The 71,587-nt window shown below is 48.5% G+C and overlaps 1 protein-coding gene across 1 annotated transcript; it reads right to left on the bottom strand.

The window, feature by feature from the left end:
- Positions 1-17,031: 17,031 nt before the first annotated feature.
- TMPRSS13 (transmembrane serine protease 13) lies at positions 17,032-49,998 on the bottom strand. The gene is made up of 13 exons (XM_027562116.1): positions 49,900-49,998; positions 38,253-38,487; positions 37,077-37,181; positions 34,151-34,273; positions 33,095-33,224; positions 31,164-31,256; positions 29,932-29,975; positions 28,723-28,885; positions 27,317-27,489; positions 21,935-22,033; positions 19,508-19,650; positions 19,204-19,356; positions 17,032-18,506 (listed from the first exon to the last, which is right to left on the bottom strand). The coding sequence occupies exons 1-13, from the start codon at positions 49,918-49,920 to the stop codon at positions 18,480-18,482; spliced, it is 1,509 nt and encodes a 502-aa protein (XP_027417917.1). The 5' UTR covers positions 49,921-49,998; the 3' UTR covers positions 17,032-18,479.
- Between the last annotated feature and the right edge of the window lie 21,589 nt (positions 49,999-71,587).

Raw genomic sequence — 71,587 nt, 5'->3', positions numbered from 1 at the left:
TCTTTGTTCTATTTTTGCGGGCTTTTCTCTTCCTTATCTTTTAGCCACGGCCATTCTGGACTCCTTTTCCCTATGCTAATTACCTAACATGAACCTAAAGAATGAAGCAACCTTCCCAAAGTTGCTCAGTTGATAAGTCGCAGAGCCAGGACCCAAATCCAGGTGCAAAGCAGATATTTGTTTGGGGTTTGTTTGGTGAAGATGCAACCTTAGCTCACAGCCTTCAGGGCTTCTGCCCTCCTGGCCCCTTCTCCCCATGAGGAGCCCCAGCTCCCCAGGTCTCCCACAATGCATTATCCATGACAGAAGGACACCTCACAATCACCAGCCACCCCCCAACCCGACCCCTGCCCTGTATTGGGCTGAGGCCCTGCCCACCCCCTACCCCTACCCCCACCCCCAGCTCTTTCTGTCACTCTCTGCATGCAGAGTCATTAGCCAGGGATAGACAGGAGATTGCTTTCTTTGTCCCAGAAACCTGTTTAGGGGAAGTGCTGGGAGGCTTTTTCCCACTCTAAACAGGCCATCTCTCTGGCTCTCCCATTGTGAACTTCCTGCTTCCTACACTGCTGAGATTAGATTTCTATCTGTGATCAAAGAATGGTGGCTTGTGGCTGTTCTATCCTGAGACTGTTAAGAAAAAGGCACTTGGGTGGAGACGCATCTGGCTGCTGTCATTATCGTCATCATTTGAGATCTGCTGAGTGCCCCAGAGTGCTTGCCCTAGACTCAGGAGTGCTCAGAGAGGACAAAGTCAAGAGAGATGGAGTGAGCTTCCTGCTGCCAGGATATCTACATGCAAATCTCCACCTGCAAGTCAAATATCTCAAAGCCTGGTGCACACAGGTGTGTTCAGATAAACTCATCCTGTAGGAGGGGTTCGAGAGTGTAAGCAAGCTTTGCAACCAGCAGGAGGACTTGTTAAAACAGAGCACTGCACTCCACCCACAGGGGACCGCACTTTGAGAACGAGCGCACTAACAGGGCATGTACAGGTAGCACCGAGGTACCCACACGTGTGTTCCAATGCATGTACGTGCATAGACGTAACCTGCTCATAACTTGCTACCTTCTCAGCATCCTCTGGCCCCACTCTCCCCCTCAGTCTTTGGGCTTCAGCTTCTCCAACCTTCTCTGCATCCTTCAAGTCCTGCTTCTCCTACCTCAGGAGGAAAAAGAGATAGAAGAGCAACAAATCGAGGCAGAAATGCTCTTGTGTGGTGTGGGCAGGTATAGAAAAAGGATGCTTCCTGCCTATCAGCAAACAGAGGATGTTGCGGCCCGGAAGCCACTGCAGCCACCCTGCTAGCGTGCCCTGAGGGAACTCAGGATGGGGACAAACAGGCTGCCTGCCGTCAAGCCATCAGCCTCTGTAGCTGCCCCCAGCTGACTGAGGGGGATTCAGGATGGAAAAGAATAGGATACTGACACTATAATTGAGGTACATATCAAAGGAATGATTTTTTTCTTTTTGCTGCTTGGCATGCAGGATCTTCAGCATGTGGGATATTAGTTCCCTGACCAGGAATGGAACCCATCCCCTCTGCAGTGGAAGCACAGAGTCTTAACCACTGGACCACTGGGTATATCCCCGAAGGAACGATTTCATTAAGCTAGACTCTTGCCTCTTTCCATACAGAGAAAATTGCTAAAGTTCTGGGATAACAGACTTCGACACTGTGGAGGTGTAGAAGTTAAACTCTTCTGAAAAACAGCGGAGCATTTTCAATAAATATATAGACAGCCCTACTTACAGGAATGTACCTTTAGGAGATCATTGCTTTAGAATGAAGCATGTACAAAGAAATTTATGACATAAGTGTTTGTAATATCAAAATCTGAAAACTAACTATCCTATTAAAACATCACCTAGTTAAATTGGTACATGGATACTGTGGGGGCTTCCCCGGTGGCAGTAGTGGTAAAGAACCCACCTGCCAAGCAGGAGACATAAGAGACTTGGATTCAATCCCTGGGTTGGGAAGATCCCCTGGAGGAGGGCCTGGAAACTCCACTCCAGTATTCTTGCCTGGATAATTCCTTTGCCAAAGGGGTCTGGAAGGCTACAGTCCATGTGCAAACAGTCAGACACGACTAAGCACACACACATACATACATACTATGGAGTATTCTACAATTATTAAATATGATAATATCCACCCCCTTGGGGAAGATGTGTATCTCTTATTGTTGAGAAAAAAAGGAAACAACGTACAAAATAATCTGTAAAATATGACCCCACTCATATAAAATTGTAGACCTCTCTCTATGAATGCATAGAGAGTGTTCTAGAAAGATTTTACCAAAGTGCCAACCAATAATATATACTTCTGGATGGTGGGATTTAAAGTGAGTTTTACTTTCTTCTTTGCAGTAGTACCTACTATTATACTAGTTGTTGAGTAATTAAATGAGATCATAAACTGATGATATGGAAAGTTTATGCTTGACAAATAAACAGTACCTTTTATGTATATTATCTTATAGTTTTTAGGATTGTTTGGATTTTTAAAAAAATGCTCCTATAGTGAGAAATCCCTGTAGGAGGGCATGGCGACCCTCTCCAGTATTCTTGTCTGGAGAATCCCCATGGACAAAGCCTGGCGGGCTGCAGTCCATGGGGTCTCAAAGAGTCGGACACGACTGAGCGACTAAGCACAGCACAACACACAGTGAGGCTTAAATTACAAAATTACAAACACAATCAAGCTTTAAAAGAAAAAGGCCAGAGTATAAAGGGGCAGGGAGGGGATGCCATGATGTGGGTGTGTGTCCCCCACCCCAACCACAGTCCTGCTCCCAGCACTCAATGCAGTCCCAGACTAGTGAGTGCTGGTGACAGTGTGTTGAATCCAGCAGAATTTGGGGCATCTATTCATCCTGTTAGGAGGATTATCAGAGAAGAACCTGATGGCGTTCTGATCTCTAGTCCCAACCTCAGAGCAGACCCCACCCAGATTTCGTCTCTAGTATTGACACTCTTGGCCATGCTTCCCCAGTCCCAGGCAGAATGATCGAAGTGTTTCTTAGAAGAAGTAGAGCACTGGCTGGGGATACATCAAGCCCAGGACGTTAAGAAATGCAAATTCCCAATCACTCTTTCTCCCACCCACTGAGCTCTTCATTAAACTGCAATTAAATAAGCAGCCCTCTTCTTCAACAAGACCCAGCATCACCGCATAAAGCTGACAGCCTTAGCCCTCTACACAGGTGTGATTGTTCACTTTTTGCTGAGAGTGAGCAGGGAGGGTGAGATCAAGATATGGTTCCGGTAGAATTTCCAGAAAGTGCCTATCCAAAATCAATACCTGTGGCTTTCCCTTTTTTGTCTTGTGTGGTCTAATATGTGCACGTGAGCTAAGTCACTTCAGTTGTGTCCGACTCTGCAACCACCTGGTCTGTAGCCCGCCAGGCTCCTGTGTCCATGGGATTCCCTAGGTAAGAATACTGGAGTGGATTGCCAGGCGCTCCTCTAGGGGACCTTCCTGAACCAGGGATCAAACCCCCATCTCCTGTGTGTCCTGCATTCCTAGGCAGGTTCTTAACCACTAGCGCCACCTAGGAAGTCCCATGGTCTAATGCAGCTGTCCTCAAAGTGCAGTTGCTGAGGACCCCAGAAGGTGTCCTGAGACTTTTCAGGGGATCAGCAGTGTCAAAACTATTTTCATAATAATGCTGTGAGGTCATTTGCCTTTTTCACTGTGTCGACTTTTGCACCAATGATACAAAAGTAATGGTACACAAAACTATCACAAATTAAGGCTGCTTACCTCAAATTGAGCCCATCTTTGCACGAAATGTTCCCTTCGTATCTCTAATTTTCATGAAGAGATCTCTAGTCTTTCCCATTCTGTTGTTTTCCTTTATTTCTTTGCATTGTTCGCTGAGGAAGGCTTTCTTATCTTTCCTTGCTATCCTTTGGAACTCTGCATTCAGCTGCTTATATCTTTCCTTTTCTCCTTTGCTTTTTGCTTCTCTTCTTTTCACAGCTGTTTGTAAGGCCTCCCCAGACAGCCATTTTGCTTTTTTGCATTTATTTTCCATGGGGATGGTCTTGATCCCTGTCTCCTGTACAATGTCACGAACCTCTGTCCATGGTTCATCAGGCACTCTGTCTATCAGATCTAGTCCCTTAAATCTATTTCTCACTTCCACTGTATAATCATAAAGGATTTGATTTAGGTCATACCTGAATGGTCTAGTGGTTTTCCCCACTTTCTTCAATTTAAGTCTGAATTTGGCAATAAGGAGTTCATGATCTGAGCCACAGTCAGCTCCTGGTCTTGTTTTTGCTGACTGTATAGAGCTTCTCCATCTTTGGCTGCAAAGAATACAATCAATCTGATTTCAGTGTTGACCATCTGGTGATGTCCATGTGTAGACTCTTCTCTTGTGTTGTTGGAAGAGGGTGTTTGCTATGACCAATGCGTTCTCTTGGCAAAACTCTATTAGTCTTTGCCCTGCTTCATTCCGTACTCCAAGGCCAAATTTGCCTGTTACTCCAGGTGTTTCTTGACCTCCTACTTTTGCATTCCAGTCCCCTATAATGAAAAGGACATCTTTTTTGGGTGTTAGTTCTAAAAGGTCTTGTAGGTCTTCATAGTACCATTCAATTTCAGCTTCTTCAGCGTTACTGGTTGGGGCATAGGCTTGGATTACCATGATATTGAATGGTTTGCCTTGGAAATGAACAGAGATCATTCTGTCATTTTTGAGATTGCATCCAAGTACTGCATTTTGGACCCTTTTGTTGACCATGATGGCCACTCCATTTCTTCTAAGGGATTCTTGCTCACAGTAGTAGATATAATGGTCATCTGAGTTAAATTCACCCATTCCAGTCCATTTTAGTTCTCTGATTCCTAGAATGTTGACATTCACTCTTGCCATCTCCTGTTGGACCACTTCCAATTTGCCTTGATTCATGGACCTGACATTCCAGGTTCCTATGCAATATTGCTCTTTACAGCATCAGACCTTGCTTCTATCACCAGTCACATCCACAACTGGGTATTGTTTTTGGTTTGGCTCCATCCCTTCATTCTTTCTGGGGTTATTTCTCCACTGATCTCCAGTAGCATATTGGGCACCTACTGACCTGGGGGGTTCCTCTTTCAGTATCCTATCATTTTGCCTTTTCATACTGTTCATGTGGTTCTCAAGACAAGAATACTGAAGTGGTTTGCCATTCCCTTCTCCAGTGGACCACATTCTGTCAGACCTCTCCACCATGACCTGTCCGTCTTGGGTAGCCCCTCAGGGCATGGCTTAGTTTCATTGAGTTAGACAAGGCTGTGGTCCCTGTGATCAGATTGGCTAGTTTTCTGTGATTATGGTTTCAGTGTGTCTGCCCGCTGATCCCCTCTGGCAACACCTACCATCTTACTTGGGTTTCTCTTACCTTGGATGAGGGGTATCTCCTCACGGCTGCCCCTCCTGACCTTGAATGTGGAGTAGCTCCTCTCAGCCCTCCTGGGCCCGCACAGCCACTGCTCCTTGGACTAGAGGTAGCTCCTCTTGGCCGCTGCCCCTGACCTCAGACGTGGGGTACTTCCTCTCGGCCGCTCCTGCGCCGTCTCAGCCTGGTGCACTCGGTCAACGCCCCTGACCCTGGGTGAGGGGTAGCCCCTCCTGGCCACGCTTCTGCATGGTCCTAACAGAAGCAGAAGATATTAACAAGAGGTGGCAAGAATACACAGAAGAACTATACAAAAAAGATCTTCATGACCAAGATAATCACGATGGTGTGATCACTCACCTAGAGCCAGACATCCTGGAATGTGAAGTCAAGTGGGCCTTAGGAAGCATCACTATGAACAAAGGTAGTGGAGGTGATGGAATTCCAGTTGAGCTATTTCAAATCCTGAAAGATGATGCTGTGAAAGTGTTGCACTCAATATGCCAGCAAATTTGGAAAACTCAGCAGTGGCCACAGGACTGGAAAAGGTCAGTTTTCATTCCAATCCCAAAGAAAGGCAATGCCAAAGAATGCTCAAACTACCACACAATTGTACTCATCTCACACACTAGTGAAGTCATGCTCAAAATTCTCCAAGCCAGGCTTCAGCAATATGTAAACCGTGAACTTCCAGATGTTCAAGCTGGTTTTAGAAAAGGCAGAGGAACCAGAGATCAAATTGCCAACATCCGCTGGATCATTGAAAAAGCAAGAGAGTTCCAGAAAAACATCTATTTCTGCTTTATTGACTATGCCACAGTCTTTGACTGTGTGGATCACAAGAAACTGTGGAAAATTCTCAAAGAGATGGGAATACCAGACCACCTGACCAGCCTCTTGAGAAACCTGTATGCAGGTCAGGAAGCAACAGTTAGAACTGGACATGGAACAACAGACTGGTCCCAAATAGGAAAAGGAGTCTGTCAAGGCTGTATATTGTCACCCTGCTTATTTAACTTCTATGCAGAGTACATCATGAGAAACGCTGGGCTGGAAGAAGCACAAGCTGGAATCAAGATTGCCGGGAGAAATCTCAGTAACCTCAGATATGCAGATGACACCACCCTTATGGCAGAAAGTGAAGAGGAACTAAAAAGCCTCTTGATGAAAGTGAAAGAGGAGAGTGAAGAAGTTGGCTTAAAGCTCAACATTCAGAAAACTAAGATTATGGCATCTGGTCCCATCACTTCATGGGAAATAGATGGGGAAACAGTGGAAACAGTGTCAGATTTTATTTTTTGGGCTCCAAAATCACTGCAGATGGTGACTGCAGCAATGAAATTAAAAGACGCTTACTCCTTGGAAGGAAGGCTATGACCAACCTAGATAGCATATTGAAAAGCAGAGACGTTACTTTGCCAACAAAGGTCCATCTAGTCAAGGCTATGGTTTTTCCAGTGGTCATGTATGGATGTGAAAGTTGGACTGTGAAGAAAGCTGAGCACCAAAGAATTGATGCTTTTGAACTGTGGTGTTGGAGAAGACTCTTGAGAGTCCCTTGGACTGCAAGGAGATCCAACCAGTCCATTGTGAAGGAGATCAGCCCTGGGATTTCTTTGGAAGGAATGATGCTAAAGCTGAAACTCCAATACTTTGGCCACCTCATGCGAAGAGTTGACTCATTGGAAAAGACCCTGATACTGGGAGGGATTGGGGGCAGGAGGAGAAATGGATGACAGCGGATGAGATGGCTGGATGGCATCACTGACTCAATGGACGTGAGTTTGAGTGAACTCCGGGAGTTGGTGATGGACAGGGAGGCCTGGTGTGCTGAGATTCATGGGGTCGCAAAGAGTTGGACACAACTGAGTGACTGAACTGAACTGAACTGAACCACGAATTGAGGCCACAGCAACAGACTGTGTGCAGTCACTGCGTCCTTCACCAGCACACACTTGCCAGATTTTAAGAGCGTCTTTGATGAAGTTGTAGTAGTAGTGTGCCTGCTGAGTCACGTCCGACTCTTTATGACCCCATGGTCTGGAGCCCACCAAGTTCCTCTGTCCATGGGATTCTCCAAGTCCAGGCAAAAATACTGGAGTGGGTTGCCATTTCCTTCTCCAGGGGATCTTCCCAACCCAGGAATTGAACCAATGTCTCTTCTATCTTCTGCATTGGCAGGCAGATTCCTTACCACTGAGCCACCAGGGAAGCCCCTCAATGAAGTGGTAGAAATAATTACTTATTGAAAAGTATTCATTATTTAGTCTCAATCCTGAATACATGTCTTTTTAGTACTCAGTGTGGAAAATGGTAAGTGTGAACAAGGCACTTTGGTTGCATCCCAAAGTGCTAAGTTGTCTTGAGGAAAAACACTTGCATTTTTGAACTGCAAGCTGAACTAGCCACTTTTTTCATGAAATACCATTTTTCCTTGATTGAAAATTAACAGACAAATGGCTATTCAGACTTGATAGTTGGCAATCATTTTCTCAAAAATGAACAAAATGAGCTTGTCACAGCAAGGAAAAGAACAGACAATACAGACAATATTTGTTGCTAGGGACAAAACTTAAACTCTCAACTGAAAATTAGAATTTTGGAAAATGTGCATCCTTCCCCATGGGGCTTGACTGATTTCCAATCCTTAAATACTCTTCTAACGAGAGCAGTAGTGATGTTAACACAAATTATTTTTGGTACTGTATAATGAAATATGTCAGCATTTGGAAGATGTTCATAACTCAGAATCAATATTTTCCAAATGACAGATTCATTATGTTACAAAATTAGACATGGGCCAAAGACCCATCCATTCAGGGCTTCCCAGGTGGTTCAGTGTTAAAGAACACACCTGCCAAGCAGGAAACGTGGGTTCAATCCCTGGGTCAGGAAGATCCCCTGGAGAAGGAAATGGCAATCCACTCCAGTACTCTTGCCTGGAGAATTACATGAAGAGAGGAGCCTGGTGGGCTACAGTCCATGGGGTCACAAAGAGTTGGACACAACTGAGTGACTAAACAACAAGAAAAAACCCAGAGTGCAACACAGACCAGAGATTTTTAAAGTAACTGAGTAAAAAATTCATTGACAGGTTTTCATTCCACATTGCACCTGACCTTTAAGAAACTGCCACTTGTCAAGTCTGAGTACACTAAGTATCAAAAAAAGTATTCATAATTATCTGAAAGGCTAATAAAATAGATTTCCACTTTCCAACTCTATATTTGTATAATATTGAATTTTCTTTGTGTATTTCAACCAAAACAGTGTATCACAACAGACTGAACACTGAAGGAAGAATGAGAATCCAGTTCTTTCGTTAAGCCAGACATTAAAGACAGTTGGAAAAATATAAAACAATGCCACTCATCTCCCTCTCTTTTGTTTAAAAATATTATTTCAATAAAAACATTATTTTCATTAATATTTAATTGCTTAGTTATAAATATAATGAAATGGGAACAGGATCTATGTGCTAAAAACTACAAAATCTAGATGAAGGAAATCAAGGAAAATCTAAATAAATGGATAGACATGTCATGTTCATGGTTTGGAAGACTCAGTGGTTAACACGTTAATTCTCTCCCAATTGATTGTAGATTTACACAATCACAGTCGAAATTCCAACAGGTTTCTTTATAGATTAAGCAAACTGGTTCTAAAATTTCTATGGAAATGTAAAGAACTAGAATAACCAAAATGATGCTGAAAAAGAACAGACTTGGAGCACTCACCCTGCCAACTTTAAGATATACTATGCTCCTGTTGTTTAGTCACTAAGTTGTGTCTGAGTCTTTTGTGATCCCATGGACTGTAGCCAGCCAGTCCATGGGATTTTCCAGCCAAGAATACTGGAGTGGATTGCCATTTCCTTCTCCAGGGGGTCTTCCTGACCAAGGGATCGAACCCAGGTCTCCTGCATTAGCAGGCAGTTTCCTTACCACTGAGCCACCTGTGAAGCCGAAGACATACTATAAGACAGGGTGGCACTGGTCAAGGATAGACACATAGATCAGGGCTTTCCTGATAGTTCAGTTGGTAAGGAATCCGCCTGCAATGCAGGAGACCCTGGTTCAATTCCTAGGTCGGGAAGATTCGTTGGAGAAGGGATAGGCTGCCCACTCCAGTATTCTTGGGCTTCCCTTGTGGCTCAGCTGGTAAAGAATCTGCCTGCAATGTGGGAGACCTGGGTTCAATCCCTGGGTTGGGAAGATCCCCTGGAGACGGGAAAGGCTACCCACTCCAGTATTCTAGCCTGGAGAATTGCATGGACAGTATTGTCCATGGGGTCGCAAAGAGTCAGACACGACTGAGTGACTTTCACTTTCACTTTCAAACACAAAGATCAGTGGAACAGAATAGAGTCTAGAAATAAACCTGTGCACACATGCTCAATTGATTTTTGACAAAATGCAAAGACAATTGGAAGGAAAAGTTGCAGTCTTTTCAACAAAAGGCGCTAGAACAACCTGGCATCCATTTAAACAAAGAAACAAACAAAAAAATAGACCTCAATCTATAACTCAATGGTACCCAAAAAGTAACTCCAAATGCTTCTCGGGTTCAAGTGTAAAACTTCAAACAATAAAATTCCTAAGAGAAACTATCAGCAAAAGATCTTCTTGCGCTTGGATTTGGCAGAGTTCTTAGCACAATCCGAAAAAAAAGGAACCTGATAAGTTGGAATTCACCAAATTAAAAACTTGTTCTGTAAGGACACAATTAAGAGAACAAAAAGCCTGGTCGTATGTGGAGAAAATATTTACAGATCATATATTCAACAAAGACTAGTATTTGAACTATGTATAGAACGCTCAGGACTTCCCTAGTGGCCCAGCGCTTAAGACTCTGAGCTGCCTGTCCGGGGGATGCGGGTTTGATCCCTGGTCAGGGAACTAAGATCCCACATGCTGCCCGGCATGGCCAAAAAATAAAGGTAAATAAATAAATCTTTGAAAAGAAAAGAACTCTCAAAACTCAATAATAAGAAACAAACCAACAAACAGGCAAAGGATCTGAACAGGGATTTCACTGAAGACGATAGGTGGATGACAAATAACACACAAAACGATGCTCAATATCATTAGTCGTCAGAGAAATGCAAGTTAAAACCACAGTGAGATGCCACTGCATGTCTGTTAGCAGGGCTCCAACAAAAAGTACTGACAATACCCAGAACTGGAGCGGATACGGAGAAACTAGAACTCTTTCTTTTTTCTTGGAGTATAATTGCTTTACAGTGTTGTGTTAGTTTTGGCTGTACAATGAAGTGAAGGAACCACATATATGCATATATCTCTTCTTCCTTGGATTTCCCTCTCATTTAGGTCACCGCAGAGCATTGGGTAGATTTCCCTGTGTTATACAGTAGATTCTCATTAGTTACCTATTTTATACATGGAGCAACTAGAACTCTTACGCAGCAGGTGGGAATGTAAAAAGGTACAGCCCCTCTGAAAACAGCCTGGCAGTTTCGTACAGAGTTAAACATATGATAACCATAATGTCAGGCTTCCCAGGCGGCGCTCGTGGTAAAGAACCTGCCTGCCAATGCAGGAGACATAAGAGATGCAAGTTCGATCCCTGGTTCAGGAAGATCTCCTGGAGGAAGGCAAGGCCACCTACTCCAGTATTCTTGCCTGGAGAATTCCATGGACAGAGGAGCCTGGCAGGCTACAGTCCATAAGGTTGCAAAGAGTCGGACGTGACTGAAGCGACTTGGTATGCATGCATGCAACCATGATGTCTCCTAGGGTAATTTATCCTAGAAGAATGAAAACTTAGGTTCTCATGATAATCTGTATACAATCATAGAGATCTATGGTGATCTTGATTTCTGCCATGATCTCATCAAGAAAGAATGGCTTTTCCCCTAGAGAGAAATTATTTGCCTTTGTCATAGGTCAAAAAATTCCAACACACTGGTAGTGTACATAAAAGAGACAGACCTTGTGGTCTGGTGGTTAAGCATCTGCCTGCCAATGCAGGGAACATGAGTTTGATTCCGGGTCCAGGAAGAACCCACATGCCTTGGGGCAACAAAGCCCATGCACCACAACTTCTGAGACTGCGCTCTAGAGTCTGTGTGCCGCAAATACTGAAGGCTGTGTCTAGAGCCTGAGCTCTGCAGCAAGAGGAGCCACAGCAGTGAGAAACCTGGGCACCACAACTGGAGAGCAGTCCACTCATCATAACTAAAGAAAGCCCATCCAGCACAGCCCAAACCAACAGATGAATGATTTTTCTTTTTTAAATGACAGAGACAGGTCTGAGTTGTCTGCAAAGAGAGAAGGGCTTTGGGGGTTGAAGAGTGGAGAGCAGCCTGAGATTGACCCAGGGAGAGTGGGGTTCCTGAGACTAGGGGTACAGAGAGCAGCAGGTTTGTGAGCTACTCCTTTTACCTGTAATCCTCTAAGGGGATCTGCGATGGCTGCAGACTGAGTACCCCACCAGGAGCACGGTGGACAGGCTGTCCTGGGGCTGAGTTTCTGGGGGAAGAACATGAAGAGAGATGTTTTCCAGCCAGGATGAGGCAGTTCAAAGTCAGATTTTAATCTGGTTTTAAAAAGAAAGATGACATTTCTTGTACTTTAATGATGTAGAGCAAATTCCTACTGGCTCCACTGATATTGGTTAGAAAATCCAGGGCTGGATGAGATGGTTCAGGGTGAGTATATACCCTGAGAAGAGAGTTGGTGTCCTAGGGACACCTTTAATAGAGTTTATGGAAGACAGAAGGAACAGCCAGAGAGTCAGGAGGAGAATTGGGAGAGCTTGATGCCACAGAAGCTGCAGCAATTTCACAAAGTAGGAAGTACTCGAGAGTGAAATGCTGCAGTTTCAGAGTTCTGGTAAGATGAGGACTGAAAAAGTTTCCATTTCCATCAGATTTGGCAACATGGCGATTCACAGACGTGACGGGGTAGGAGCCAGATGGCCGTGGATGGATGAGTCCACCAGGAACAAAGATGTGTGTGCCCTCACAGCCCTGAATTGTCAGCTTCTTTGACTGAGCAGTCAGATGCCACCAGAGCAGGGCCAGGGACAGGAAGCCATCCTGGTCCCATCAGTGAATGAGAGAGCTGAGTGAGCTCAATTCAGTGCATTGCCATGGCTTAGAGAAGCCACCAGTAGGGGAGGGCAGGTGGTAGTGCCATCTGCTTGGAAGATCAGCCCATTGCTAGGAGACTAAGAGGAAAGTTCCTAAACCCTGAAGATAATAGTCAAATATCCCTCTCCTATGACACTTGTTGGGTGAAGGCATATGGAGGTGAAAGACCTATCCTTTTTGTTTCAAATTTGATGTTTGTTGAGACATCATAATATGGCCAATCACTTTGCCCTGTGTGTTTACATGCATCCTCCCACTTCATCCTGTACCAAAGTGTGGGCCAGATACACCCATCTCACATATGAGGAAACAGAGATCGGCTTGCCCAAGAACAGAGAGCCACACAAGCGGCCAAGCCTGGAGGTACCTGGAAGAATTTGTACCTCCAGGTACTTGGTTTCCAGCTCCAAGGTTCTCTCCACTGCAACATAGCATAATTAGGAGGAATTATTCCAATAAGGGGCTTCCCTGGTGGCTCAGTGGTAAAGAATCCTCCTGCCAATGTAGGAGACATGGGTTCGATCTCTGGGTTGGGAGGATCCCCGGGAGGAGGAAATAGCAACCCACTCCAGTGTTCTTGCCTGAGAAATCCCATGGACAGAGAAGCCTGGCAGGCCACACTCTATGGCAAAAGAGTGAGACACGACTTAGCGACTAAACAACAACAGCAACAACATTCAAAGAGGATTCCCGGCTCCTTCCTCATATGAAAAGTGAAGAACTTCTGGGACTTGGGGCTTAGACAGAAGAGATGGTTTGTCATACCCACTGATTTCGCTGACAGGAACTGAGCGTGGAGGACCAAAGGCCAAGCCGTGCTCCTCCCTTCTCAAAGGACTCACCTAATAAAGCCTCCTGCCTGGGCCGTCCCAGCTGCTTATCTCCAGAGCATGGCCCTCCGTGTTCCCTGGGTGGGCCCGCTGTAGGACCAGTATGGAGCTTGCTCCCTGGATGAGTGGTAGTGTCAGGGAACAGGAAGCCTGAGCCAGAGCAGAGGAGGTACGGAATGAGTGGCACGCACTTCTTGGAGTCACCTACACACATCGAGGAGACGTGGAGGCGTCCTGGAGCTGTGGCATGTCATGGCATGGGAGGGAAACCACCCACTTGGGGGTTGAGGGTGCAGGAGGTGCCAGGGGGCCTCCTCCCATCCATGAATCATTTGTCCCGGGTTCTAGAAACTGCCTGCTCTAAGTTCAGGTCATGTGACGCTCTGAGGGATGTGCCCATCCTCCTGGGATGTTGCCCACCCTGCCCCTCGCACAGTGGAAGCCTGGTGGAGAACGGAAAGATCCGCAGAGCCAGATGGCAGACCCCAGGAGGGGGCAGCTAGGAAGACTCCACCTGTTTTTTAAAACAGCTTTTAACATCAGACAGCCTGGTGTCAAAGTCCAGCTCTGCCACTTAGTAGCTGTTAGTTTGGGGGAAGCTTATTTCACTTCTCTTGGCCCTGTTTCCTCATCCGTAAACCAGAGGCCATAAAATGCGTACTCCAAGTTCACAGGAGATAATACACATCGAGTGTTGCACAGCAGCTGGCATACAGCAGAGGCTAGCTGTTATTGTCATTATCCTCATCATTATCATTACGAGGAGCTCTCCATGTGCATCTCCCAACGTCCTTCCAATTTCATCAGAACATTGGCTGAGCAATTATGGGCAACAATAGCTCTTGGGAACCTAACCAAACCCCAGAGGCAGCTGGATGGGCAGCGAGGCTGTAAGTGGCTCCTCCTCCAAAGTGTCATCTTCATCTGCCGCGTTCCTGACGCATTCACTTGACCCTGCCCCTCTCCACCAGGAAATTCCAGGGAAATTGAGCCGTCAACAGACCTGACAAAGCCAGAGAGTTTTACTGGTGCCTGGAGAATGCCTGGGACCCAGCGAACACAGGACAGTGTCACCAGCAAACCCTCCCCTCAGTACACACACCCATCTCCCTGGAGATTCTGGATCAATTTGGGAAGTCACATCCCCCACCCTCCATGAGCTTTTTCTTTCTGTTTTTTTTTTTTTTTTTTTAATATATCTCTAAGGTACTTTGGCTTCCCAGGTGGCACTAGTGGTAAAGAACCTGCCAATGCAGGAGATTTAAGAGACATGGGTTCAGTCCTTGGGTTGGGAAGATCCCCTGGGAGGAGGGCATGGCAACCCACTCCAGTGTTCTTGCCTGGAAAATTTCATCAACAGAGGAGTCTGGAGGGCTCCAGTCCACAGGGTCGCAAAGAGTCGGACACAAGTGAAGCGACTTAGCACACAGCACGACATGGCTAAGGTATCTTAGTCTAGCTGGGAAATTCTGAGATTCTCCCAGCCTCTTCCTTAATTCTTTATTTTTATTTTTTGTTGCACTGGGGCTCCGTTGCTGCACACGGGTTTTCTCTAGTTGCAGTGAGCGGGGGCTCCTCCGTGTTGCAGTGCGTGGGCTTCTCTTTGCGGTGGCTTCTCTCGTTGTGGAACACAGGCTCTAGGCTAGAGGGCTTCAGTAGTTGTAGCCCTTGGGCTCAGCAGTTGTGGTGCATGCGCTTAGTTGCTCTGCAGCATGTGGAGTCTTCCTGGACCAGGGATCAAACCTGTGTCCCCTGCATTGGCAGACGGATTCCTATCCACTGCACCACAGGGGAAGTCCTTATGATTTTTATAGCCTCTATAGATGTCCTGGGCCTAAGGAATACTTTTATTTTTTTCCATTTAGAGATTGCTTTTTCTCTTACCTCCCCTGAACATGCACATGCCTTGTTCAGTTGCTCAGTCGTGTCCGATTCTTTGTGACCCCATGGACTGCAGCAGGCCAGGCTTCTGTGTCCATCTCCAGCTCCCAGAGCTAGCTTAAACTCATGTCCATTGAGTCGGTGATGCCATCCAACCATCTTGTGCTCTGTCGTCCCCTTCTCTTCCTGCCCTCAATCTCATGCTGTTTTCACCCCAGCATCAGGGTCTTTTCACATACGCCTGCTACTGCTGCTGCTGCTAAGTCGTTTCAGTAGTGTCCGACTCTGTGCGACCCCATGGACTGCATACGCCTGCACCCCTGCAAGTCAATTTCTGCCCTAGGAAGCCAAGAGAGGAAGGAAAGGGTCTGGTTCCTTAGGAAACAGGAACAGAAATGGCCTAAGCTCTAACTCTCTGCCCCCAGGCCTGGCTTTTGGGATCTGACCAGCTTCCTCTGGGAGACAGATGGCTGGTTATCCTCCAAAACAAGTGTTCGCTCCTGCCTGGGAACTGCCCAGGACCACTTTTCTTAGGGCCTTTCCCACTTGATCTAGTTGGTGCCACGTGACATGTGGACAGCCATAAAATATGAGTGAAGTGCTATGGATCACTTCTGAGTCAGAGCGTTTAAGAAATGGATCTGCCTTCTTCACGTTTTCTTTCCTCTGTCCTCTCACTGGAAGCAGATGACAAAGTCAACTAGGCTGAAAAAATCTGAGTCCCTGAAAAATCACGTGAAAGCAAGGCTCCCATTGGCTGCTGCTGCTGGGTCGCTTCAGTCGTGTCCAACTCTGTGCGACCCCATAGACGGCAGCCAACCAGGCTTCCCGTCCCTGGGATTCTCCAGGCAAGAACACTGGAGTGGGTTATGAGACATAAGCTTTGATTGCGTCAAGCCACTGAGATCATGGGAAATTGTGGGATCTGTGACAGCAGTTGTGTTACCCTATTGCTCATCCAGTGGGCCTGGCACATGCCCCCACCTCCTGCTTTGTCATGCAGATGGAACGAGAAAATGATTGGAGGAAGGATTTGCCCTGGCACTGGTGGGGGGAATTAAACACTCTGGTGGTGTCCAAAGGCCAGGCCTATGCAGGCAGGCCTGGAGAATTCTATGCTCATGGCTAGAGGCACAAGTGTGTGTAGTGGGGGTGGTGTGGGTGCTGGGCATTAAATGAGGTCAATAATATAAAAGAGGTCAATATATTAAATGCAGGAAAAGTCAGTATGGAGCAAGAAGGACTAGATCTTTTAGAAGAGGCCAACGGAACCACCCATCCACTTCTCTTGGAAACAGTTGAGTAAGCACTGGGGCTTCTTCATAAATATGCCTTTTGCTGAGCTGGCAAAGGCAGAGGCAGAGAAAGAGGAAGGCGGCAAAAAGGACTGCTGGACTGCTCTTCCCCCCACCCATCTGCTTGGTGAAGACTCACGTACTCTTTAAGATTCATTTCAAACCTCACCTCCTCTGGGAAGCCTTCCCTGACCTCTCTAGGTGAGGCTGCAGGCTGTGTTCCAGGCACAGTGTCCACACTGAATCACAGCTTCCATCACACTGGGTCATGACCTTGAGTTCCTGAGGACCACTGTTGTTTTTGTACCTCCTGGGCCTGGTACAAGTTCCTAGTACAGGGCAGGCACCAGTATGGTGGGTAAAGGAATAAATAAATGAATCATGATTAAATGAGCAGAACCCAAAGCTGAGGAACCAAAACTAAGAACCAAACTGAGGATGCCTGAGCATCTGGGTAGACAGCCTCAGTTTTCTACCCACGGTACCACTGAAACATCCAATGACAAATTTTTCAGGTCACATAATTTTTATTGTTGAAGATCTGCTGGGGTGCTGTGGACATGAACACGCTGTTCCCAGCCCCAGCTTTGATAACATATCACCAGCCCCCTCAGAACCTTCGGAGCCATGCTAGCCAATCCCAGCTGCTCTTCTAGAACAGTCTATCCCCCAAGCAGCCACCTGCCTGAGCTGGGCTGGGCTGATCTGCTTGGACCCCACTTCTGGGAGTCAGAGCACCACCAGATAGGCCCAAGGGAGGCAGGAGACAGCGGGAGGACCAAGTGCCCCAGAGAAAAGGATGCAGAAGATCCGGGACTTCAGCTGACTCAGAGGCTAAACTCACTGATGCCCAGCCGGAGCGGCAACTCATATTCTTCAGAAAAGCAGTTTGGAGGCAGCCTGGGGACAGAGTCAGCTTTCTCTCTGAGGCAGTTTTCATGGCAACACTGTGTCCCTGAGAAGGTGAAAGACGAGGAAAGCTGAGAAGAAATTCCAAAGTTCCAGGACATCCCTGTGTACCAGAGATGCCCGTCTGCCTGGATTGTCCCAGGCTCTGGGGCCAACAGAGAAGCAGCATCGGTTCCTTCGGATACAGCCCTCGGATACAGCAGCACTGTGGCCGTCTTGGTAATGGATTTGCTTCCCTGAGTATCTCAAAGGGCCCCTTCATCTGGCCCCTTGAGGCCAAGAGCATTCCACGGGATGCCAGGGGGACACAGCTGCCAGGAGTCCCTCGGAGTTCTTGGGGCGATTGAGTGGCTAGCTCTCTTGGCTCCTGGAATTTTGGGAGAACCTTTAAATAATACATTTATTTCTGTTATTGAATATAAAAATGAAATGAAGTTTGCCTCCAACAGCCTGTGACCGAATGAAGACAGTAAGCCCTGTCCTGAGTGGTCAGCGTGCACAGCCACGGCGCGGCCCCTCTCCGCATCCAGCGAGAGGGCTGAGAAGGGGCGGGATGGGCCGAAGGTCAACAGGAATATCTTCCCACTAGAGGCGGTCCAGGCACTCGGTGAAATCTGATACTGTCCCCTGCTGGCGGTGATGGCTGGGCCACAGGGGGCTGCCTGTTCTGGACTAGTCTCCAGTGAGGGTGGGGAAACAAGAATTCCTGACATGGCCTTCCAGACCGTCCCTGGGCTCCGCCTCCTCCATCCGTGATGGACACTTCCGTGTCGGGGAACCCCTCCTGGGGCCCAAACGGTTGTCTTCAGGTGATTTCCAGCCGGGGGTTTGGGAAGAGCTGACAGCTCTCCTGATTTCTGAGGACCGTGGGAGAGCAGTGACACACACATGTAAACATACACACACGTGTGTATTCACAGAGGCAGCAGACAGTGGAGGTGGCAGTAACGATGGTGTCTGGTGGCCTTTAGCCCAGAGGAGGTTGCAAATGGCTCGGTCCCTTTGGCCAGAGTCTTCACGGCGGACTCTGTAAGATGACGCAGGACAGCTGCTTATGATTTCCGGAAGCGCATCTCCCTCTGAGGACGAAAAGAGAGAGAACAGAGTGAAGCTGGGCTGGGTGTGCACAGGACAGGATGCGGGCTCAGAGCCTAAAATTCAGCCCAGCTGCCACGGGGCACTGTCCCTCAGAGAAGAGGGGCAGCCAAGGGGACAAGGTGGAAGCGGTTTCTGAGAGACCCGCCACCCTGGATTTGCAGAGCAACCTTCCCCACCCCTACCCAAGTTCTCTCTGCCTGGGTGGAGAAGGGAAGGGCCGGCACAGCTACAGGAAGGATGGGGGTCCAGGGGAGGCAGGGGCTGGACTGGGTCAGCAGAAGTGGGGTAGACCTCCCCTTCCCGCTGCCCAGCTTCCTGGGAGACCAACCTCCTGCCAGGGAGGGGAGGCCTCCCCAACTCCGTGTGTGATTCACAAGTGGCCATTGCTGGGGAGAGGAGAGGGATCCTGGGGGCTGGCCCCCAGCTTGGTCCCCACCCCTTTCCAACCCTCTGAGCTCTGTTTTGCAGGAGGAAAAGGAGGGGAAGAAGTCCAGGCAGCTGGGGTTGGCCAACATTTGACACCTGTCCTGTCCTATCCTGGCAACTTCTGAACACACCCAACAGCAGAGGGGTGCGGAGACCTGGCCAAGACCCTGGGGAAAGGCCAGGCCTGCTTCCAGGCACCCCACCTTGGGGGATCCCCGCCTGCTGGGAACACGCCTCCAGCAGGGCTCTCACCTCCATCTTGCTGTATATCCAGGGGAGCACTTCCGTCACCTTGGTGTACACGCCAGGTTTGTTCCTCTGGCCGCAGCCCGTGCCCCAGCTGGTGACTCCTGCCAGGTACCAGCGGCCGTTCTGCTCACAGACCAGAGGCCCCCCGCTGTCTCCCTGCGAGGGAGCACGCCCATCAGCAGGGTGGGAAAGGTGGCCCTTGAGCAGGAAACGGTGGGCCCCCGACTCTCCCTCCGACTACAGCACCCCAACTTTCCTCCCTTCCCTCTGGGTCCCAGGACTGAGCCCCACGCAGAAGCAAGCCCACCTGGCAGGAGTCTCTGCCTCCTCGCAGGTCCCCCGCGCACATCATCCTCGGGGTAAGGTAGCTGTCGTAGACCAAGTAGTCATTGCACTTCTTGAAATCAATGAGGTTAACCTGCACCTCCCGGAGAAAAGGGGAAGTCCTCTCTTCAGTGTGGTGGGGTGGAGGAGAGAGAGGGTGGGAAGGGAGTGAGACTCCAGGAGGCTTTGAGGCCCTCCAGCTGCCCACCCCAGACCCCAGACTGGCAACCTCCCAGGCGTGGAGGGCACCATTCCCATGGTGGGTCACCCAGGACACAGGAGCACATACAGCCTCACACCAGACACAAATCACTACACAGAACAGAGACACACATGCAGAGACAAACCCACAAGCCTATCAGGCTGCCTGACACGCGCACAATGCTTTTCTGCATTCAAAACAGAAAAGATAGAACGAAAACCCAAAAGAACTTTTCAGTCAACACAATAGATCACTTTATTTGCTTTTGGTAATGATGTGCTTTAAGGAGAGCAGGTGTGATGAACCCACTTACAGAAGGAGAAATTTAGGGCTGAAGAAGGACTTGCCCACAGTCACAGGTGGCACTAGTGGTAAAGAACCCACCTGCCAGTGCGGGAGGCATAAGAGATGCAGGTTTGATCCCTGGGTTGGGAAGATCCCCTGGAGGAGTGTGTGGCTACCCACTCCAGTATTCTTGCCTGGAGAATCCCATGGACAGAGGAGCCTGGTGGGCTACAGTCCATAGGGTTGCAGAGAGTCAGACACGACTGAAGCGACAGAGCAGGCATGCACAGGCACCCAGCTAGTCAGTTAGAGAGCTAAGGTCAGAACAAGGCTGCTCCCAGCCAGTCACTTCATCCCATGAGCAAGGTCTTGACACCTGCCAGTCTCATGAGTCTCACGGCAAGGCCAGCTGACTACTGTGCTTTCCTGCCCAGTATCCACAATCCGACAGAACTGACACCAGACAAGGCCGCCCAGTCATCATGATGAAGTGAGGGAAGACCAAACCACTTTCTAACCTTGTTTCAGCCCAGACAAAAACAAGGTAGGTCACATCACAAAAGGACCAAAGGGCCTCCTCTTCCAGCCAGAATGAGCGGCTGCTGCTTCATTTCTTCATCAACTATAGCTTTAGGCTCAGTCTACTGACTCTTTCTAGATGAGGTTAGTAAGATATCTGAGTGCTATCCCAAGCACTTGGGAGTCCTATCCCAAGATCACAGGTGAGAGGCTTTGCACCAAGGCCACAGGCATGGAGCCCAGAACCAAGGCCACCTCCAAAACTGATTAAGTCCCATTGTAACCATTGCCAAAAGCCCCCCTGATCATCACCAGCAGGCTTCCGGACCCCAAATTAGGCAAAAATGCCCAGCCCGGTGCTCACCCTATAGCACACTTGCATGCATGCTATCACTTCAGTCATGCCCAACTCTTTGCAACCCTATGGACTGTAGCCCACCAGGCTCCTCTGTCCATGCAAGAATTCCCAGCAAGAATACTGGAGTGGGTTGCCATGCCCTCCTCCAGGGGATGTTCCCAACCCAGGGGTTGAACCTGTGTGTGCTGCATTGCCAGAAGACTCTTTACCACTGAACCACCAGGGAAGCCCGGCTTTGATGTATATGTAGGTGTGTATATACACACATTCATATCCAGGCCCATGAATCTATATACCCAAACCTTCATCTAGGTAGACCCTCATCTCAATACCCCTACAAATCACCCCATATACAGAAGCACATGTATAGTTTTTCTGATAAGCAACCTGAGGTGACCTCTAAAAATGGTTCACTATTCACTTGATCCAGAAGACGCCACAAAATTGTGCAAACCAAGAGGTTCAAATCTTCATGTTCACTCTAAGAACACTAACGAAACTGCCCAGGCCATTAAGGGTACGCATATCTGAAAAGCTACCAAGTATCTGAAGGGTGTCACTTTGAAAAAGCAGTGTGTTCCATTCTGTCGTCACAATAATGGAGCTGATACGTGTGCTCAGGTCAAACAGTGGGGCTGGAAAGGATCAGTGGGCCAAGAAGAGTGCTGAGTTTTTACAGCACGTGCTCAAAAATACAGAGAGTAATGATGAACTTAAGGGCTTAGATACAGATTCTCTGGTCATTGAGCACACCCAAGTAAGCAAAGCCTTCAAGATGGAGCACAGGACTTACAGAGCTCATGGTCGAATCAACCCGTACATGAGCTCTCCCTGCCACATGGAGATGATCCTTACTAAAAAAGCGCAGGTTTTCCTAAACCAGAAGAGGAGGTTGCACAGAAGAAAAAGATACCCCAGAAGATACTGAAGAAACAAAAATGGCCTGAAAATAAATGCCACAAAAAAATACAAGTAAAAGAAAAAAGAAAACAAACTCATGTATATAGTCAAACACACACACACACAGTCTAGCATCTGCCTCTCACCATCTGTCTCCTTGGTCTTGCCAAAGCCTGTGATCCAGCAGATCTCATTGAGGCCGAAGGTCTGTCCGTGCATGGGGAGGCAGGCAGGGTGGACATGAGCTGCAACAAGACCTCAAGACATCAGTGAAGGGAAGAGGCTGGAGGTTTTGGAGGGGTGCGAGGAGGGACAAGAATACCAACATCCTAGGACATCCTCCTTACCCCTAGAGTGCTCCTGAATCTTTCAAGGCCTTCAATTGACCAGGCAAGAAATTCAATCACTTTATCTTGACCCTCCAGTCTTCAGCGTACTCTCAGAGTCCCCCAGACATTCTGATTTTTCAGTGGTGCCATGTGGGCATATGCATGTGCCTTGGAGTTTCCCTGTGCCAAGCTGATACTGGGTGGCTGAGGGTGTCTCCACTCCAAGAGCGGCTGTCCTCACTGAGTCTCTTCCACACCTGTCCCCCAGAGCAAGGAGCAGTGCCGGCTAAATGCCTGGTATTATTGCCAAGATGTCGCAATGGTGGGTCCTGCTTGGTCTGGAGAGGGCAACCCTGGTTGGCCAGGGCCTGAGGCTCTCCCTCCAGGGTGAGACAACCTCACCAAGTTCGAAGAGCAAACCCCTAGAGGCACAGCCCACTAAACTCCTGCTCACTCGCTCCCGCACTCAGAATCATACAGAAGGTGCTATTGTGCATCAGTACATAAGTTCCCTATGAGGACTATCGTTCCCCTGTGGACTAGAGCACTGACCAGTTTGCAAGTGGAAAAGAGTTAATAGAAAGGATATTTGCTGTTGTTGTTTAGTTGCTCAGTCTGACTCTTTTGCGACCGTATGGATTGTAGCCCGCCAGGATCCTCTGTCCAAGTGATTTCCCAAACAAGAATACTGGAGTGGGTTGCCATTTCCTTCTCAAGGGGATTTTCCCGACCCAGGGATAAAACCTAAGTCCCCTGCATTACAGGCAAATTCTTTACCCCTGAGCCACTGGGGAAGCCCTAGAGAGGATATTCGCAGTGTTATGCGTGCTGCAGCTTCCTGTACCTAGAATTGTGCCTGATACATATAAAGTGCTCCTAGGAAGAAAGGAAGGGAAGGAGGGAAGGAGGAAGGGAGGGAGGGGGCAGAGAGGGAGGGAGGGAGGATAAATGTAAAATTTTTTTCCTATAAACTGGGAGTCTAACACATTTATCTGCTAGAGTATAAACAAAAAGTAAATGAAGACATGGCACCAATTACTAACCAAAACCACGAAATACGACTTAAAATAGTCTATGCCTCTGAAAGCATTCCCCCTAAGATCAGGAACAAGACAAGGGTGTCCACTTTCCCCACTATTATTCAACATAGTTCTGGAAGTCCTAGCTATAGCAATCAGAGAAGGAAAAGAGATAAAAGGAACCCAGATTGAAAAGAAAAAGTAAATCTCTCAGATGACAGATGACATGATACTGTACATAGAAAACCCTAAAGAGAGTATCAGAAAATTACTAGAGCTAATCAGTGAATTTAGCAAAGTTGCAGGGTACAAAATCAATACACAGAAATCACTTGCATTTCTGTATACTAACAATGAAAAATCAGAAAGAGAAATTAATGAGTCAGTCCCATTTACCATTGCAACAAATAGAATTAAATATCTAGGAATAAACTTACCTAAGGAGATGAAAGAACTGTACACAGAAAATTACAAGACACTAATGAAAGAAATCAAAGATGACATAAACAGATGGAGAGATATACCATGTTCCTGGGTAGGAAGAATCAATATTGTGAAAATGACTATACTACCAAATGCAATCTACAGATTCAATGCAATCCCTATCAAATTACCAACGACATTTTTCACAGAACTAGAAAAAAAAAATTCACAATTCATATGGAAACACAAAAGACCCTGAATAGCCAAAGCAGTCTTGAGAAAGAAGAGAAAGAAAGAAGAATGCAGCTGGAGGAATCAAGCTTCCTGACTTAAGATTATACTACAAAGCTACAGTCATCAAGACAGTATGATACTGGCACAAAAACAGAAATATAGACCAATGGAACAAGATAGGAAGCCCAGAATTAAACCCATGCACCTATGGGAACCTTATTTTTTATAAAGGAGGCAAGACTATATAATGGGGCAAAGACAGCCTCTTCAATAAATGGTGCTGGGAAAACTGGACAGCTACGTGTAAAAGAATGAAATTAGAACACTTCCTAATACCATATACAAAAATAAACTCAAAGTGGATTAAAGACCTAAATGTAAGACCAGAAACTATAAAACTCTTAAAGGAAAACATAGGCAGAGCACTCAATGACATAAATCAAAGCAAGATCCTCTATGACCCACCTCCTAGAGTAATGGAAATAAAAACAAAAATAAACAAGTGGGACCTGATTAACTTAAAAGCTTTTGCACAGCAAAGGAAACTATAAGCAAGGTGAAAAGACAACCCTCAGAATGGGAGAAAATAATAGCAAATGAAACAACTGACAAAGGGTTAATTTCCAAAATATACAAGCAGCTCATACAACCAAATGCCAGAAAAACAAACAACCCAACCCCAAAGTGGGAAAAAAACCTAAACAGACATTTCACCAGAGAAAAAATACAGATGGGTAACAAACACAGGAAAAGATGCTCAACATCACTCATTATTAGAGAAATGCAAATCAAAACTACAACGAGATATCACCTCACACTGGTCAGAATGGCCATCATCAAAAAATCTACAAATAGTAAATGCTGGAGAGGGTATGGAGAAAAGGGAATGTTCTTGCACTGTTGGTGGGAATGTAAATTGATACAGCCACTATGGAAGACAGTATGGAGATTCCTTAAAAAACTAGGAATAAAACCACCATATGAGCCAACAATCCCACTCCTAGGCATATACCCTGAGGAAACCAAAATTGAAAAAGACACATGTATCCCATTGTTCATTACAGCACTATTTACAATAGCTAGAACATGGAAGCAACCTAGATGACCATCAACAGATGAGTGGATAAAGAAGTTGTGGTACATATACACAATAGAATATTACTCAGCCATAAAAAGGAATGCCTTTGAGTCAGTTCTGATGAGGTGGATGAACCTAGAACCTATTATACAGAGTGAAGTGAGTCAGAAAGAGAAAGAGAAATATCGTGTTCTAACACATACATATGGAATCTAGAAAAATGGTACTCAAGAATTTACTTACAGGGCAGCAATGGAGAAACAGACATAGAGAATAGATTTATGGACATGGGGAGAGGGAAGGAGAGGGTGAGATGCATGGAGAGAGTAACATGGAAACTTACTACCATATGTAAAATAGATAGCCAACAGGGATTTGCTGTATGGCTCAGGAAACTCAAACAGGGGCTCTGTAACAACCTAGAGGGGTGGGATGGGGAGGGAGATGGAAGGGAAGTTCAAAAGGAAGGAGATATACGTATACCTATAGCTGATTCATGTTGAGGTTTGACAGAAAACAACAAAATTCTGTAAAGCAATTATCCTTCAATAAAAAAATAAATTAATTAAAAAAAATAAGAACCTACTGTATCGCAAAAAAAAAAAATTAGTCTATACCTATTTTTGAGACATACAGCCTTAAAAACATGTAACACTAGTATATATCTACTTGGGTTTTTTAAGGGGTAATTAAATTTATCAGTGAGTTTTCACAAGCTTTCTCAGCTAGTACAGTGACTTCAAAGTGCTCAGCCTACCAGGCAGTTTAAGAAAATCTGCTCTGATTTCTAAACCAAAAATCAGGGCACATGGTCTGACCATAGGACTACATAAACCCTGCTGCTGCTGGGGCTGCTGCTGCTAAGTTGCTTCAGTCGTGTCCGACTCTGTGCGACCCCATGGACTGCAGCCTACCAGGCTCCTCGGTCCATGGGATTTTCCAGGCAAGAGTACTGGGGTGGGGAGCCATTGCCTTCTCCAACATAAACCCTAGCTATGATTTATGATGCTACAAAGATGCTTCTTGACCAGAAGTGGGGAGCAGGAAGGGGTGGCTATCAGAGTCTAGGGAGGGACTGCTGTAGTCTGAAAAGCACATGTAATGCTATAATAACTTAAATTTCATTTTACAAGTTATTTAATTGGATTTGGAATATCAGATAATATTAATAGGGGTTTGGGTTGATGCCAAGCGAGGTCCGGACGGTTAGCCAAATGGAGTCTGTGTTTGACAAGATTGGAAAGGCCTATTTTGGTCCTGCAGAATGCCTACCCCCTTTTATGTGTGCATAAGGGGCAAGGCACCGGCAGTAGGGCACCCCTCCGCTCACAGAGAGGGCTCACAGCGTGGGCGTGGCCGGAGGTGGGCGTGGCTCTGGGTTGGCCCCACCCAACCGAATCTTGCGTTGGGGATTGGACTCCTCCTCCCCCCACCACTCTGATGAGCTAACTGCTCTGACTCAGGACCAACCCCGCCTCCGCAATTAATGTGCCAGGAAAGGCCAGCTCACAGGCCCAGAGCGCCAGAAAGGCTAGACTAACCAGGAAGCCCTCCAAGGCTTCTGAAAGTCTGTCTAGCCTGCCAAGACTGTTTAGCTGCTCACATCTGTGCCATCGTGCCCCTCTCCCCCGGTGGCCCCTGACATCACATCACTAGCTTCTAAGCGGCTGTTTATGCGTGCCATCAGTCTTGTTCTCTTTGCTGGGGAGCTGCAGAGCCGTTAGGTAGTAGATACACTGTATTTGATACGTGAACAAATGGGCAGGTGAAGTAATGAATGAAAACTGATCTCCTGAGAATTTCGGTAGCATTTCCTTTCTGTAGCCCCATTTAGTTCTCAAGGTCTCAGCTCCAACTTTGCAGCAGTTGGCTGTTTGGTTGCATAGGTATGTTGATTGTGTTCGCAACTTTGGTGTTGGCAATGTGCCAGTACAGAGCAGTGTGGGAAGAACGTTGGCCTGCGAAGCAGACCCACCTGGACCCAGTCCTGAAGCTGCTCCTTATTACTTCATGGCCTCGGGGAATTCTCTCTCTCTAAAGGTCTTCTCCTCAAAGGGAAAATGAAGCTAATAATAGTACCTGCTTCACAGGATCTGGTAATGAAGACTATATGAAATTGTAGATGTAAAACACTTACCATGGTGTCTGGCCTCTGTCAAGTGCTGGCTGTACCAGTGAAACAATTCGATTTGTTTATCTTAATGAAGCCCAGAGCCTAAACCCTGGCTCTGTCACCAACTTGAAATAGAAGAGGAGTCATTGGGGCAAGTTTATTTCCAATCTCTGGGTCTCAGTCCCCTCAATTATAAGATAGAGTTCCACTGAATGATCTCGAAGACTGACATCTGCCATGCGGAAGCTCTGGACCCTGGGATGGGTTTGTGGATGCTACGAAGTGCAGAGGTTCGGCACCGAGGGGTGCTGGCTGAGCAGGGGCTCACTCACCGGACAGGGTCAGGGGCTTGGAGAGCCGCATGAGGGCGATGTCATAGTCGTCCTGGTCATCTGAGTAGTTGCTGTTGATGATGATCTGGGCGACGGAGGCTGACTCGGGCAGGTGGTGCAGGTCGTTGGTGCCCACGTACACCTTCCAGCCCTCCAGGATCTTCTCCCGGGTACTGCCAAAGCCACAGAGAGCATGGGCCAGTTACCATCTGGCAGAGGTCTTGGCAACATCTGCTGCACACAAGGAGCTTCAACCAGAGCACCAGCTTGGAGGCAGGAGGATGGATGAAATGACCTCTGGAGGGGGCACTCTATCTTAGCCCAGGGGTCTAGAACAATCCTCTACTTTCAAACAGCTGCTCTGAACTGGTGGTTCTGTACCTTACAATAGAAAATGGGGGCTTCTTTGGTGGCTCAGTGGTAAAGCCACCAATGCAGGAGACACAGGTTCAATCCCTGGTCCGGGAAGATCCCACATGCCGAGGAACAATTAAGCCCATGTGCCATATCCGTTGAGCCTGCGCTTTAGAGCCTGGGAACCACAACTCCACACACCACAACTATTGAAGCCCCAACACTGCTCCTCAACAAGAGAAGCCACCTCAATGAGAAGCCCATGCATCGCAACTAGAGAGTAGCCCCGACTTGCGGAAACTAGAGAAAGCCCACATGCAGCAATGAAGACCCAGCAGAGCCATAAATGAATAAATAGATAACATTTTAAAAATAGAAAATGGGAGGAGATGAGTAAGACTTCTGGGAACACTGGCCCCACTGGCCCCACTGTCTCCTCTGGATGCCACCAAGGATCCAATGAAGTGGACAGGACACATCTCAGTGGTAGTATTCTCAGCGGAAATGGGGCTTTCGACAGGACAAAGTGACCCACTGAAGACTCACTGCTGGGGAAGCCGGTGCCCTTGAGGCCTCATCTCCCAGCCCTTTCCTGTCCACCAACTCGAAGGACAAGCCTGGCTGGTGACTGTTGAAAGCTGACTGCACTGCCCTGCCCACAGCCCCAGTCCCTCAGTTCCTGGGACAGCATTCCCGATGTCTCCAGCTCCTCTCCTGTAACGTCCAGGTTTTGAAAGCAGCCACAAGCCCCAAACCTCTTTATTTCACCCTGTTCTTTAGGGCAGGCTCCCAATTCCTCCCGTCTACCTTCCCCTCTCTCTCCCCTGAAGCCAGCAATGGTATTTTCTCTCTCTGCACTGGCTCAGCATAAGTAACCCCAGCTCACACTCCCAGGACCGAATCATGGTCCTCACCACACATGTGCCTCCCAGTCCTCGGGGCTAGGCTTACAACCAAAGTCCCCCTCCACAGAGAGAAGTCAGTCTGCCCTCAGCCCTTCCTGGCATCCAGACCCTCAGCCGTGTCACATCACGGCACCCTCGGGCACTTACATAAAGAAGCAGTGGGCGGCGGTGAGAATCCACTGGGCATCGATCAGCGTGCCCCCACAAATGTGGGTACGGGAGAACTGCAGGCTGACTTGCCATGGCCACTTGCTTTCTGGGGCCCGCGCCCCTCCCACGATCCGCCCGGTCATGGCCCTCAGGCCACAGTCTGGAGAGAAGCAGAAGAGATGAACTATGAAGTCTGCTTTTCTTAGAGCTGCTACCATGCTCCTAGGCCCAGAGAAGCTCAGGCATGAGGGCACCACCCACCCACGGAGGCTGCTTTGCCCACTTAATCTGATTCAGCACAGCTATTTCCTGCCAACACAGAGCTCCCACATGGTAGGTTGGCTTTCTGGGATCATCCAGTAGAAAGTCTGATCCTAGGAAATCCTCTTTCTTCCCACTCATTTGTTGTTCCAATAATTCAACAAATGCTTCCTAAGTACCCCCTGCTTTGGGTGATGTGCCAGGCGTTAGGGTCACAATGGTGAACCTGAGGGCTGCTGTCAAGAGCTTTGGAAAGCAGACCAAGTCTAACACAACCCTGAATTGATGAGCAATGTGATTTGGATGGTTTCAGAATGAAGGAGAAAAGTCCTTCCCATGAGGCACAAGTAGTTGGTGCTCACATGGTTTCTCAGGGGGTCATTTAGTGCTGTTGGGGGCCCTGTGCCCCAGGAGAACATTTCCAAACATGTTCCAGAGTGAGTCATCCCCTGGAATCATGCACAGAGTTTCCTTTCTCCTTTGAAGGAGGAGAGAGTGTAGAGCCAGCGGTGGTCTGAGGGGCTCTGTCCATAGCACTGTGCCCACTTGCTCAGGGGGGCACCCCACCTGGTCATCATGAGAACACAGCACTCGTGGACTGGTTAACGGTTTGGGCCCTGTGGTCAGACCCAAGATTCAAAACCAGCTCTTCACCTACCATGAGCTCTGACATGCTGTCTCAATCCTCTGCCCCCTGCCCAGAATCCAGGACACTTGAATAGTGAGGTTGCTGGGCTGAGCAGAGTCAGAAGGGGAAATGCTGCCCTGAGAGTGTCTATCCAGATGACTTACAGGCACCCTGGCCCTGAAACAGGCCTGCTGCTCAAGCCCCTCTTCCTGGCTCTGATCCCCAGGGTTAGCCCTCTTCCACAGGGACTCCATCCCTCTGTCCCCCGACTCCCACCCCACACTGGCCACAATCCAGGAGGAAGAGCATCTTCTTACGGGAACACTGTAGAGCGACATACTGCTGGGAAGGGCAATCAGACCTGCAGGAGGAGATACAAAAGTTGAGAAAAGGGCACATCAGCCACCGCCTCCAGGAAGCCTTCCATGATTGGCTCCTGCTAAGTTCTATCCTATCCCCTTTGCACAAGAAGATGGAGATTCTGACCTTTCTCCCTCCCAGTAGGACAGACCCTTCCTGTGCTTTCTCTAGAGACAGGGATGGCTTAATGCAAACCAGCCCCACCCTTCTCCCCACCTCCCAGTTTTTCTGTGGCAGGTTGCACATACGGGCTAGGTCATGTCTTCTGAACTCATGACTTCACTGTCTCAGCATCTTTCTGCAGCTAAACATGTGGCCCAACTCTCCTCTGACACTTGCTCAACGCCCTACCAGCAATGCAGCACGTGAACCACCCAGCACAAAGCAGGAATCCAGGAGGCAGCTCATTTGCCTTCCTTCCCTCCCCACGTCTTTTTCTCTCACAGCCTGGTTTCTTCTCTCCTCTCCCCAGGGTAAACACTGCTAGCTGGTGGAGCAACACCCCCCCAGCCCCCTCCACCCAGTGGCATTGGGACGAGAGCAGCTGCAGTGCAGAGTGACAGATGGTGAGGCCCGGCGGGGAGAGAGGGTGATGCTCCCCAGATGGGCCTCCCTGCCTCTGACTCCCTGCACCTGGCACTCCCCCTCCCCACTGCCACCCCAGAGATGCTTCTCCCTCTCCACCCCGAGCGCCCTCCCTGCAGTGGCTTTCAGTCCCAACATCAGGCTGATCAGTGGCCCCAAAGTTCATTCACTGTCTTTGGCAACCAGGTAAATTCTTTGGGCGCCCCTAACTTTGAGGTGCTCTGTGCACCAAGTTTTGTTTTTTTTTTTTTAATTTTTAAACTTTACGTAATAGTATTAGTTTTGCCAAATATCAAAATGAATCCACCACAGGTATACATGTGTTCCCCATCCTGAACCCTCCTCCCTCCTCCCTCCCCATACCATCCCTCTGGGTCATCACAGTGCACTAGCCCCAAGCATCCAGTATCGTGCATCGAACCTGGACTGGCATCTCGTTTCATACATGATATTTTACACGTTTCAATGCCATTCTCCCTGTGCACCAAGTTTTGATGACTTCCAAGTCAGGAGGCAGGTAGTGAACGAGAGCTGTTTCTGAGATGCTTTGGACATTTACCAAAGACTCCTGGAGGCAGCAGACAGCCATGCCCACCCCACATACCTGTGGGTGCTCTGCTGGATGGTGGAGTTAAATTCAGAGACTGAGAAACTGCTGTCAACATTCCTATTGTCCACTTTGGTTGTCCAGTAAGCACTGCAAGGGAGGAGAGGGGAGAGGAATGAACCACCTTGAGAAAGCGCCCACCCCTGGTCCCCGGGCCTGCATGAGAGTCCCAGCCAGCCCTGCTGCAGAGGCCAGAGGCAGTTAAAATCCAATGATCTCAGACCCCACCCACATATTCCACTACTCCCCCCACTAGCCTTACACACTAGCCTAGTCGTTTTGAAAATATGGTCCCATCTCTGGGGACAATGTTAGCACTACCTGGGAATTTGTTACAAATGCAAATCTGGGGGCCCTGTCTCAGACCTGCTGAATCAACAGTTCTGGTTCTGAGTTTTAATAGGCTCTCCAGGTGATCCCGCTGCACTCTGGAGTTTGAGAAACATGGACTGAGCCCTTTCCTATCCGGACTGTGATCCATGGACCCACAGCAGCAGCATCCCCACCCCATGCCCCCCGCCCGCCCCCGACCTGCTGAGCCATGCTCTTTATTTTAATAATCTCCATGTTATGGGTTTGCAGATTAAAGCCTGAGAACCGTTTGGCTCCTTAGACCAGAGTGTGCCTAAGAACCACCCTGGGGTATTGTTAAGGGTTTGAAACCCTAATTCCAGAGATTTTTATTTCAGGGTGCATTTTAACAAGCACCCCAGGTGATCCTGCTCTGCGTGATCCATGGACTGCTATATGTGTGGCACTTTGGTGCGTTTCTAGGACATGGGACACCCTTACATGCAAGCTTCCCTTTGCGGGTGCTCTTCCTCCATTGCTCTGCTGACCTCCAAGTGCAGTCAGGCACCCTCTCTGTTGTGTGTACATAATGCTTTCCACGTATTCTTTCCATTACACATCACACAGCACTGTGATTGTTGGTTAAAGCCTCTCTCGCCCACACCATACCAGAGATTGTCCAACAATAGGGATCTTGTCTGGGTGTCCGGCACATAATAAAAACTCAATGAATATTCTTTGCATAAATGACGCTATCTATGGAAGTCCAAGGGAAGTTCACATTTGCATAAGGTCACACAACTCAATGATAAACCATGTCTGTCATCTTCCAACTAGATCACCCAGGTCATCTTTCACAGATGGGAACTCTGAGATGGGGGCAGAGAACTGGTTTTCAGTCCTAGCCCCCAAGCCCTAGTTTTCCAGGTGCTTCTTCTACAGAGAACCCACAGTGAGATCCTTAATAAACCCTCTCCCCAGAACTTCACACACATTAGTGAACCCCTCAAACTACTTGGTTTGAAACCCAGACCAAGAGGGAGTATGGAGGTGACTATGTGGCCAGAAATGGAGGGCTCCTTTAAGCTGGAAGGTCATGGTAAACCCCATTCCCTACTCCCCCTACTAGTACCAGCTTCCTGTTTCAGATCTTTAGAGCCAAAGATGCTAAGGACTTTACCTGGCCACATCTGCCCATCTCACTCTTCATTTGATGAGTCCTAGCTCGAGCTGCAGCTGCTCAGAGTCCACTGAAGGGTTTGCCCAGCCTGACCTTCTAGTTATCAGATGTGAGGAGAAGACAAGACCTGCCCAAATACACACCCACCTCACAAGGCCACCGCGACCATTGAATGTGCTCGTGGGCATGAGGGTGCTTTGACGCAAAGAACCGTATAGGAGTGCCATCCTGCTCCATATATGCAAATAACTACTTTGGCCTCCTGTAAACAGCTTGCCCCCAGACCTGGGCTCCCCAGGCTACTGTTCCTTTGAATAACTTGAGGGCACTATGAGCTCGTGACCTCAGCCCTGGTCCCCAAGAGTCTTCTTGGTATGAGTGACCCTCAGTAAGCCTGAGATGCCCGTGTGAAAAGTCTGAGACGTCCCTGAAGCAGAGACTGGTGGGGAAGGTGTACCTCTCGAAACCCAGCTGCTGGCAGGTCTTCTGCGAATAGGAGTCATTCCAGCTGTCACTGCAGACAGGAAGCCACTGATGGGAGGATCCAGAGTAGACTTTAAGCAGAGACTTGTCCCAGTCAAACCTCACTGCCGGTCAAGAAAAGGGCAAGGGGGGTCCTCAACACCAGGAGGCTCCAAGCTCTTGAGGAATGAACCGAGTGAGGCTCTGAGATGCTCCTTCCCCAGGCTTCTTGCTGAGGCCTTGCAAACATCTGGGAGCTTGGCCGGGGATAGGATGGCCATCAGCCATGCTCAGAGCCCAAGATGCTCGGTGAGGGCAGAGCCAAGGCAAGGGGTTGGAGCAGAGCAGAGAGCTCTCTGTCCAACAGGACCCAGGAGCCTTTGCTGGGAGAAGGGGTGAGCACTGCCAGGAGGCATCACCCCAAGAGGGCAGTGACGTGCCCAAATAAGAGTGTGACAAAGGGAACCTTGATCCAACTGAGTGCTCACTAGACCTGCGCAGCCACAGATGGATGTGGTTGTGGGCAAGGACACATGAATGCACACGGGTGGAAGGGGCAGGTTATGTACCCACAGACACCCACATCAGGGCTGTACATAGACGACGCTTGTAAAAAACCACTGAGGACACCACTTAAAGAGGTCTTTGTCTCATCTGCGGCTTCATTTACAAACTGACCTTCATGAAACCACAGATGTGGCAGGTCAGAGGTTACCTGCTGGGCAAAGAGAAGGGGTACACGGACAAGGCTTCGGACCCCACACTTGTCTCCAGCTGCAGAGCAGCTCTGCTTTGCTGGCAGCTGTCAGATTTTATTTGAGAAGCACTTATCTTGTCCAATCCACACATTTTGCAAATTAAGAAACTGAAGCCCAGAGAAGGTAAGTGATTCGCCCAAGTCACACTCAAAGCCAGGTTCCAGACCCCAGTCTATTAGGACTAGAACCCAGATCCTCCAGGTCTCTGTCCATCACCTCCCATTTGAGCTGAAACCCAGTTTGCAGCCCCCAGAGTGCACGCACGAACACACGCACACATCCAACCTCCTTACCACAGCCCAGCTCATCACTCTTCAGCTTACAGTCCTCAACTCCATCACAGCGCACAGCGTGACTAGGACAGCTCTCTCTTGGCTCTTTGTAATTGACCCCTGTGTGGCCCCGCCAAAAGTAAACTGGAAAAAAAAAAAAAAAACATAAAGCAGAAGCTGGGTCATTGCTAGCCCCATAGAGACATGACACAATGCAGCCCAAGGCCCTGGGGGTTCTCAGACACCGACCTGCAATCCCTCTTGGGCTCTGGGGTTCTCGTCCCCCATCTGTATGGAGAGAAAGGCTGCTCAGGAATGCTCTGGAATGTTCCAGAAAGCTCCTGCAAGCAGGACAGCACCAGGCAAACTCAAAAGCAGCCACTCAGAGAGAAAGAGAGAGAGTAAGGGAGGGAGGTATGGAGATGGGTAGTACTCCGGAAGCTCTCCTGCCCTACATGCTGGCCAGAGAGTTGTTCAGAGAAATCCTCCTTTTCAGTATCCCGGAGGCCCCTTCTCAGACCCAGTCCAGCATCCCCAGCATCTCTATGCGCTGCAGGTCGTAGCACACACATCTGCAGCCACTGCCTGCCCCATCTTCTCAGAGGTTGTCCTTCCAGCTTCGAAAGCTCCTAGATTTTCTTCCACCTCCCTCTTCTATAAGCAAGAGCTATCCCCTAGGCTCAGTTCTTGCCCCACTGCTTGTCTCAAGGCCTTTAACTGTCTTCCCAGGGACTTCCCTGGTGGCCCAGCAGTTGGGAATCCACCTGCCAATGCAGGGACACAGGTTCGATCCCTGGTCCAGGAAGATCCCACCTGCCTCAGGGTAACTAAGCCTGTGAGCCACAACTACTGAGCCTGCACACCCTAGAGCCCGTGCTCCAGACCAAGAGAAGCCACGGCAATGAGACGCCTGTGCGCCGCAGCCAGAGAGCAGCCCGCCGCTTGTCTCAACTAGAGAAAGCCCACACACGGAAACAAAGACCCAGCGCAGCCAAAAATAAATAAAAAAGTGTCTTCCCACTCAGCGAGCAACTCTAGGTGGCTGATTCCCGAATGCACAAGTTGGGTTGAAAAGCCGACAGCTTTACAAACCATATGTGAGCATCAGCTCCGCGACTTCCTAAGAGCTCTTTCCATATGGGGAGTTGTCATGCCTCCTGCCTGGAAACTCCTCACCTTGGACGCCTGAGGAAGCCCAGGGTCTGACCCCTTACCCTGCCTCTTGTCTGCAACCTGTTTCTCAGCCCTGACCCCCGCCTCTGTCACTGGCCCCACTATGCTGTCTCACCAGCTGGAGGTCACCCTGTGTGACTGCTCCTCCCTGGTTCAGACACCAGTCCCCTTAACCTGCTGGACTTCTCCTCCTCCTGTGCCCTGGTCTTTCTACCCACGCCCACCCCGGGCACCGAGGCTCCTGGGATCGCCTTGATGTGTAGCAGAGAGCTCTCAGGAGGCGGGGGCTCTAGTCCTGACCGCATTGCTGAGCTACTCAGTGACCACCTCCCCGGGAAGTCCAGAGGTCAGGGGACTTCAGGAAATCCTGTGAAATCATGTTGAGAGCCCCCCTGCCCAGCTTGCCCTCTCACCTCCCCCAGGATTATTTCCTGCTGCTCTCTGTGCACTGCCAGGGGCCTCCCCTGGAGCGTGTGCCCTGTGTGGGGAAGGGAGGGAATAGGGTCGAGCATCCTGGTGGGAGGTTCACATGGAGGCCACGAGGCAGGCTCTGTGCTGACACCTTCATGGGCATTGTCAGGCAGGTGGGGAAACTGAGGCTCAGGAAGTTCATTAACTTAAGTGGCTGAGCCGAGATGCTGCAGCAGGTCTATCTGGTCCTAAAGCTGTACTTGTAACCAGCTACTTCTTTCATGTGATTCTCTTCCTCAAACAGCCCTGCCAGCTGGGTGTTTCCCTGCAGTCGCCCAGCCCGCCCTTCACCGCCCTGAGCAGCCTCTGTAACAGAATCCTCACCCCTCCGCCTGGCACTTCAAGCTCTCTACAACGTGGCCCAGCCGTGCCCAACCCAAGGACAGCCTGCAGGTCCCCAGATGAGTATTCACCCTGGCGAATCGGGTCCTTCCCCATGCCAACTTGCCCATTGGCCCCCCAACACACTTCCTGCAGCCGCTCACCCCGCTTAGATGCCCTGTCAGGAGATCCTCCCCTCCCTGCCATCTTCTGGGTCCTCATCTTCAGGAGCTGTCCCCTGCCTCCGTACCCACACAGCTGTACTCTCTTCCTGATGGTAATACTCAAATCCACTTGGCCTTAATCATTTCCATCTCTGTCTCCCAGGGGACTGTACTCGCCCCGAGGACTGGGGGGTACAGTGGGTACTCCCCTTTGCTTCCCGCTAAGGTTTGCCACTGTGCTGAGCTCAGAGCAGACATCCCAGCAGGGAGTCCTGGCACAGGTCCTGAGTGTCTTTTCAAGAAGAGGGTGTGGATTTCAGGGAGATTGGACCCCTGAACACTTGATCTCATTGACCAAAAATGCCCAAGGGGCCTTTACCTCATAAATGTTTTTAATGCTTGTTTTTTAAATAATTCACATTTTTAGAGTGGGATTTTGTGTCAGGCACTGTGCCATTAGCTCATTTATTCCTCATAACCCAGAGAAATCTTCAGGATATTTTACTAAGCACATGTTAACTTGAATGAATGAATGGATTTAATCCCGTTTGAAGACACAGAAACTGAGCTCAGACTGGTGAACTACTACAGAAGGGACCCACTCCTCGTTCCTCTGACTTTCCACCCTCTCAACCCACCCACCTCCAAGGGGCCTGGAGGTGCCAGGGTTCAAGGCCACTTGTAGGAGCATCCCTCTGTGGACACGGCAGCCGGTGTGTGTTCCCCACTCTTGTCTCCCTGCTGGGTGCCCACATCCCCCAACCCCACTCTACCCTGCAATGACCAGGGGCCAGGCTTGCTCCCTCTGTTAAACTCACATAGGATGATGAGCGACACCACGAGGGCGATGAGAAGGAGGACACATCCGATGAGCGGCAGCCGCTTCTGGCCCTCCTGCCAGGTGAACTTGGGCAAGGTGATACCTAGGATCAGGCCAGCAGCAGGGGAGGGTGAGACTGTGAGAGGGGAGTCCAGCAGGGAGGAGCCGGGGTAGGGAAAGAAGGCTGGTCCAGGAGGACCCAGTTAGGCCCTCTCCACCCAGCATATGGTACATTCCTGCCTGATACCAAGTTCCCTTTTACTTAGCATGTATTATGGGCCTGTTAGGCATTTGTGTGTGGTATCTTATTTAATTCTGACAGCAACTGTGTGAACTGGGCATTATTATACCCATTTTATAGATGGGGAAGCTGAGGTTCAAGGAAGTTAAATGACTTGCTCAGGGTTACTTGGTTAGTGAGTGGCAGAACAGGGATTCAAATGAAATGTGTTTGATGCCAAAGGTTTCTATACCAAAGTGCCTCATTGACTCTTCAGAGGGCAAGATGAGCCCCAGATCTGAGATCCTTCTCCAGGCCTGTTTGTACTGGGGCAGACTGAACTCGAGGGCAAGAGGAGGGAAAATTTGGGATGGGGGCAAAAGGGCTGCTTTATTAAGGGCAGAGCCAGTCCCTGAGGCCCATTTGGCATGTCCCCCTATGGGCTGAATCATAATGGCCAGCTTGGGAAGTTGGGGGTGGGGAGTGCCTGCTTGATCAGAATCTCTCCCTTTGTTCCTCCACCCACAGATAGGCCCTTGATCATCGCTGTACTCCCATGTTGACCCCAGCTTCCCTGGCAGACCCTCCAGGGCAGCTCTAGGAAAGAGGCCTGGTTTCTAACCAGGAGCTCTGGCCCTCAAAATCTGCACCTTGACCCAGTATGTGCAGCCTCCCAAGTCATACCTGTTTTGTTGGTCCTGATTTCTTGTGCTTTACCACATTCACCCCAATTTCCCACTGTCTTGGGTTTGTGTGTCATGGTTCCTTTCTGCCCCCACCTCCCCAGGTCCCCCACTGCCCATCCAGACCATCCCCCCTCCTCCCCAGACATTGTCATCCAAGAACAGAGGAGAAGCAGAGAGGGCCCAACTTGGAGATTCACCCCCACTAAACCCCCTCCGCCTTCGGGTGGCTTCCCTGTCCCTCTTGCCTTCCCTGCAGGAGTCCCCTTACCTGGGCTCTCCCTGGCGGCCCTGGCGGCTGGTGTGGGCCCGGCAGGAGATGCATGGACAGGGACAGTCCCCACTGGCGTGGCTCTGACAAGGTACACTCGAGTTGGAGATGATGTTGTGAGTGGTGACATGGTAGACGAGGACCTGCCAGACGATGACCTGGAAGGTGATGCCCGGGCTGCAGGTGCTCGGCCCGGGGATGCCCGGGGTGGAGGCGTCCCTGCTGGGGAGGCATTCTGAAAGCAGATGGAAGGCTGTCCCTCAGGCTACTCCTCTATTAACTCATCCAGCAGTCAGCCCTGCTGACCCAGCAGACAGAGGTCCTGGGGCAGGTGGCTAAGGGGTGAGCAGAGCCCCCAAACAGGGAAGAGAGTGTCTGAGGATGGAATGAAAGCTTAGAGCCTGCTGTCCCCATCTCCCTGTGGTCTCTCCCCTTATAGAGAGGTGGGCAGAGGGCACTAGGCCATCTGCCTAGAGCATGGGGCATCTGCTTTGGCTGTATGTGTCTGTGCTGTGCTGTGCTGTCACTTCAGTCCACCTCTGTGTGATCCTATGGACTGTAGCCCACCAGGCTGCTCTGTCCATGGGATTCTCCAGACAAGAATACTGGAGTGAGTTGCCATGCCCTCCTCCAGGGGCGACATGTGTCTAGGTACCCTCAAAAAAGAGGCTGCTGGACCAGACCTCACTCTGAGCTGGGAGTTACCACCCTTTCTTCCCTCTTCACTCCCTGGCATCCCATCCTTAGATTATAAAACATCATTCTTACTTTGAGCTGTCATCAAAAAGTGTGAGACGCATTGCTTAAGAAAAGCCTTGACCTGCCTCGTTCTCCACTTTTCTCAGTAACAAGGGAACTCATGCACACTCACACACACAAACACATACACACACACACAACAATACAACAGGAGAGGTAGAATGCAGGGGAAGAAGGTGACCAAGGTCCTTAACCTTATTCAGCTATAGGAGAAGTGATTCATTCATTTACATTTAGCACTTTAATCTGTAGTTTCAGAGGACTTAACATGCTTTACATTTATTTACTCACTTGATCTTGAGAAACAACCCTATGAGGAGGGAACTCTGATTATCCCTATTGTGCAGCCAGGGAAACAGAAGCAGAGAGATTGATCAAACTTGGTCAAACTCTCGTGTTTGAGAGCCAGAGCCAGGATGTGAGCCCAGAAAGTTGGGCTCTGAAGGTCACGTTCAACCAGGAGGCTTTGCAGCCTCTCTCAGGAGGGAGGTGAGCATTAAAGCAGCTGCGGCTAGAGCAGGTGATCCACGAACACCAGCGCTGTTCCTCCGTGGAGAGCCTAAGACTTTGGGTGTACTCAATTTGGGACTGGGAGTTGGTGAGCAGCCAGGGCTGATGGAAAGTCTTCGAGCAGCCTCTGGTGGCAGCCACGCCCTGGCCTGTAGAATGCCCAGGCCCTATCACCAGATTAGGCCTCCTCTCTCCTCTCCCTGGCCCCTTACAGAGGTCTCTGCCCTCCTTCGCACCACCTCTGCCTTCTAAGCCCCTGTAGGAGTCCCCAGCACAGCAGGGGGAGCTGGGGGCTAGCCTGGCCTAGGGGGTCACATCTGCCCCTCATTCTCATTTTTGCTGAACTTTGAACACCAAGGAGGGAACGGGGGAGCAGCAGGAAGAAAGGGAGCTGGGACCTGTGCTCAGGGTCCCTGCGCTGGGGGTACAGTCAGCAGGGCTGTGAGGAGGGGATGGGCTCTGGACCTCAGGCACCTCCTTTTCATCTTTCACCGACCGCTGTGCTTAAATGCATTTGACATTACTAGTAAGCAGCCCAGTTACTAAAAAGTTCTGCTTATCAGAACATCAGACTCAAGTCAACACTATCAAGCCTACCAGACAGGGTTAGTTTTTTTTAAACTCCATCTTCTAAGAGTCAGAGGTAACGGATTTAGTTACTTCTTTGTTTTTCTGGAGGCTGTGAGATGAATCCAAGAAGGAATGTCACGTCCCTGACTGTACTCAGCTTCCCAGGGGCAGGGACCAGGAGTGACTATCCCAGGAGTCACCAGTCACTGGGGTTCACTGACAGATGTGGGTAAGCACACGTGGTCCAGATGCCCCAGCCAGCAGAGCAGCGACACACGCGTGTGTGTTTAGGGATGTGAAGAGCACCTGCAGCAGCTGCTGACCCAGGTGAACCAGAGCTCAAATTTCCCTCCTACCCCCGTTCTAGAGCTCCACAGAACAAAGACAGGTTATGCCCCTGGAAGCCTCAAGGGCAACAGGACAGGAGTCGGAGCAGGGAGAGGAGGTGAGAATATGTGTGAATGTACAATGCCTCTATTCACAGCACTGGCTTTGGTGTCAGGCAGACCTGGGCCCCAATCCTAGGTCTCACCCGAGGTGTGACTTTGGACAAGCCCCTCAACTTTCCTTTTTCTTAATTTGTAGAATAGGACTAATCATCCTGAGGATTCACTGAGATAAAATAGGAAATCTCTGCCCTGTGTCCAGCAGGAAACGGTCATTCCTCGCCCCCTTTGCACTGGCGCACCCAGCACCCACTGTGCTGAGATTTAACAGCCCTGGGGCATGACCAGAGGGCTATAAGGTGGGGTGAGCTCATCTTTGGAGAAAGAGGGAACTGGACAAAGACCAGACCAAGGTCCTATCATGAGAGGGACAAGCTCAGGCTGGGCAGGGTCCCGTCCTTCCTTCCCACCAGTCACCCAAGCCTCAGCACCTGCTCGGGACCTTGGCATGGCGGCATCCCCACTGATCTACCAGGCCTCCGTCTGTGATGCTCATAATATAAGTTTACCCCCACCTCAGGGGAAATTCCCATAACTCAAGACAATAATATGATAATAGCTCTCAGTGAGTGGTACTTTAGGGTTTACAATAAACCTGCGTATCTGTGGCCTCCTGGGGTCCTCGCTCCATCCCTGGGAGGTTGACACATTTAGAAGCCCATTTTGTAGATGAGGAATCCAAGGCTCAGAGCACAGATTGCCCAGAACCCCATAGTCCGGAACTGCCACACACCTGCGTGCATCTGAGTCCCCCGCCTCCTTGAGTCATCAGCCAGAGGCTCCTGGCACATCTTCTCTCTGAACCCTGTGCATGGGCTGCTTGTTCTGCATCTGTGACGTGGCCTGAGAATCAGGGCTGGGGCCTTGCAGGGCTGGGAGCACCAGAGGGGATCTGGGGGTGCGGCCAGGGGTTTCTACAGGGATCTCGACCTTGTGGAACTTTCTGGTGGGAAACAGCATTGGTCCCAGTGGTCTGTCAGGATCTCGGGTGGAACCTGGTAGTCAGGAGCCCTCCAGTACTCTCGAAGCCAGGTGGTAATTCTGGGAAAGTGACTTAACTTCTGTACATCTTGGTTTCCTCATCTGTACAGTGAGCTGGTCACCCTGCCTCATAGCATTGCAGTGATGGGTGATGAATGTAGAGTAAGCGCTTGGTGACCATCACGCTTGGTGATGGCGGGTGGGTAGGTGTCTGTTTGTTTGTTAAAGATACTGGCCTTCAGATGGAAAAATCTGTGTTCAAATATGATGACATCCATGCCTAACTGGCTCGGGCAGGTGAGTTAACCCTTCAGAACCTGTCTCCCCACGTGCGAAATGGGACTGATCTTGTCTCCTTCCCCCAGATAAGCAAGGAATCAATATGACAGAGCCCGGTTTATAAATGCTCATCACTGTAACAAATTTAACAGCCCATCAGACGTCTTACTTGATCCCATTTCAACCTCATAACAGCTTTCGTGGTTGGTATTATTAACTCCATTTTGCAGATTTCGAAACTGAGCGTCAACGTGGTTGAGAATATGCCCAAATTGACATCTCAGTTAATTGATGGGCTTGGAGTCTCACCAGGCCCCCTCAGAGCAAGTAGAATCTGGCCCCAGAATATCAAGAAGGCCCACAGTAACTTCCTGCATTTCTTCAGGGTTTACAATTTGCAAAGAGCTTTTATACCCTTTATTCCATTTTAAACAAGGCTCTTAGTTAACAAGCTGGACAGAAAATTTTATCTCCAGTTTATACATGAGGAAACTGGGGTTCAGAGGGACTCAAGAGCATGCCTAAAACCTCTAAAAGGATTAGTGGTCTTGGGATTTGATCACAAGCTTCTGATCCTGTTACCCCATCATGACGGGCAGGGGCTGCGTAAGAGAGAAAGAGCTGAGGGGCCTGCAGTGGCGAAGGCCCAGAGGAAGATGGGGGTGCATAGACCTGGGGGAGGCTGGAGGGAGCAGGGGCCAGGGAGGCAGAGCAGGAGCCTGAGAGCATCCATGGGAGGCAGGGTCCCTGTCCCCAACGTTGGCTTCACTCACAGATAGGTCCCAACTTGCCCACCCTAGGCCTTGACCAGCAGGAAGCAGAGATGAGCTGAGCCCTGGGGTCCTGGCAGGAGACCTACGTGGGTCCCTCTTCTCTGAGTCTAGAGGGAGGTGGGACCTGTAAGATGGAACCAACCCGGGGGCTCGGTGCCCAAGGAGCCAGGTGGAAGGGTGAGTCGTCTCCAGTCAGACTCTTTCAAACTGTTGACTCTGGGCCTCTGTGACCCAGCACAAAGACTTCCCAGGGTTGGGAGGTGGGGGCTGGGGGTGGAGGAGAAGCTGGGGGAAGGGGAGAAACAGTAATACCCCAGCAGGGGCTGGAGGCCCCAGGAGCACAAGCGCTCTAGTGTCGGACAGGGTAGGAGGCAGGCGGAGAGTTTCTGAGCCCGCGGACCAGGGACCTCCAGGTGCCAGACAGAGTGGCCCATGTGGGGAGCCACCCAAGTGTGTCCCCCTAGCGCGGCCCCAAGACCAGAGGAACACAGCGTCAGAGACAGGCCGTTGACTCCGTCTTCCTGACTCCAGACGTCATAGGACATGCTAGGTATTCTCATTTTCCGGGACCCCCAGAACAGGCGGTTCCACGGCCGCTGACTGCCTGCCACTCCACCTTCCCGGAAGTCCTTCCTGATGTCTAGCCTACTAGAGCACTAACTCATTTCCTTTCCTCAATTCTTGGAGAGCAGTTGCTGAGGTTCCAGCATCCCTCCTGGAGGCCTGACCTCACCCTCAGGGCAGATGCCTTGAGCAGGTGGGGGACAGGGCGGGGAGACTTCCTGCCCCTGGTCCTGGACGCAAGGGGCAGAGCCCGGACCTGAACCGGCCTGATTCCTGGCCTTGGCCGGTGAGCAGCAGACCCAGGAATGGAACTCAGAGGACCAAGGCCCAGGCTCTCCACAACCTACCTGCAGACCAGAGGCTCCTCTGCCTTCCCTGGGAGGGAGGGGGACAGGGCAGAGCCGAAGCCTGGGTGACTCAGGGCCGTTTCCCTGGCTTAGCATTGCCAATCCTAAGGCATTTCTTCCTATCTAACCCTATCCACCCCTGGCGTGGTCTCTGGGTTTACAAATGGAGCAAATGGAGCTGTGAACCCTCACCCCTTTATGGACCAGGCCTACACCCCAGGTGGCCACTGCTGCCACCTGCCTGTGTCTCTGCAGCTCCCAGGGACCCCTACTCAAAACTCATCCAGTCCCCTCAAGATGTTCTGGGGCAGGAGGAGGGAGGCAGGGCCAGGGTCCGCAGGAAGGCAGCGGGGATGGGCCAGGGAGAGGGCTGACAAGAGCAGGCCCGGCCCTGAGCCCTGGGGCTCTTTCCAAGCACTTTCCTGGCCAGGAGTTGCTGAGGATTATTATGCCCATTTTACAGACAAGAAAGTAGAGGCCCTAATTATTTGTATGCTTTGCTCAAAGTTGCTCAGGTACGTCTTGTCTAATCGCAGAACAGGGACTAAAACTAGAGACCTGCCCTCTGTACCAACTGCGTCTGGGGTAGAGTCACCATGGCTCCTGGGTCAGGGTTAGGGTTTCCTGCCACAGCTCTGCCCTGGCCCCTTACCTGGTGGGGATGGGAGTGAGCTAACAAGCCCCCGGGTATGTCCTACCCTTGGCCTCTCTGCATCTCCTGCAGGCCCAGCCAGAGGTGCCAGGGAGGCAGGGGCCTCTGGCTGTGCTGAGTGATGTCACAGTCACTCTCAGATTGCTTCATCTCAGCAGTTATGTGGCTGCCGCCGTGGACTGTGCCCTGGGCTTTCTGCAGCGACAGTTATTTACCCACAGACGGCAGCCTGCACTCTGTGCGTCACTCAGAGCCCCGGGCAGCACAGGGAAAAGTACCCTTTAATAACGTCTCATGCTAGACTTGAGAATGTCCGCCTGCAATAGAGATGCAGACGTGGAGAACGGACTTGTGGGCACAGGAGGGGAAGAAGAGGGTGGGACGAACTGAGAGAGTCACGTTGATGGGTGCTAAGTCGCTTCCGTCGTATCTGACTCTTTGCGACCTCATGGACCGTGGCCCATAGACCCCTCTGTCCATAGCATTCTTCAGGCAAGGATACTGGAGTGGGTTGCCATGCCCTCCTCCAGAGGATCCTCCCGACCTGCATCTCTCACGTCTCCTGGGTTGGCAGTGGGTTCTTTACCACTAGTGCCACCTGAGAAGCCCCGAGAGGGCAGCACTGGCATATATACACAGCCGTGTACATAACGCAGGGAGCTCAGCCAGGTGATCTGTGATGACCTGGAGAGGTGGGGTGGCAGTTGGGTGGCAGAGAGGCTTAGAGGGAGGAGATTTGTTGTTGTTGCTCAGTTGCCCAGTCAGGTCTGACTCTTTGCGACCCCCATGCACTGCAGCATGCCGGGGGCAGGTGGAGGGGGGATATATGTATACATATAACTAATTCAGATTGCTGTACAGCAGACACTAACACAACATTGTGAAGCAATTATACTCCAATTTTTAAAACTAAATTTAATTTTTATTTAAAAAAAAAAAGAAGGTCCACCTGCAGCAACTTGAACATGTCTTCAGGGCCAAGGGCAGGTCCATTAGGGCCCTTCAAGTCCAGCCCAGACTGACTGGGCCTCCCTCCTTAGCCCTGGGCTGTGCTCTAGGCTGCCTACAGACTAGAAGCATCTTGAAATCCCCCTAGTCCAACCCATTTTCCTACTGCTGAGGTCATTAAGGCCCAGAAAGGCAGTGTGACTTGCTGAAGGTCACACAGCCGGCGGGGGCAGCGCCAGGATCAGAATCCGGACCTTCTGACTCCTGTCCTCAGGCTGCTGCCCACCTCCAGGCTCCCCCTACTGCCCGCCCCTTAACAAGCTCAGAAAAGGAAGGACTCTTCACTAGCTTGAGGCCCCTGTGGCAGTGTCAGTCTTCCAGGGATCCTGAGCATCGAGGAGGTTCTAGGGGTGGGCACCCCAGCACTCCAGACTAGGCAGGAAGAGGTGGTCCCCAAGCCCTGCAGAAGCCGGGATACCAAGAAAGATCAGGAGCCCTTTAACAACACCCAAAAAGCTCCCTGGCTTATTGGGAGCCTGGGGAGCCCCTGGGCCACGGCTGGGGAGCCCGAACACCCTCCAGCATGAACTGGACTGGATTAGAGAGGTTCAGGCTTCTTTCCATTCCCACTGCCCAAGCTAGGCTTCGTCGCATCTCCAGTACACAGGGCTGACTCCTCCCCTCCCTTCCCTGGACCCAGAGAAACCCCACAAATACAGGGCCCTCAGAGCATGGGCAGATTCCCCAGCATCTCCTCCCACCCAGCCCCCAACACCTGCTCCCCGCCCTGCCCCCCATCCCCTCCCCCCCCCCCCCACACACACAAGCAATGTTAGCCTCAGGGGCCTGAGGCAGCCTGGAATTAAACTGGGCTCCAGAACAAGGAGTCGGCCCATGCACCGAAGGCACCAGGGAATCTTGCTTCTGCTCTGAACCAGCTCTGTGACCTAAGGGATAACGGCATTCCTTTCTGGAGCTGGCGACTTTACACAATGAAGGGATTGAACAATCAGCTGTTTTCCAGAGACAGACTCACAGATTCTGAGACTGAGCTTATGGTTTCTGGGGCGTGTGGGGCAGGGGGAAGGCAGGAAGGGATAGTCAGGGAGTTTGGGATGGACATGTACACACTGCCATATTTTAAAAGGATAACCAATAAGGACCTACTGTCTAGCACAGAGAACTCTGCTCAATGTTATGTGGCAGCCTGGATGGGATGGCAGTTTGGGGGAGAATGGATACATGTATATGTATGGCTGAGTCCCTTCCCTGTTCACCCGAAACTATCACAATGTTGTTTGTTACTGGGCTGGTATACCCCAATGCAAAATAAAAAATTTACAAATACATTAAAAAAACAACCAGCCATTTTCAGACAAGTTTCTACAGAGCATTTGAAGTTCTGTGGAGATGCCTTAGAATCCAGCTTAGTAAGTAAAAGTCTTCAAGTCCTTTATCCCACTTCAAACAGAACAGATTAACTTTTCAGTTTGAAACAATGGGTTCCAGATAAGATTTCATCTGAATGAAAGAGGCTGTTGCTACAAAGAACTTGAAAATTGCCAGCATGATTGGGAGCTAAAGTTCCTTCTAGTTTATGATGCCTCTTAAACGTGTGAAGAAGCTGGGGATCCCTATTAGGCCAGAATCAAAACACCTTCCTATTCATTCATTAATTCATTAATCAAATAGTTCAAAGAGTATTGAGTACTCCCTATTGCCAAGCAAACAGTGTTTGGTTTCCCAGAAACTTGGTTCCTCAGTTTCTCCTTATGTCCTCTCTCTGCCAATGCTGGGTTGTTGACACAGTTCAGGGTTGGTATGAATGGGAGCCCCGTGGGCAGTCCTGGGAATTGCTACCCTATCACAGACTCTACCTGGCATTACTAAGGCCTCCACTTAGCTGACAAAGCCCGGGGTTCCCTGTGCTAGCTTCTCTCATGCCCCAATTCAGCACCCTCCCTGCCTGGCTGGGCACCATCCACCCCCATTGTTGCCGTACCAAGAGGAAGCTGTTTTGCCAAAACACTTACCCAAGACACTTAAGCTAAGTGGCTATTGTTACATCATTCGGTCTTCCTGCCCAGCACCCAGCCTGGAGCCCCATACACACCCCCCCCAACATTCACGCTCACATATGCCAGATCACAGGGACAACACAGGGAGGCAAGGCAGGATGGGCTTGGTGGAAGGCTGCTCAGCGCCAATGCCAACACGGAACCCAGAGGTCTCAGGTGAGGGCTGCATACCTGCAGGGACGAAGGGCAGGTGCCGGAGGTCCTAGGGGGTGCCCACACTTTAGGGTCTAGGGAATGGCAGAGCCACCTGAGCCTACTGTCTGCCGTCTTGGGAACCTGACAAGCCTTCTGCAGAGAGGCTGCCTCATCCCGGACCAGACTTGGGATCTCCAGCCATTCTCAAGTCCATGGCATCCGTGGTCTTGGAAAACCTGCTCCACTTTAAGTAGACCCAGGAGGGGAAAATCCACTCTACAGAGAATTGTTGCTCTATCAGTGGGTCTATTTCTGTCTTTCTTTAATAAATGTGACACTTCTTTAAGGATTAAGAATGTGATGCCTTATGAAAAAACACAAAATACACACTGTTTTTTAAGAATAAATGTGCGTCTCCATTGTGGCACATCTGTAATTCCACTCTATGTGATTCCAGAGACTGTCATGGAACCAGGAAAGGGCCTCAGGGCAATTTGTCCAACTCTCTCGTTTTGTAAGTGGGGAAACTTAGGAACAGAGAACAGAAGATATTTGTCCAAATTTAGAGGAACTAGGACTAGACCCTAGACAATGATGATGACGATGACAATAAATCTTAGCTATGAATATATGTCTACCTCTATATATCTATCTAACTATGCTAGACATTCTCGTCAAAGAGCCTTATTAGGTGAAAGACAGTGTTCTAAGACTTGTTGAAGTAGATACTACATTTGTTCCATTTCACAGATGAAGAAACTAAGGTGCAGAAAGGTTAAGTAATTGGTTCAAAGTCACAGCTGACCAGGAACCTGGTCAGTGTTCTGTCCACCACACCCTACAGCTTCTCCTTTGAATACAAAGAAGCTCTGAGCCTTTTCTGCCTTCTTTCCGAGATTCCCCTGAAGTCCCAACCAGCTCACAGAGAAGCTTCATCAGGCTAAAGTCCATTGGCCACCTTCTTTCTCACTACTCTATGGAGCTGATGGTCAAAAAGTACAATGCATCTTTCTACAACGGAGTCCTCAGGGAGAAGGCACAGCCTTGGATGATCAATTGCTCCCACTTTGCTCTTATTCAATTTCATTTGTATTAAGAAACCCACTGCAGATGAGATTAAAACCCTCAGGAAGCTCTCTCTGTCCCCTCCTCAGGCTCACAATCTTGGAGGTTCCACCTTAAATAAGGGGACGAACCTAAGAACCCTAATAAGGAAGCAGTTGTTCAGTTCTTTCATTCCAAGGTAAGTTAGGACAGCCTCCCAGAGTGAACATGGCACCTGCCATACGTGTGTCATTTATTCCATCAATAATGAAAAGCCTGCCCTCCATCCTATGCCCCTCCCGTGACCTTCCATGTTGGTCCCTAACTCTGGAGAGGTGAGCTTCCTAGCAGGTATCACCCCCCACCCATCACCCTGTCCCAGGGACTGACCCTTCAGATAGCTTCTGTTCTTACCCCTCTTGTCTAGGAGCCATGAAGTTTAGGTTCCCAGCAAGTTATCAAGGAACATGACCCACGGCTGAGACCACGGGTTCACTTTCCCAATATTTCAGACAAAACTCCCTCTGCATTACCCTTACTGCTCACCAGAGGCTCCAATGATCCCCAGAATCCTAGGGTCAAATGACTTTGGTGAGGCAGAGACATGAGCCAAGAAGTCCAGAGCAGAGGGCAGGAGAGAAAACCTGGCACAGAAAAGTCAAGAAAGAGCTGGAAAAAAATGGCGGGAGAGATGATGGTAAACTGTGCAGAAACACTTCTAGGGTTCAGAATGGACCACAAGCCCACTGTCGACCAGAACATAGGCTTCCGTTCCAGAGGTGGCCCATCCTTCCCCAAGTCCTAGATTCCACCACATCAATAGAGAACAGAAGAAGGTGGAGATGAGCAGAAAATAAGACCCGAGGAGAAGTTAGAGCACAAGAGGAATGTCCCTCAAGAAAAGAAAGCTGAGCTGAGGAATCGTTGAACAAAAGCTTTGGACATGGCTGGCTTTTCAGCAGAGGACAGTTGCTGCTCTCTACCACCAAAAGCAGAAAAGGAAAGTCACCTTGGTTGTAGCAGAAGGAATCATGGTTAGACATAAGGAACACTTTCCAAGCATGACAATTATGGAGGCTCAAAATAATGACCAAGGGAAGTTGAAAAAGCTCCTCGAAGATCTTAAATGCACATAGAAAGTCACCTTTTCCAGGATGGTTTAGTGAGGGAGTTACCCAAGATAACCTTGAAGCTTGGTTAGAATGCTATTAATCATTTTTTTGTGATTCTCAAACCAGCAAAGACTTCCCAAAAGCACACACACTGGCTGGGGTTCTCAGGGACCACAGAGTGGGAACCCGGGATCCAGCCACAGAACCCAGGGGGTGCTTCCTGACCACTCTCCAAATCCCATCAACTTCTCCTCCCATGTGGCCACTTCTACGAATTGTGATAAAGCAGGCTGCCCGAGTAACTGCCAAGTAGCTCCTAGAAAAGGCACCTTCAATTTCCTCTGAAACCCAAGGCGCACACGGGTGCCCATGCCACACCTAGCTGCCAGAACCATCCCTGCTTTCCCAGTGCTAGGAGGTTCTGGCCCGAGGTCCCCAGACGCACTCACCCGGCGGCTGTCCCTTTCCATGGTCTCCCAAGGGCTGAAGCCTCCGGACTCAGCTGGTGTCGAAGGGAAGATCCATGTTGGCCTCTGGCGTCCCAGGCATGTAGGGAAAAAGGGGGCTGGAACTGAGTGCCGCCCCCCACCCCGCCCCCCCCGCAGCTGGGCGGGGAAGCTGGTTGGGACATGTGAAGTAATCCCATGTATGAACAACAGCGCAGAACTAGCCAGACCTGTCCCCTGCCCCTCCTCCGAGGCCTCCCCAGTTACTCAGCAAATGCCAAATACCCAGAGGATGAAGCTACCTTTATTCCTAAAGCTGCCCCCACAAAGTCAGCTGTGGGGAAGAACAGGGGTTCCAGATTGCCTCTTTCAGAAGGGGATTCTGGGGAGATATAATGGCCCAAAATGTCCTCGCAGCGCCTGTGAGGATGATCTTAGCCCTGCCAACCTCGGCTCCTAAAACAGGTGCTTCTGAGCCCTCTGAGGTATGATCCTGTCCCCATGGGGATCCGTCAAGCTCAGAGGCCCACCCACGGCAGGACAGTGTGAACCTTTATCTGCAAGGATCGCATGTCCACATCTCAAATCAGGACATGTGGTCTGGCAAAAAGAATTTTTTTTTTTTTGCTTATTTCTATAAAAACGCTAAAGGAAATTAAAATCAAATGGCTTCTAATTATGCACATAATGAATTGCCCCTATTGAAAATGATAAAATGTTATGAAACGACATCAAAACCAGTGCAAATAAAACATACAAATGTTTTGAAGGGAAAAGGTTCCAAGAAATCCTAGGGTGACTCATGGTTCCATACCTCTGCCCTATACTGTCAAAAGAAGTCGAGTCTAAAGAAACAGCAAGAGGAGCCGGGAAGGGTTACTTAGCACCTCCACACCCAGCTGAGCTGCTGAGAACAGCAGAAGGCGAGCTTCAGGAAGAACCTTCCAGACTCTGAGTATTTGGAGCACAAAGATCATAGAACTGCAGATCTTTTAGAGCCTGAAGGAAGCCGAGAGTTCATCTAGTGATTCAATCTCCTCACTTTACAGATGGACAACCAGAGAGCCAAGAGCCTGAGGAATCTGTACTAGTCACATCTAACAAACAATAGCAACAGGAGAAATAATAAGGTGCTGGGTATCCTACCAAATGCTTCACATACAACGATGCATTTAATCCCTGCAACAATCCTATTCACCCATCCTTCACTCATTCATTGAACAAATATGTGTTAAGGGCTTCTTATGTTCCTGGCACTGTTTTAAGTGCTGGGGACCCATAAACAAAATAAGTGAAGGCCCCTGCCCTATGGCACTGGCATTTGGGGGGTGGGGCAGACAAAAATAATTTAAAAAATAAACAGATAGATCATAATGATGGTGATAGATAGAAGATACAGTGTGTTAGAAAGGGGAGAGGGTCATAGAGCAAAACCAGGCAGGGAAGGAGACTGAGGGGGCTGGGGAGGCAAAATTACAATTCGAAACAGGAAGGTCAGGGAGGGCCTCATTGAGGGGACACTCGAGCAACAACAACGGATGTGACTACTATCTCTCCATTTACATATAGGAAAATGGAAAGTTCTAGATCAGATTGGAAACCATTGGCTCCAAAGGTGCTTTGAGGGAAATCTAATTCAGAGGCAGAAGGATGGAGGAGAGGCATTCCGGAGGGCCCAGGCAGAGACCCCAGGGATCTCCAGATTTGGGTGACTTGGGGTGTCACTGCCCTGGCTCTCCAAAAGAACTCAGCTTTGGCCCCATCCCCTTCTTCCTCCCTCTACCAGCCTGCCATGGTAGAGGGACTCCTCCCATGCGATTATCCATTCCCAGTTCAGTTCAGTTCAGTCGCTCAGTCATGTCCGACTCTTTGCGACCCCATGAATCGCAGCATGCCATTCCCAAGGAGATGCCAAATTGTGCCTTGTCTTCCCTCTTTCCTAGGGAGGCACCCACCCCGACTCAGGCCACCAGGGACTAAGGCTGGAGACCGGCATTGGGCCTTTCCTTCCATGCACCAGACTTGCAGACCCCCACTCTGTCCCCCAGGCAGACCACTGGCCCCCCAGGGTCACCCTTAACTTCATGTCATTCCCTGAAGGTCCCACCGGCCTCTGGTAAGAGCTCAGGATTGGGGTTCTGGGCCAGCCTGGGGGGATGAGAACCCCACCTCGGAGATAAAGGCCAGCTATGTGAACTTGGAGGTCTTCAGATTCACTCTCTGGAAGACGGTGGTGACACGTCCACCCCCAGAGAATATGTCCGGCACTGTGAGGCTCTGGAGAGATGTTGGTTGTATTTCTTGCTCTGTTCTTTGGGTCCATCAGGGACACAGGTTGTCTCAGCATCCTTGCTGACCAAGCCTGAGGACCCACGTGGAAAGCTCCACCAGCCATTGGTTCAGTTCAATCAGTGCTGACGGCTCAGCACCAGGCCCTGCAGTAGCTGCTGGGGTGAGGGTGGCAAAGAACAGGAGGGCGGGACCCTGCCCGGGGTCGAGGGGAACACACAGTACATGTGCTGGGGCTGCGAGGAGGGGCTGAGGGACACTGAGGCTTGAAATTCTTTGCTGGTAGTTCTCCTCTTTCCAGAGGGGTAGGTGCTGGGCTGGCCTAAGGTCTGGACTCTCCCCCAACAGAACTGGCCTTGGGGAAGACCTCTCTCTGCCCTCGGCTTCTGCACTTGCTTGTCTCCATAGAAAGAAGACACCTGGTCACACCATCCTCAGTTCTCTCTGACCAGGGACCTGACCTTGACCACTTCCCACCCAGAGGCAAGCAGTGCAATGGACCCAGGTGTTCACTTGCTCTACCGTTCATCTCTGCTGCAGTGGGGACCCCAGGCCATCCGTCCTGTCTCTGGGTCATTTTCCTTCAGGGTGGAGGGAGTTTCACATAAAACATATCATCCATGCAAACAAGCAAGTGCCTCAAGGCAACCCCAAGAGTGTGAAGAGTGACAGAAGTCTCACTACTATTTTGAGACTAAACTCTTGGCACTCCACTTTCACGGCTGCTCCAGTTGCCACTACCCAGGTCCTTGCGAGCTCCTTCCTAGGGCTACAGTCTGGGAATCGAGGCTCTTAGCCATGCTATTTGCACCTGGTTGCCAATGGTCCTGGCTCCTGAATCCTTCAGCAGCCTCATTCCCGAATTTCTACCTTGCTTCCTCCGTGGAAACTCTGAGTGCCCTCCCTCCTAGGCACCCCAATTCTGAGCTTCTCCATCACCCAGAGCTCTGCAGAGGGGTTTCCCTTCAGGTCTAAGGGAAGCCAGGACACACAGACCACATACTTAGAGGCCAGGCAGAGAGGAGACACCAAGCCCACCCTCAAGGGAGTAAGTCACCAGGAGAGACCCCTTGGGTCAAGACACCTGCCCCACCCCAGAGTCTGTACTTCCCCCCTCAGCCCCTGCTCCCCATCCCCCATCCCTGAGTCCAGCACTCTCCCTGAGTCCAGACCAGCAGGGCCACTGGCCCGGATCAACACCAGGTACTTGGCTAAGGATGTTCCCAGATAGTATAAGGGGAGGCTGAGTAGAGTGGTGGTACTTCTTTCCAAACCGAGAAGAAATAACCCATGTGCCTAAATGATGTTCCTGGTCCCAGCTGGCCCCTCGGGGGCCAGAAGACTGAGGAAGACTGGTAGGGGACTTGGCTGGTGGGGCACGGCTGAGGCTTCCCATGTCCTACAGATAAGGGGCCTCTTGGCTTGAGTAATGGGGAGAGCAGAGGGAGGAGGGCCAGGCATACCTAGAAAAGAAAGGTGGGCAGGAAGCCTGAGCATGGCCAAAGGACCACCTAGTGACCCCACAGCTGAGTGCCTCAAAGGGTCTGGAACCCTCAACCCAGGAGCCAGCGTTCCCCTTAGTCGTGGAGTTTGCTACCCCCTGGATCTGGTGCAGGATCAACAGGAGGCAGAGAGGTACTACGGGCCTTCTCCCCGTGACCATCACAGTTGCCATCACTGTCTGGGGTGGTTAGCATCACCCCAAATCCACGATTAGACGGGATAAACTAGGTAAGAAGCCTCTGGCAGAACCCTGGGCTACCTTGGCATATTCTGGCCCCTGCCCCCTCTAACAGTGGGTAGTGAGGAAGGCTAGGCCTGTTCTCAGGATGTCCCAGGCCACAGCAGCCAAACCCTCTCAGATGGACCCTCTGTGATGCCCCTCCCTGGAAGCCACCCAGCTGTGCCCAGATGGGAGCGGAAGATGCACCATCTGGAGACAGTCCTTGGTGCCACCTGTTTCCAAAGAAGGATTTGGCGCAGCTGCTCTTCCTCATGATTCGCCCACACCCGTCTCTCCGAATTCCCAGTCCCCCTCCCAGCAGAAGTCAAGTCCTGCTTCAGCACAACAACCCCTCTCACACTCGGCGGAATGGTTTGGTGACCCTCTAAGCCGGCACTCTGCCCACCTGAACACACCCAGTTCCTTTGCTTGCTCCTGGTGTGAAGGGATGTCAAGGTCTTCTTCCCTTCACGAATTTCTCCAAAATCGGGCCCATGGCTGCTATGGCCCCCCTGAAATGTGGGCCCGGAGCCAGGGCCCCCACAGTCATATTGACGTGGGCTCCTCCTTGAGAAAAAATCAGGTGGCACAGGTGATAAAGAATCCACCGGCAATGCAGGAGACCCAGGTTCAATGCCTGGGTTGGGAAGATATCCTGGGGAAGGGAATGGCTACCTGCTCCAGTATTCTTGCCTGGAGAATCCCATGGACAGAGGAGCCTGGCGGGCTACAGTCCATGAGGTCAGAAAGAGTAGGACGTGACTGGGCGGTTGAGCACACACAGTGGTTCACCAGGACCACCCACCGACTGCTGCTAATTTTTCCACAGGACTGAGGCATCTGCAAACAGACTGGTGGTGCTGACAGGCAGGTGGAGGGTATGCCCTGCAGAGGCAACCTGGGTCCATCTGGGCACAGCTGGTCCAATGCTTACAGAGTGTGAGAACAAGTGAGACACTGCTGTGACCACGAGACTCCCACATCAGCAGCAACGCCTCTACTCCTCTCTGATCCATCTGAGAAGGCTTTAAGGAGGAGGAGGTGAGATTCCAGGAGGTGTGAGAGACAGGCAGTAAGACAGGCTGGCACCTTGGGGCCGCCAGGGGGAATGTGAGAGGCCTTAAAGGAACATTCAGAGCAGGGAGTGTTGAGTGGTTTGTACAACAGGCTTTGAGATCTGGCATAGAAGCGAAGAATTGATGCTTTCAAGCTGTGGTGCTGGAGAAGACTCTTGAGAGTCCCTTGATCAAACCAGTCAATCCTAAAAAAAATCAACCTGAATATTTATTGGAGGGACTGATGCTGAAGCTGATGCTCCAATACTTTGGCCACTTGATGTGAAGAGGCGACTCACTGGAAAAGCCCCTGATGCTGGGAAATACTGAAGGCAGAAGAAGGGAATGACAGAGGATGAGATGGTTGGATGGCATCACCAACTCAATGGACTTGACTTTGAGCAAACTCCAGGAGATAGTGAAGGACAGAGAAGCCCAGCATGCTACAGCCTATGGGGCTGCAAAGAGTCAGACACAACTTCGAGACTGAACAACAGCAAACAGAATCTCAGCTCTTCGGGTACTACCTCTGTGTCCTCGGGCAAGTTACTCCTCATCTCAGAGCCTCAGTCTCCTCAGATGGGGATAACAGTTCCTCTCAAATAAAGTATTTATGCCCACTCACTGAAATCATTTGTATAAAACACTTGGCACAGGCCTTGGTACATAGTACCCGCCAATAAATAGTATCCATTGTGATATCATTTCTAAATTTGGTTGAACAGCAAATACTGCTTTGAGCAGGTATGCTGCTGCTTCTAAGTCGCTTCAGTTGTATCCGACTCTGTGCGACCCCATGGACTGCAGCCTACCAGGCTTCTCTGTCCATGGGATTCTCCAGGCAAGAACACTGGAGTGGGTTGCCATTTCCTTCTCCATTGAGCATGTATAGAGAGGGTTAAGATCCATGCTTTGAATCCGAAGCCCAGAGAGAAGGATCCTTACTGGAAGTGTGGTGGAGGGAAGCCCTGGGCTAAGACTCAGGACTGGACTTCTGTTGCTGCTCTGTTACTCTTAAGCAACTTCTTCCCAGGGGCCCCTGGTCTCGGCTTCCTTACCTCTAAAAAGTGAGGTCCTTTTCAACTCTGGAGAACCGAATCTCTAAGCAGAGAGATTGGGCACAAGAGAAGGGAGTCAGTGAAGGGGAGCAGGTGGTGTGGAGATTACTGCAGAAGAGCTGAGGAACAGAAAATCTCACAGAGAGAAATAGAATCACAGTCCAAGAAAGAAGAAAATGCCGCCAAAGTTTGCCCAGAAAGACAAGAACAGAAGGGTGGTCAGAACCCAGAAAGAAAGAAAAACAGGCGCAATGTGCAGTAAATAAGAATTTGAAGGGAAAATTATATATATATATATACACATATATATATATATATTTCATGGTTAAATATAAAAGGAGCACCAAGAAATAATAACTCACATTTGCAAAGCACTTGCATGAATATGATTTCATTCTGTCTTCAGAATACAATCTCATTTTGCAACAAGGAAGCAGAGAGTCAATAACCCTGCCACTGTCAAAAGTTTATGCAGGATGGAGCTAATGCTCAAATCCAGATTTTCTGCCTCACATCTATGTTCTTACCATGATGGTGTCGGTTGTAATAGACCAGTGTAATGGGCCGTCATATTTTTAAATTTTCTTAAGTATCAATATGCTGTTTTGATAATAAAGTTTAAAGTATTAAATATGTACATGCTTGTTAGAACCTTTATTCTTTACAACTCAGAGTATTTTAAAAGGACGACTTCATTTGGATTAAATAACTCTTTTCCTAGCTTCGTTTTTTCAGCTGCTTCAGATGTGTTTTTATCACAGCAGATGAAAAGTGTGAAGTCGTTGAAGGTGAAGCCCTGCAGGTCCCCAGATTAATCATGCTGCATTTCGCCAACTGCCACCAAAAGATAGACATTTATATCGTTTCCCCAGTGAAAGGGAAACATTGTGCATTTTGAACTTTTGGCTTTTCTAATATGAATTATTTTTAAAAAGATACAAAGTTATCCAGACTTTAAATCTAGACAACGTGAGAAACTTTAGATATTTTTTGGGGGTATAGTTAATTTACAATATTGTGTTGGCTTCTGGTATATAGAAAATGAGGAAGTTTTATATATATGTGTATATATATACTTTTCCGATTTTTTCCATTATAGTTTATTACAAGATATTAAAAACAGTTCTCTGTGCTACACAGTAAATTTTCACTGTGTATCTATTACACATAGTAGTTTGTATCTGCTAACCCCAAACTCCTAATTTAACTATCCCCTCCCTTCCTTCCCCCTTTTGTAAACATAAATTTGTTATCTCTGTTTTTGAGGAACTTTAGATATTCAAGCACGCAACTATGTTATTCCTTTTCTCCAATAGGTTATTCAGAGTTTGGAAAGAAAGCATGAGCCTTTCTGCTTTTTCGGCTTTCAAAAGATTTCTCAGTTTAGATCAAATTAATCTATATGAATATGAGTTTTTTCCTTTATGGATATTACTATAGATATTATTCCTCATGGATATTAACACATTAAAAACCACATTTGCAAAGCCCTTTCTCTTTGTTTACCTCCTCTAGCCCTTAGGACAGCACTCCTACATGGACGGGGGAGGTAACAATCTCAGGAAAGCCCAGAGGGTCTCTAGGTCCCCAGGCTGGTGGCTTGGCTGAGCCCGGCTTCAGCCAAAGTGCCTGCAAGACTGTGCACTTCACACTCATGCCCCTAATAACTGTGATCAACATAAAAGTTCATGAAGGCAAAACTTCCCTTGAAACTGTCTGTATATCCAACCTAGAACACTGCTTAGGGACAATATGCCTTGACCCAGGTCCAGCCCTGGCTCAGTTCCTTCCCCAGAAGTGGAAATTTGGCCAGATCACTCCACTTGAGTTCTGTCAGCTGTGACCTAGCAAAGATAAGGTCTTCTCTGCTTTCCCCTTTGAGATCAAGTAATAGTGTGAGATGGCTCATGGGAAACACTGAAGTAAACTTTTAGGGCATAAGACGTTATTCCCATCAGCTTGAAACTATGTATAAACACATCTGCCTACAATTTGTCTTCACTCAATGCTTTTGACTGCTAAAATGTGCCCAGAATTCAGTTCAGCCTTCCAAGTTTTATAAGTTCATATTGGGGTTTTCTTTTTAGCTTTAAATTTCCCACAATGAGGGAAAACTAAAGGGGTTTAGGGGTTTCTGATGGAGACCCTTGAAGCACTGAATGGTGAGCATTACACAGAGCAAGACCAGATTTCCAGCTAGTTTCCAAAATTCTCCCCCAAAACATCCAGATTCCATGGACCTTGGGTGCTGTGACTACCCTCTGAACCACCCGCTAGTAAGCAGTATCCAAAACTATTTGTAGCACCTTTTGGTTCCCTTTCTTGAGTCAGAGCAGAAGGCTCAGGACCCACTGCATTGAAGGTAATTGTTGCTGTTGTTGCTGTTCAGTTGCTACGTTGTGTCCTACTCTTTGCCACCCCATGGCCTACAGTATACCAGGCTTCCCCATCCTTCACAATCTCTCGGAGTTTGCTCAAACTCATGTCCATTGAATAGATGATGCCATCCAACCGTCTCATCCTCTGTTGCCCTCTTCTCCTCCTGATGTCAACCTTTCCCAGCATCAGGGTCTTTTTCAATGAGTTGGCTCTTCACATCAGGTGGCCAAAGTATTGGAACTTCAGCTTCAGCGTCAGTCCTTCCAATGAATATTCAGGGTTGATTTCCTTTAGGATGGCCTGGTTTGATCCCGCTGCCGGGATCATTTTGCTGAAATATGTTCCCTTCCATTTACCACTCAGCCCCCGAAATCTTGCTTAACTATTATACATCTGTAAACAATAATTTGCTGCGCACCTATCATGTACCAAATACTGCTCTGGCCACTAAAACAGCAGGAGCAGCCCAGCATGGTGTCTGTCCTCATGACACTTGCCCTTTCATGGAAGCCTCATTCTCTTCCATCCTCACACTCCGCATCTCAGGACTTTGCTGCCAGAAGAGTAGCTAATGTGTATTGAATCCTCTTTATGGGCAGTGTCTCAGTCAATTGCCACATCAAATTTATGAATGGATACTTTTACCCCCATTTTACAGACGAAGATGCAATCAAGGCTCAAAAAGGATAAGTAATTTGCCCAAGAACACATAGCTAGTAAGTGCTGGAAATGTGTCTGAAAACAACTGTGACTTGACAATTCTTTGTATAGAGAAGTTTCCAATTTTCTCTATGGTTGGTTTTCTGAGTGAGGCTACTATTTTATCTATAATGGTTAAGGATGTAAACCAGACTATGGCTTAAAATATATATACCCTAAAGTGAAATTCAGGTTATATTACTTATAAGTTTACTATCTGGATCTGTTTCTCTATCTGCAAAAGAGAATAATGATACCCCATTACTATCCCATGGAGTTTCAAAGATTAAATGAGACAACACTCAATACAATGGTATTATATTATATCATACAACATTCCTCCTAAGCACAACTTTTTCAATAACCTTGAATATTGGAACTTTTCACCATCTTTAGAAAATCTAAAACAAATATTGAAAACTAGCTTCTCTCTAGTTGGGTTAAGGTGTTTGTGATGGGAAAAACTTGGTGTTCATCTTGTGTTTCCCCATTCCTACCTTACTCACAACACTGACACCAGAAGGTGGGTTTTTCCCCACACCAAGCAATTTGTGACATGAGATGAATGTGCTATGATTTAACTCAGTTCTGACACATCCCATGGGTTAAGGGCTCTGTCCCATGAGACTGCTCCCAGCTTCAGATACCATTGCAAGTAATAAGGTCTTCGCTTACCTAAACTTTTGTTCAACTTAAACTGCAAACTGGAGGATCTCATGACCTCCTCCCCCTTGGATTCAGTTACTGACTAAAACAAGTCACCAAACTCAGGGAAATGTTTACTCACACTTACCTTTTATTAAAGGGTATGATAAAGGACACAGATGAGCAGCCGGATGAAGAGATAACACAGGTGAGGTCTGGAAGGGCAGGAGTTTCTCCACGTTCACCCTCCCAGCGCTCACTAACCTGGAAGCTCCCCGTGCCCCAGACTATTGGGATTTTATGGTGGCTGTCTTAGATAGGCATGATCAATTGTCAACCCTGTTTGCAGCCTCTCTGCCCTTTCTAGGGAATGAGGGGGTGGGGCCGAAATGTCTAAGCTTCTCATCATGGCTCGGTCTTTCTGGTGGCCAGCCCCCATCCAGGAAGGCTCAAGAGTCCACCCAGAGTTGCCTCATTAGAACAAAAGACACTCGGATCACCCAGAAGATTAAAAGAATTTTAGGAACTCTGGGTCAAGAACCAGGGTCAAAGACTAAAACACTAAAACAAAAGATTCTCCTAGCATTCTATTTACAAGGGCTGCAGGAGCCCTGTGACAGGAATTGGAGGGAGCAGAGACCAATACATATATTTTTTCTTATTTCACAATATATTTTCTTGAATTTGGACACTATTACTTTTACCTGAATTAATTGCCAACATTAAAAAACCCGTAGAAGTTTGGTCTCTCTTCCAAGGCTGGACAATACTTTCCAGAAGAATACACACAATTAGTACTCACTAATTGACATGTAATTCTTTTGCATCCCCTCGCAATGTCTAGGATAAATCTAAGCAACCAGTCAGTCAACAAGTCTTTATTTTTTAAAGAAAACTTTTTATTTTGTATTGAGTGAGAGTCACTCAGTCGTGTCCGACTCTTTGTGACCCCATGGACCGGAGCCCGCCTGGCTCCTCTGTCCATGGAATTCTTCAGGCAAGAATACTGGAGTGGGTTGCCATTTCCTTCTCCAGATTTTGTATTGGGATATAGCTAATTAACAAACAATGCTGTGATAGTTTCAGGTGGACAGCGAAGGGACTCAGCCACCCATATACACGTATCCGTTCTCCCCCAAACTCCCTTCCCATCCAGACTGCCATGTAACATTGAGCAGAATTCCCCGTGCTAAACAGTAGATCCTTGATGGTTATGCATTTTAAATACAGCAATGTGTACATATCCATCCCAACCCCCTAACTCCCTTCCCCCTGTCCTTTCCCCCAGCAACCATAAGTTTGTTCTGGAAGTCTCAACAAGTCCTTATTGACTCTCTACTATGTGTCTATCAGGAGTTGCTTAATAACTAAATTTCCTCCACTGATCTCCCTATCACAAAGAAAAATTACTGTGACTAGGCTACACCTCATAGGGTTATGTGAAGATGAATGAAGACAGGACATACACAGCCACGGCACAGGCTAAGTGCTCAGTGGGTGTTCACAATCAGGCTTTCAGAATGTCCAAACTGAAAGAACCTCAGGGATCCTCTCTTCTGAATCATTCTCTTAAACTACTGCAGGGTAACTCTCTGACATCTTATGGCAGAGCTTTGAGAGGCCAGGATTCTAAAGACCTACTTCCTGTCCTTGACCTTTCTTCCCAGGCCTCTGCCCACATCTTGGAGCCTGAAGGCTGCCCAAGGCTTCTGTGGTTCAACACCAAACCGTAGACCTTCCTATACTAAGTTCAATGCTTCAAGGCCAAATACAAGGCCAACCAGCCAGCCATCCTCAGCTCTGGCCTGAGCCACCATGGCTCCACCCACTCTGGGTTCCAGTTTTGAGGTGAGGAGTGAGGAAGACCAGAGAGCCCTTTGTGCCACCACTGTCCCCTCTCCCTCTAAGTGCTGAGTGCCCTGGCTTTCCACTCACCCCGAGCACCTGGGAGAGCCAGTTCTCCCAGTCTTCACTGGGCCAAGACTGGTGTGATGCAACGTGGGCCAAGTCATCAGCCCCAAGTTTAGCGTAATCGTCCACATGTGTGGATGACACACACACAGAGGTTGAGGGGCAATTAACCCCGGGCGGGGTGACGGAGCCCAGTGACTAAGAGAATGCTTTGCTCTAGCACAGAGACCTGGAGAGAAAATTCCAGCAGTCTCACCTGGGCCTGGATCCTGTGCGGCCCTCCAGGATACCCTTTCCGGGAGGTCTCCCATAGCATCCAGGGATGCTCCATGGGGATGGAATCCCAGAGGGGAACGGGACATGTGTGTGCACATTTCTTGCATCACTGTGCGTTTCCAGAATAGAGCAGGGTAGACCAGCTCATGGGCTTCCCAGGTGGTGTGGGTAAAGAACCCGCCTGCCGATGCAGGAGATATAAGAGACACGGGTTTGATTCCTGGGTCAGGAAGTTCCTCTGGAGGATGGACCACAACCCACTCCAGTATTCTTGCCTGGAGAATCCCATGGACAAAGGAGCCTAGTGGGCTACAGTCAATATGATTGCAAAAAGTCGGACATGACTGAAGGGACTTAGCACACATAGACCAGCTCTTGGCACACAGACCAGCTCATGGGGGCATGTCTTACTTGATTTGTCTCCCCTAAGACCTAGGAAGTGATCAGAAGAAGCAGATTCATGAATTCATCCCCCTGCCCCCCCCCCCCCCCCCCCCCCGCCACACACACACAAAATTGCAGCTTTGAGATAGAATTCACATCCCTAATAATTTGCCTGCTTACAGTGTATAGAGTTATGCAACTATCACCACGATGAATTCTAACACTCATCGCCCCTCATTAGCAGTCACTCTCTATTTCTCCTCAGCTTACCTCTTGCAACCCCATAGGCAACCACTAATATCCTTTCTGTCTCAACAGATTTGTCTGTTCTGGACTTTTCATATAAATGGATTCACAGAGCATGTGATCTTCTGTGACTGGCTCCTTTCATTCATCATAATATTTTCAAGGTTCATTCATGCTGTAGCTTGTATCAGTACTTCATTCCTTTTTCTTGTGAAATGATATTCAGTTGCAGGGCTTCCCCAGTGGCTCAGAGGCTAAGAATTCACCTGCAATGCAGGACCACAGGAGATGCAGATTCGATCCCTGGGTTGGGAAGAGCCCCTGGAGGAGGCATGGCAACCCACTCCAGTATTCTTATCTGGAGAATCCCATGGACAGAGGAGCCTGGTGGGCTATAATCCATAGGACTGCAAAGGGTTGGACATGACTGAAGCGACTTAGCATGCACACGTGCAATATTCTGTTGCATGTTTATTTCACCTTTCAATGATCCATTCATCAGTTGATGGGCTTTTGGGTTATTTTTATTTTGTGGCTATTATGAATAATGCTACCACAAACATTTATGTACAAGGTTTTGTGCGGACACATGTTTACAGTTCTCTCAGGTATATACCCAAGATTGGAATTGGTGAGTCATATGATAACTCTGAGTTTAACCTTTAAAAAAAAAACTTTTTCACAAATAATTTTGAGAGCTTCCTGTGTGTTAGGCCTGGGCTGGGTACTGAGGATTCTGAACAAATCTGGTGAAAAAATCTGAACAAATTCTAGTGAAGAAAACAAACGAGGTTCTTGTCCTTATGGAGCTCAAGTTCTAAAAAGGAAGACAAACAGTAAGCAAGAAAAAGTAAACAAGCACAGCCGTTTCACGTAGCAATGGAAAGAAAATTGATCAAATGGAGCAGAATGAAGGGGTTGCTTTGGGCGATGGAGTCAGGGAAGGTCCTGGATAATGAGAAAGAATCGGAGGCGGTACTCTAGGTAGAAGGAAGAGCTTCGTGGAAAAGAGCAGCATCGTGGAAGCAGAAAGAACAAGGGAAAGAGTGGTCCTGGAGTCCCATAGGCCACAGTTCAGTTCAGTTCGGTCGCTCAGTCATGTCCGACTCTTTGCGACCCCATGAATTGCAGCACGCCAGGCCTCCCACCAACTCCACCAACTCCCGGAGTCTACCCAAACCCCTGTCCATTGAGTTGGTGATGCCATCCAACCATTTCATCCTCTGTCGTCCCCTTCTCCTCCTGCCCTCAATCTTTCCCAGTATCAGGGTCTTTTCAAATGAGTCAACTCTTTGCATCAGATGGCCAAAGTATTAGATTTTCAGCTTCAAAATCAGTCCTACCAATGAACACCCAGGACTGATCTCCTTTAGGATGGACTGATTGGATCTCCTTGAAGTCCAAGGGACTCTCAAGAGTCTTCTCCAACAACACAGTTCAAAAGCATCAATTCTTTGGCTCTCAGCTTTCTTCACCGTCCAACTCTCATATACATACACGACCTCTGGAAAAACCATAGCCTTGACTAGATGGACCTTTGTTGGCAAAGTAATGTCTCTGCTTTTTAATATGCTGTCTAGGTTGGTCATAACTTTCTTTCCAAGGAGTAAGCATCTTTTAATTTCATGGCTGCAGTCACCATCTGCAGTGATTTTGGAGACCCCAAAAATAAAGTCAGCTACTGTTTCCACTGTTTCCCCATCTATTTGCCATGAAGTGATGGGACTGGATGCCATGATCTTAGTTTTCTGAATGTTGAGCTTTAAGCCAACATTTTCACTCTCCTCTTTCACTTTCATCAAGAGGCTCTTTAGTTCTTCTTCACTTTCTGCCTTAAGAGTGGTGTCATCTGCATATCTGAGGTTATTGATGTTTCTTCCTGCAATCTTGATTCCAGCTTGTGCTTCTTCCAGCCCAGTATTTCTCATGATGTACTCTGCATATAAGTTAAACAAGCAGGGTGACAATATACAGCCTTGACAGACTCCTTTTCCTACTTGGAACCAGTCTGTTGTTCCATGTCCAGTTCTAACTGTTGCTTCCTGACCTGCATATAGCTTTCTCAAGAGGCAGGTCAGGTGGTCTGGTATTCCCATCTCTTTCAGAATTTTCCACAGTTTATTGTGATCCACACAGTCAAAGGCTTTGGCATAGTCAATAAAGCAGAAATAGATGTTTTTCTGGAACTCTCTTGCTTTTTCCATGATCCAGAGGATGTTAGCAATTTGATCTCTGGTTCCTCTGCCTTTTCTAAAACCAGCTGGAACATCTGGAAGTTCACGGTTCACGTATTGCTGAAGCCTGGCTTGGAGAATTTTGAGCATTACTTTACTAGTGTGTGAGATGAGTGCAGTTGTGTGGTAGTTTGAGCATTCTTTGGCATTGCCTTTCTTTGGGATTGGAATGAAAACTGACCTTTTCCAGTCCTGTGGCCACTGCTGAGTTTTCCAAATTTGCTGGCATATAGAGTGGAGCACTTTCACAGCATCATCTTCCAGGATTTGAAGTAGCTCAACTGGAATTCCATCACCTCCACTAGCTTTGTTTGTAGTGATGCTTTCTAAGGCCCACTTGACTTCACATTCCAGAACGTCTGGGTCTAGGTGAGTGATCACACCATCGTGATTATCTGGGTTGTGAAAATCTCTTTTGTACAGTTCTTCTGTGTATTCTCACCACCTCTTCTTAATATCTTCTGCTTCTGTTAGGTCCATACCATTTCTGTCCTTTATTGAGCCCATCTTTGCATGAAATGTTCCCTTGGTATCTCTAATTATCTTGAAGAGATCTCTAGTCTTTCCCATTCTATTGTTTTCCTCTATTTCTCTCCATTGATCACTGAGGGAGGCTTTCTTATCTCTCCTTGCTATTCTTTGGAACTCTGCATTCAAATAGGTTTATCTTTCCTTTTCTCCTTTGCTTTTCGTTTCTCTTCTTTTCACACCTATTTGTAAGGCCTCCTCAGACAGCTATTTTGCTTTTTTGAATTTCTTTTTCTTGGGGATGGTCTTGATTCCTGTCTCCTGTACAATGTCACGAACCTCCATCCACAGTGCATCAGGCACTCTGTCTGTCAGATCTCCAGACAGGGGTCTAAATTTTATTTTAAGAAGAATGAAAAGCCATCGTGTTCTTTTAAGTAAGTGGAGTGGGTAGGGGGAGTGTAGTGGCATGATCTGATTCGTTTTTTTAAAAACAGATATCATGAAGTGTAATTTATGTACCATAAACTTCAACTTTCTAAAGTTTGAAATTTGATGAGTTTGAAAAATATTACAGTTGCAAAGCTGCTACTGCATTCAAAATAAACAATTATTTCCATCTTCCCAAAAGTTTCTCTTACGCTTTTTCTCAATCAGTCCTCTGTCCACACTCCCAGGCCCTGACAACCACGGATTCACTTTTTTGTGCCTTTTTAGAATGTCATATAAATTGTAATCATAAGTATGCACTCTTTAAATGTGTAACTTCTTTCAGTCAACATCATGTTTTGGCATATAGCAGTAGTCTGTTTTTTTTTTTTTTTGTTTTACTGCTAGTGCTTTTCCATTATATGGATATACTGCAATCCATATAATTGCAATCCATATAACTTGGCCCTTTACGAGTTGGTTGACATTTGGATTGCTTCCAATTTGGAAATTATAAATAAAGCTTCTATGAATATTCACGTATATCTTTGTATGGACATGTTTTCATTTCTCTTGAGTATAAAACATTTAGGAGTGGAATTTCTGGGTCATATGGTAAGTTTATGCTTAGCTTTGTAAGAAAAACTAAATTGCTTTCCAAAGTGGTTGTACCATTTTTTGCATCCCCACCAGCAACATATGACAGTTCTAGCTGCTCTGTGTCCTCACTCATGCTTGCTATTGTTGGTCTTTTAAATTTCAGCTATTCTAATGAGTATATAATAGTATTTCAACATGGTTTCAGTGTGCATTTCTCTGATATCTAATGACATTGAGCATTCTTTCTTGTGCTAATTAAGATAAGGTAAGTAAGTGAAGTTGCTCAGTCGTGTCCAACTCTTTGCGACCCCATGGACTGTAGTCTGCCAGGATCCTCTGTCCATGGGGTTCTCCAGGCAAGAATACTGGAGTGGGCTGCCACTTCCTTCTCCAGGGGAACTTCCCAACCACGGACTGAACCCAGGTCTCCCACTATGCAGACTCTTTACCATCTGAGCCACCAGGGAAGCCCTTGTGCTTACTGGTCATTTCCATATTTTCCTTGGGTTTGCCTAGTAGTTCAGCTGGTAAAGAATCCACCTGCAATGCAGGAGACCCTGGTTAGATTCCTGGGTCGGGAAGATCTGCTGGAGAAGGGATAGGCTACCCACTCCAGTATTCTTGGGCTGAAGCTGAAGCTCCAGTACTTTGGCCACCTGATATGAACAACTGACCCATTGGGAAAGACCCTGATGCTGGGCAAGATTGAAGGCAGGAGAAGAGGACGATGGAGAATGAGATGGTTGGATGGCATTACCGACTTGAGGGACATGAGTTTGAGCAAGCTCCGGGAGTTGGTGATGGACAGCGAAGCCTGGCGTGCTGCAGTCCATGGGGTCGCAAAGAGTAGGACACCACTGAGCAACTGAACTGAACTGAACTAATATCTCCTTTACTTAAGTGTTTATTCAGATTTTTTGTCCCCTCCCCTCTTTATCTAGTTGTTTCTCTCTTTATTATTGAGCTCTAGGAGTTCTCCTTATATTCTAAATATGTTTTGCACTCTCTGTATATATGTTTTCATATATTTTCTCCATTCTGCAGCTTATCTTTTTATCTTCTTAACAGTGTCTTTTAAAGAGAAGTTTTTATTTTTGATGGAATTCAACATACCAATTTTTTCCTTCATAGTTTGTGTTTCTCATAACTTATCTAAAAGTCATTTCTTGAGGAATTCCCTGGCAGTCAAGTGGTTAGAACTTGGCACTTTCGTGACCAGGCCCTGATTCAATTCCTTGTTGTGAGCCCAGATCCAACAAGCCACAATGTGGCCAGAAAAATTTTTTTCTTAATAAAAAAGTAAATAGAAATTATTTCCGAACCCAAGGGATTTTTCTCTATAATTTTTATGGTTTCAGCTTTTACATTTGGATCTATAATCCTTTTAAAGTTAAAATTTTTGTGTGTTGCGAGGTAGAGGTCAAGATCCATTTTTTTTTTTTTTCATTTTGAACATCCAGTTATCCCAGTACCCTTTATTGACAAATCTAACTTTTCCTTATTGAGTTATCTTGGTATCTTTGCCAAAAATTCAGCTGACTATATGTTTGCTTATTTCTGTACCCACAGAGCACATTGGTGTCTGAAGCAGGGAGCTACGTATCAGTCTCTGACCCCAGAGTAGGAATGAAATTAGGGTCACCGGGCAGCCACATGACCCCTGGGCCGAGGGATGCCCAGGACCCACCTGGGAGGAGGCACACACAGGGATTGTTCTCCACTGTGAAGACGAAAAGGGAAAGACTCCCAGGGCACGGTGCCTGGCTCTGGTCCCAACAGAGGGGTCATCTGAACTTAGAGATCTCTTCAGCTTCTCTAGCGAGGAGTGAGCGAGGCTAGGGAAGGGGAAGGCCAAGACAGAGGATGGACAGTAGGAGGGGTGTTGTTGATTGGTCTAGGCCTAGTGGGCATAGCTGGGTAGAACTGGCATCCAAGAAAGACCATGAGAGCCACAAAGGGAGATGGAGAAGTTGGGGAGGGGGAAGGAACACCAGTGGCCACATGGGCCAGCACTTGAGCCTGGGGATGAATTTCTGCATCACTGACGCCTGCGCCTCACCCCAGTCAAAGCTGTGGAAGAGAAGCTGGCCACTTGTATTTTTGAGACGCTTCCCTAGTAATTATAATGAGCAGCCAGGGCTGAGAATCCCTGTTCTCATCCAGCTGCTTTATCTTACAGAAGAGGAAACCAAGAGGCAGAGTTGAGTGAAGGCTTGCACTAGAATAACTAACCATCTTGGTTTGCCCAGGACTCTGGGGGTTCCCAGGATGTGGTGCTCTCAGGTCTAAAAGCAGGACAATCCCAGAACATGGGACTTTCAGTGCCCAAACTGGGTAAGCCCCCGGTTAACCAGGATGAGTTGATCATCTGAACTAAAAAGTGTACCTCCCTATTTTCAGTAGCTCTTTCCACTTAAAATGATAGATTAGATGATCAGTGAATCCTGACAACCTACTGGGTGTCTTGCTGTTTGATCAAACCCCTAATGTGGCAGAGTTTTAGTTTCTAGCTGCCCCTCAGAACATGACATCCCTGAAATTCAAATACAAAGCAGCCAATTCGCCTCTGAGAGGACAGAAGTCAGGTGATCTCAGTAGAAGCCACATCTAGCTTTGCTCAGACGTGTTACCATGCTGGTTTCCTGCCTGTGGGTGACAGAGGGGTTCCTTTCCTGGCTAAATTCTCCTAAAACAAGCTTTCATTTCACCATGAACCTCTCCTCTGTATCAGTGTGTGGGCGTGTGCTTATCACAGTAGTCATTCTGTATTTGTGTGATAATTGGATGGACCTCTGTCAAGATTTTAAGTTCATTGAGGACACGGCCCATGTCTGTTTCAGCTCACTATTGCGTCTCAGCATCTAGCGCAGCATCTGGCACATAGTAGGTGCTCAAGAAATGAGTAAATGCAGGCACAGGTGAATGAATGAATCATGAATATCACTACCTATAATTGTGCCCAGGGAGTAACACTGCCCCACATCTTTCTATCACTGGGAGGTTTCAAACCAGTAGGAGCTAAGGGTTAAGTGCTTGCCTAGTGGGTCCTACGCTATTATGATAAATGTAATTCATCATCAGCTGAAATATTCTGGGTGATAATGAAGGGTGTGCTATCTTTGCTATCTGCTTCCTGAGATATGACTACTTCCGAAAGCAGAGGTGCTGGTTATCCTCAAATCTAAACCACGCACCACCCTGCCTCAGTAACCTTTGACATCTTTATTAGTATCTGTGACATTCAGGGCTTGCTTCAGCAGGGCCTCTGTAGCATTCCTAGTACGTTAATACAGATGGCCCATGGATTTATCATCAACATCATCACCATTATCATTATTACCATATCTTTATTGAACATCCATCCCTATGTTCTAGCCACTGTACTGAATACTGGCAAAGAGGTAGCTGGGGTGGGAGTTCCTAAGATAGTATTAATGAATGAGACATAATTCCTGACCTAGCATCTTTTTCCATTCAGCTGGTTGGAGAGATAAGATACGTACTTAGAAAAAACTTATCAGACTCTAGGGCAGTTTGCACTAAATGCCAGAGACGTAGTAGAGTCAAGAAGTGCGCAGTTTCAAAGGAGAGAGAGTGCAAGAAAGAACCACGGGTTGGGCTGGGCTGGGGTGTTCTCCACTTTGCCATCCACACCCCCCATTTTCCATGTTCAGACACCAGTCTTTGGCTTTCACTCCCCCATCCTCCACTCCACTTCCCAAACTCAAAAGAAAGCAGGACAGAGGTATCTTGTGGAAATGCTTGCTGTGTCCCTCTAGACCAGGCACTAATTAGAATGTTGATGAATGTTGAATGAATAAGTCAAGAAGGGAACCTCCAGCTGCACCCTCACTCAGATATAACAAAGTGATGCAGTCCTCCTGGGTTTCACCCCACTGAACCTGGTAGATGAACAGCCCACTGATGAAGTCATCCTGGAGAGTCATTTCCCGGCAAAGGGCCTGAAGAACCACCTCCCACTTTGCTCGCGGAGCCTTACAGGACACACTTGGCTTAGGGCGCCACCTGCTGACACTTCTAGGAAAGGCTCTCCAGTTCACCACCGCCTTACCCACCTGGGCCAGCCTCAGAGTCCTCCAGGCTGGGAACTCAGGACACCAAAAGAACAGTATCAACTTTTTCAAAACTCCTCCTATAATCCTCTTGTGTGGCCTTGGTTTTGATCATCCTCTTAAGGGAAAATGTCCCCAGTATATCAGTTTTTTATATGTCCCTAACACATTTCAGTTGTCTGAAGATTTTACCCTCTGTTCCCCAGCCCAAACTTGTGGGGAGCCAGGGTCACTCCCACACCTCCAAGGATGACGGAGTGGGACTCCTGTTTCCCAGAGTTCCCTTTATATCTGCATTCTTTCTTCTGCTGGTGCTGGAACTTTTGCTCACTGCTCTGGGTTTTACATCCTATTCACATGCTCCTCTTTTTCTGCACCAAATACCCTAACCCTAACCTTATTGTGGGAAGAGAGTCTCCAAGATAGCTCAGGTCAGTTCTGGACAGGAGTTCTGCGTGAGCAGATGATGGCCCTGCCCTCATGAAGCTTACACCTTGTGGAGAGAGATGGGCAAAAAGCAGCGGGACTAGTAAATGACTAGATGACTTCCATAGTAGTAAGTGTTACAAAGAAAACAAGGTGATAAGGAGTGATTGGTGGGAAAGAAGAGAGGGAGCTGCATAAAAATGATGTCAGGGATGACTTCTCTAAGAAGGTGAGAGGTGAGCTAAGATCTGAATGGTGAGGAGATGAAGCAAGGGGGAGGGGGGAGCAAACTGTGAGGAAGAGAGGGAGAAAGGAGTCAGAGTAATAGCCTTTCACCTTTGAGCTGAAGGGTCAGAAAGGGACCCCCAAAGCTAGGTAATCAATTTGAATTTAAAGGACAGGAATTTCAACACACAAATTCAAAATTCTGCATTCATTGACAGGTACAGTGTGGTCACCCATTTTCAGTAAACTGATGATACTCATGGATTTTTTTTTTTTTTTGCAAGGGAGTTTTTACTTTTGTTTCTGTTTTGGTTTTGATGGAAATCAAGGGAAGAAGTGCAATCGTCACCACGGAACAGAAGAGAAAACATGATGTGGAAACAGAAACACACAGAAAAGACAAGCGTGAGCTCACGGGTCACCCGGGAATTCCTCTTGTGCAGGCTTCAGAGCACAGCCAGTCTGGGACTTGGAGCTCAAACCCACCTTAGATCCCAAGGAGCAGGGAGAGAATTTGCAATGCTTATTGCATCGTTGCACTTTTCCCGACATCTCATTTTAGCCTTGCTCC

This window comes from Bos indicus x Bos taurus, chromosome 15, assembly GCF_003369695.1.
Source record: "Bos indicus x Bos taurus breed Angus x Brahman F1 hybrid chromosome 15, Bos_hybrid_MaternalHap_v2.0, whole genome shotgun sequence".
Taxonomy (NCBI): Eukaryota; Metazoa; Chordata; class Mammalia; order Artiodactyla; family Bovidae; genus Bos; species Bos indicus x Bos taurus.
Note: the sequence above shows the minus strand (reverse complement) of the source record. Positions and strands in the feature narration are given on the sequence as shown.

Coding starts and splice junctions, on each gene's coding strand:
- TMPRSS13 (XM_027562116.1), bottom strand. CDS start 49,920: ATGGAAAGGGACAGCCGCCGG. Junction 28,886..29,931: donor TGTCGCTCTACAGTGTTCCC/GTAAGAAGATGC, acceptor GCTTCTCTCCAG/ACTGTGGCCTGAGGGCCATG. Junction 27,490..28,722: donor GCCGCCCACTGCTTCTTTAT/GTAAGTGCCCGA, acceptor TGGCTTTGGCAG/TACCCGGGAGAAGATCCTGG.